The following is a 60377-nucleotide window of genomic DNA, read 5'->3' on the forward strand; positions in this document are numbered from 1 at the left end:
TGCCTTATCAGACGTTCAAAAGATATGGAATTATCGTGCCTCCCGTTATTCCAGGTAAAAAGAGAACCTGAAAACGGAATGTCAATTAACCCATTGTCCAGGCGCCAATGCATAAAGTCATGCCTACCCTGGACATGGGATGAACCTCCCAATTTTTCATCCAAAAACTCTACTTGGTTAAAATCCCCTATAAGTACAATGTTTAGGAATTCCACAATAATAGAAGAAATACGTTCCCAAACATGTAAATACTAAATTGATATTATGTGATTTAGGACGATAAGAGAGTGTTTTATCTGATACTAGATCGATCCACCAAACATATCGCGAAATAGCGGATTTGGACTATGCTTGGACGCCTTATTATGCGGATTGTGATTTATAAACACTATTATAAACCCGGTCCACGCTAACTTAGCATGAACCAGGGCAACGGAGTAATTTTATCTAGCAACATGGGTAACTGCCACAGGTATTTAGCGATTTTAGATAGTAAATATATGCGTATTACGGTAACTATGTGATTAACACAAAAACTTTCCTGTCAGACCGCTTGACGACCACACACCACTCAGACGGCCCATTTTCCCACGCACGCGTGGGTTCACGTGCAACATAAATACATTTTTTCCCCTCCTTTATTCACTTCTCTCTTTCCGTGAAACGTAGAAATCAAGTTTCTCTCTCCTCTCACTCTTCTCCTCCGCGAACCCTAACAACGATTACTCTCACTCTTCTACTCCACCGCTAGCCTAGCTTCATCCCCTCTGCCGGAGTCCTTTATCACCTACCGCATCATGGACTCTCAAAGTTCATCCTTCTATGGCGGCAAAAACGAGGTTTTTCCTCCTCCGCGATTTCTCAACTTTTTTCACGATTTGAACCTCCTCCGAGATTTCAAGCTCCTCGGCGATTTAAAGCTCCTCGGAAATTTCAAGCTACTCCGAGATTTCAACCTCCTCAGCGATTTGAAGCTCCTCGACAATTGCAAGCTCCTCTGAGATTTTAACCTCCTGCGCAATTTGAAGGATTCGATAACCCTAATCAATTTGTTACAGCTAGAAGATTTGACGAACCTAATCGATTTGGTACTTCATGTCGATTTGATACTCCTAATACATTTGGTAATTCACCTCATTTTGATAATCCACATTGTGGTGATAATTCTTTTCGATTTGTGACTCCTGTTCCGGAACCAACCATGGAGTTCCAACAAGAAACTTCTGCAACTAATTCAACAATAGAAACTACATCAGAGACAAGCTCTGCAACAACAGGAGAAGCAACCTCAGCTAAGTTTTCAGGTTTAAAAACTAATCAATTAATATAGTTAACTAAATACTTTCATGTATTAACTAATTGTGTGTATTTTTTAACTATTTGCTCTATAAATGCTCTATTTCACTGCAGAATCAATTTAAAAGTTTTAACTAGTTCGTTTAAATTTTTAACTAATAGAGAAAATGGTTAAAATTTGATTTCTAATTCTACTTTTCAATTTTAATTTTTAACTAATTATGGTCATTTCATAACTAATTGGTTGCGTTTCTTAACTATATAGTAGTTTTATTTAACTAATTGATTATCAAGCGTAACTAATCAGTAAACATTTTAGTTCAGTTGCTTAAATAATTGGTTCAATTTCATAACTAATTGCTTAACTAATTGAATTTTAAACTTCATTATCACTTTCTCCATTTTGCAGGTTCAAAAAGTATTTGGGACAATTTAACAGAGGATGAATTTAGAGGACTTTTGACAAGATATGCCGGCACGATAGATCAAATACAAGATCTTTATGACAAACATTCAATACTTGTTGGATTTTCAATAACAAAAAAATACAACAAGGGGAGATCCAAAAACTAGAGAGTTGAAGGAAAAATAATTATGTTGTTCAAAGGAAGGGAAAAAGAAGGGAAAATAAAAGGAACATGAAGAGAGAAGCAACAAATGTATCACCTGAAAGAAAAACAGAAGGACAATCAAAGAACCCAAGACAACAAAAAATTACTAGAACAGGGTGCAATGCACAAATTCGAGTGAAGTTAAATAGTGAAGGAAAGTTTGAAGTCTTTCATCATGTTATAGAACACAATCATGATTTAACAAGAATGGCACTGCAACACTTTAAAAGGTACAAATTTAATGATGAATCTTTGTAGGGGAATACAGTTAAATACATATTAACGCAGCGGAATAATCCCCAAAGCCAGGAACCATGTATAAAGTACAGATTAAGCAAACTTACACCCGTAGCGTGTTTTCCCTAGTTCAACGAATCACGAACACAAACAAGAAATCCAAATGTCGTTCCTCTACTTGGTTCACAGACACGTTCAGATCCGTCTTGAGATTCGTAGCTTAGACTTCACTCAAGATATTTAGCTTTTAGGGAAGAACAATTTGAACGGAGGCAAAGAGATAATTAGGGTTTCTCTTTGATTAGGTTAAAACAGATGTAGGTAGAATTAGTTGTGTGATGTGTTGGAAAAACATTAGGATAGGTGGAGTGTTATAACCCTAAGGTTATACCATGACCGGCCAAGGCACAAGGCCTCAACTGGCCAGCTACACGCACAATCCCACGAAGCAGCGCGCACAAGGCAACATAGCCGTGGGCCTTGGGCCTCGCTGCTTGCTTGCTGCCAGCGCTGCTGTCCGCGCGCGCCCAATCGCAGCCTTGCGGGCTTGCTCTCGCTGCTGGCTCGTTGGGCCTTGCGTGCTTGCGAGTTTGGCTCGATGGGCCGGCAGCCTCGTCTTACTCGTATCCACGACCAATGCCTTACGGCTATTGTTTATCGTATAGTAATTGACGAATCACCGTCGTACGATGTGATTATTCGTTTCTCCTAGCTTACAAATATTCGCGATACGATATATAATTCCGATCCAACGTTTATATTTATGTTTTTCCAAACTAATTCCCGAAAAGCTATTATAGGAATTTCCGATTCATTTAATCCGATGATCTGTTACACGCCATTGGTGTGGCCTTATAGGTTCAGTCAAGAGTAAGCTGTGAGCCTAATATAGATTAGAACTCATTGATAGAAAGCATTGCTCCAGCTAGATGTTCCGATCACTTGATCTTACTGAATTAATTGTTCGTAATTAATCTGAACCTTGGTATTAGACTAATGCACCTTGGGTGAAGGACATATTTCCTTCAGTCTCCCACTTGTCATTCAGACAAGTGTGCATTCACATTCCTTTGTCGCTTAGTGTTACTTGCTGAACATAAAGTAAGATCCAAGCCATCCTTATTAGGTCCAGAAGTGTTTCTCGGATTACTGAGTTCAACTGTTAAACTTTTACAGAAGGTTAAGCCTTAACCATTCTGAGCACGGCCATGCATTTTCACAGTGTCTAACTCTCTGAGAGGCCTTGTTACACAACAACACCATATCCTATTGTGAGGGGGTCGAAAAAGCACGAGGCTAATGCGTGACCTTGTCCCTCGTGGGTGTGACGTTTCTTTTTGTCAAATCAAGTGTAATTGGATTTCCTGTGAGTTTACACCCAATTGACTAGTAATATAGGAGTCGCCATTCAGTTTTTAACGACAATGAGAAAAACTGACAAAACCCGGTTATCGTGACATAAAGGGAGTGCAATTATGTTTGACCACGACGGCCGTAGGTTCCCTTGTGATCCCTGGTGTGGGGATCTCTCAACATACACCCGCAAGGTAGAGATTGAGGGTTCGGGGGACTGTAACTACCGAGAGGAGTACTCGCTCATCGATAACTCCAGAGGCAGGATATCCTTACTAGCTCAGCATAAATAATTGAAGGGACATGCGTTAACTATTAAACTAATCTGAGTTGATTTTAACAATATGCAACATATAATACTAGATCGATCGCGATTATCTGATTTAGATTGTTTTAAGGGACCTAGCATGATAATCCAATTTCCTAACATATTATCTTTATTAGGCGTGATAGAACAATCAGATTTAATTAGTTTAACAGTTCATAAAAGGCGAGGAAAGCAATTAAATCATGGAAAAGGGACACATTACGACGCACCCTTGAGAGGTGCGTCACGGTTCTCAGAAAACTAACCACTTTGACTTTGCTATTTCTCCTTTTATTTAACGAATCTCAAATGACGGGACAGGATACGTTCTGTTCGATTTATGGATCGATTGCGACAGAACGCGTGATCAGTTTTGCGGCGTGAGGCTTAGGCTTAGGGGTTTAGAGTCAATACTCAGAATAATAATTGTGTGTTGTTCTTTTCACGTCGAACTTAGGGCCCTATTTATAGAAAAGAGTTCATGGAAAGATAGAATTGTAGAACTCTAATCCACGAGGAATTAGGAAAGAATACGTCCCAGGTATTTTCAGCGCCCAAGGCTGGGCGCCGAAGATTTCGGCGCCCAGAGCCAGGCGTTGAAAATAGGGTATGGGCTGTTTCTTTGTCTGATTAGGATTCTTAGAATCCGGAGTGTATGAGACTTTAATCGAATCTTTTAGTGCGTATTAATTTTACGATGGAATGCATCTGGGCCCGTTACGAACTCTAGGCTCGTTAGGATTTTAATTAATACGTAACTCTTATATTTGAATCGTGTTAGGAATAGGATTCTCTCGCAATTTCTATCTCATTTAGGATTTATGTTGGAGTGCAACACCTAATTCTGACAGGTTTCTATCTTTTATGACTTGCCACTTTTAACAACTACCCATTACGGCAGCTACTATTTTTAGCAGGTTTCCATAAATAGCAGGTTTCTATAAATAGCAGGTTTCGGATGAAATGAAAGGGGGAATTGAGATTCGTTATTTTATAGGAGATGCGTTGTCAAGTGGAGATTTACGTTCTCATCATCGAACCTTCCCTTTCGGGAATGGGGACAAAAGTAGGTGTCTACAGTTAGCCCCCACTTTGACTGAGTCTTGGAGTAAGACGATGGTCAAAGTACTAGACGGCGTGCGTCACACAAGTCATGGTGACCTGCTTTTGCGAGGGTCTCACCAGCCCCCGAGTGATAACATTTGACTTAAGGGTGATCACTTGAAGTGTCGACATATCCCTCACGTGTCATTGGGATTTGTCAACGGATAGTATAGAAACTCCCTCACTTTTTCATTGGAAGTATCTAAAGAAGCGTAGGAACTCCCTCACTTTGTCATTGGGAGTGGCTACAGATGTTTTCGAAATCAAAGCTATAAAGTGTAATCGGGCCTGGCCAAGCCCAATCACGAGGTAAAATGTTTTTAAAGATTCTCATTTTCAGGGCTAGCTAAACGAGAAAACACCCTTGTTTTTATGGGACGTAAAACGAAGGAAAATCCAGCACATTGTTCTTTTTTGGAAAAACGGAAAACCAATCCTTTAATTTTTGGAAAAAGGGAAAACCGAAAAAAGTTATCGCTGCAGCGACTAAGGACCTGCGCGGTTAGTGACGCAGACCCCGCCAGCTGAAGATGGCGAGCCTGTCCGCTGAGGGTGGACGCCCCGTCCGATAGAAGTGGACGAATCTGTTTTGATGTTTTGAAAATAAGGACCTACGCGGTTTGTGACGTAGACCCTGCCGGCTGAAGATGGCGAACCTGTCCGCTAAGGGTGGACACCCCGTCCGATTGAAGTGGACGAATCTATTTTGAAATTTGTTTGTGCTTTTATGAAAATAAGAACCTACGTGGCTAGTGACGTAGACCCCGCCGGCTGAAGATGGCGAGCCTATTTTAAATTTGAAGACTTTATTTTTCGAAAATTGAGGACCTGCGCGGCTAATGACGCAGACCCCGCCTGTTGAGGGTGGGCGAGCCCGTTTTGAATTTCTTACTTTCTTTTCATTTTGCCTATGTAGAAGGGCTTTTGTGTTTGCAACCTGTTGGTGGGTCGCAATATTTCCTGATTAAGTGTGTCCTATAAGTGGGCCCACACTGTGTATATTTCTGTTAACGATATTATTTTTTTGTTTGAATACCGTTTTTTTGAGGTTATCCAAACACGTGACTGTGTATAGCGTAGTCCGGGAACATGATTTTAACCTTGCACACTCTTATATATTTTTTCGCAAGCCCCCAAGCAATTGGGCTCGTCGGTCATTTTTCGCCAAGAGGGGTACGTAGCTTATAACGTCTTTTAATCATGTCTGGGGTCACACTCGTATGTGCGAGTGACCTTTATGGTGGTATGCTATTTTGACGAAGTCGTGGAGTGCGACTTCAGTTTCCGGGCGACAAAGTTTATTTTCCAATAATACCCGGTTTAGCTTGTCCCGGATTAATCTTTTGACAAACAAACATTTTTCATTTTTGAGAAACCAATGACTTAACAATATTTTTTTTTTGGTGTTTCGAAGAATGACCTTGATATTTATTTTGCTCATATTTGTTTTGAAAAGTGTACACATATATTCCTTGAGACGAGTCTAAGTTTTGACCAAGTTTTAACATTCATTTTTGATATTTGGGTGCTAAAGGTGCTTTTGGGCTTGATCTTAATTGCAATAGGGCCTCGTGTCGAGCGACACGGTTTTAGGTCCTTTCCTGTTCCGCGTTTTGTGAATTCTGAGCCTTGGGCTGCATTTTCAGCGCCCAAGGGAGGGCGTTACTTATTTTGGCGCCCAGCCGTGGGCGCTGAAAGTCCTCTCCTGGCGATTTTTGGTTTTCGAATTTCTTTACGCGTTTCCGAATGGGATCAGGATGTCACTTGATGTGTTCAGCTATATATAGGGGCTAGATACGTCCCTATTTTCTATCACTCTCAATTTCCTTCTCTCTTGTAATTGCTGCGTTTTAATCACTCCTTGCTTTCGTTATGTCGATTCCTCCTTTCTCACTCCAACGGGCTGTTAGGCGTTGGCTACGAGCCCTTACTCCTACAGAAAAGGCTTTGTTGAAAGAATACCACTTAGAGGCACTTTTAGGCTTACAACAAATTAATATTGATTATAACTTCCTGCATGCATCCCTAGGCTTTTGGGATTCCGATCATCATGTTTTTGTCTTTCGGGGTAACGAAATATGTCCTTTGCCAGACGAATTTGCCGCGATCCTTGGTTATCCTACTAATGCTACTCCTGCCACTCCTGGCACTATTGAAGAGGGTAAAACAACCATAGGGGCTTTCCTAGGACTAGATGCTAACATGCTGGCTGAGATTGTTGTAGGTGATGAGGTTAATTTGGCAAAGCTTGTAAAACACCACTTTAAACCTAGTAAAAATATGACCGAACAAAAATTGAACATTCGAGCCCTTGTATTTTGCTTGTTGAATCATTATTTGCTGTCGAATAACAATGGTGAGTTCGGTGACATAAGGTTGATCCCCTTGATTAGCCAGATGGAAAGCTGTTATTCTATCATACCGTTGGTTGTTGCCGAGACTTTGCTGAGTGCGGATGAACTGAAGAAGGATGCCAAATCTGAATATTTTAGGGGGAGCCCCCTATTACTGCAGGTAATCGATCTTTTCCTTGCGCATCTTTTTTGCATTCTTTTTACTCGTCCTGCCTGGAGCTGAGTTTCAGCGCCCAGGGCTGGGCGTTAGAATTATCGGCGCCTGGTCCTAGGCGCTGAAACTGCGCCCCGGGCTTCGTTTATTCATTTATTATTTTTTGATCTGATCGTACCCGTTTTTTGCAGATTTGCCTCATGGAACGACTTAGGCTCTTAGAAATTCCTGCCGATCCTAAACACTATCGCCCTATAGCCTTGGGTAACCGGAAGTGTTTGCACCGAGGCCAGGACGAGCCCGAGTGGGCCTCCTTTTTTACTCATGGTATATGTTCTATTAAGTGGGTGGTACCGTGGTGGGGTTTGACTACTATGACGGGGGGTTTTGATGTATCGGTTTATGTTTCCTTGTTGGAGCTATCTCGGCCCATTTATATCTTCCCTTACCTAGTCATGCGTCAATACGGCTTAAGGCAGACTATCCCCTTTTCTGATACAGTACCACCTAAAGTAGCGGCCTTTTCACAAGCACGGGTTCAAGCATGGGCTAAGTATTATGATGGTCTCCCGCGTTGGGCCGTAACTACAAATGGCTTTGTGGGTCTTTCTGAAAACTACAAGTTATGGATGAGCTCGGATGATAAAGCTGTGAGGACCGAGGCTCGAAATGGAGAGCCGGCTGAGCTTTTGATACCACGTATTCGGGTTAGGTATGAGGGTCGTGATTCTGCCAATCCTCGCACCCATGGTATTAAGACTGTGAAAGCTCGTCCTGATCGAAAGCGAAAGGAGGTTCCTCCCCGTTCCAGTTCTAGGCCTAAGAAGATGCCTAACATGAAGGGGTCCGCCGTTGCTAAAAGAAATGCAAGCTCTCGCGGAGATCGTCGCCGGAACAATGTATGGGTTAGGAAAGCTCAGCCGTTAGTAGAACCAGTGACTAATCCGGTTGATGTTGATGATCCTTCCCCCACCATTGTCTGTGCCCTTGAGGCTGAGCAGGCTGTAACTGAGAATGTTTCGGAAGTCTTGGCATCTTTGGAAGTTAGTATCCAGGAGCCGGTTCTTATGGTGATTGATACAGGGGCAGTGCAGAAACCTGTGGGGGTGGATCCTGCGAACATTGCCCTCTACAAGACTTTATTTGATGATCCGGAAGAACTAGAGTAGTGTAGTTCTTGATAGGGTGTAGGTGCCCTTTATTTATTTCAGTTGTGTTTGTTTTTCATTCCTAGCACTTTTGTTTTCCTTCTTATCATTTTTTTAATAAATGCGTATTTTAGTTCTACTTTCATTTTTTGCTTCTCCTCTTTTTCATTTTATGTATGTCTAACACTTTTGCACAATGTATATATATTTTGCAATTTTAATTGGACCGAATCCATAAATAGGATTGCCTACGTATCTTTGTTAGAATCAGGTCGCGCGTAGTTCTAGCTAGAATAAATTCTAGGATGCCGGATCTTAATAGATATGCCCTGAGGTGGAAACATATTATTTAATCGGTCAAATGAGTGAAGTATCATCATTATTTTCGTCTGCTGTTTTCGCCGTAAGCCGCGTATAAAAATGAAATTCCATGTGTTTTTTGTACGGCTATTTTTTTTTTTGAGTGGTACGCATATCTGGATACGTGCTGTACCCCCCAAGTGTTCGTTATTTTTCCGTTATGTGCGGAAAAAATGACGAGCACTTCTGGAAAAAAAATAAAAATTTAGGCAGGCAGAGAGTTTCAACGCCTAGGCTGGGGCGTCAGAGATTTCGGCGCCCAGCCCTGGGCGCTGAAATTGATTTCTGGGCGGTCGTTTTTGACGCTTTGCTTCACATGTTCTTGCATTTATTTCTTGTCTCTTTGTTTTGTGCTTTGCTTTTTACTCGTATTAAAATCAATTTTGAGGCTATTTCGGAGGCCTTTTTGACTGTTAGCGTGAGACGCATTTTTGTCCGGATTAATTTTTCCTATTCGTGACTCGAAACGGTTTTGAGAATTGGGTTAGTGTGTGGAAGATATGAAGATCTTTGTGTAGGCTTTTGAGTGGGCTGAGGTGCGTGTTGATGCCGGGGGCGGTGTTTATTTTTATGAGTTTTTTTTTCTTGAGCAACATTTGCATGGTTTGAATTTGATTTCCTTTTGATTTCTTTGGGTTGCATGGGTTAGACCCTCATGTTTTGGTAATATGATAATGTGGTTCTTTTTTTGGGATTTGATGAATTTCGATGTCACGATTCAAGACCGAGTGGGCCTTATTTATTGGGCCTAGAGTGGGCCGCCTCTTTGCAAGTACGTTTGGTGTTCATTTAGTGTTAGAAATAAAGTTTTTAGGAGGAATATTACGCCTTTATTAATTCGGAAAGTAAGGAAAACACACTGAAATAAAATTAACCTATATCCTAAGGGGTCTTAGGACCATCTAAAGTCTTTATTTTTTCTACCAATCTAAAGAACTACTAGGCGCTTTTTACTATGGTGCTCTATATGGCTCAAGCCTTGGGTTTAGTCTCGTAAAACTTTGGTCCTTCACCGGTACTCATCTTGAATTCTATCCCTTTTGCATTGACCCACTGATATGTCTTCACCCATCCGTTCTCGATCTCTTCTAGTGTTGATGCAGGAGAGATTAACCGGGTTGGATCGAAACCTTCATCTTGTAAAGCTAGGGTAGTCATTACAGTCTCGTCCTCCATAGGCCTCGATTCGTTAAACAATGTCCATAGAGCCTGGTTGTCCAATATTTCAGCTGTTTTGGTCTTGGTGAGGTGGGGTGCCTCATCCAAGGTGTGGCAGTCATGGAAAATTTCAAATCCGGGTTTTAGCAAGCCATCCTGAACGAAGGGTTCAGGGAAATCACAGCATGGGTGTTCTTCTCCTTCCCGAATGAACATCCCGTTAAGGGTCCTTTGATATGGGGGAAGGAGGGTGGTTTGTTTGGCCTTGTTGAGGCGTAGCCTAGACAGACGGTCAGCAATATCTTCCTCCGTTGGTTCATAGCCTAAGCCAAAGGGAGTAGATTTGTTGGGTAAAGGATGGAATGTGTATTCCTTCTTCCTTATACCCAATGGGGTTCCTGGGAAATAACCTTGAGCTAACAACATTCTAGGGACGACTCGGGATGCGCGCGGGTCTAGGAATACTGGATCATAATCTTCGACGAACTGGATTGCTTCATCCATTTGAAACCCATAAAGGTCGTATGCAGTTTCGGCCGTGCCGACCATAGTACAATTGACGTCGAGAGGAGGGGCGCGGATTTCCAGTATTACCCCGTTATGGTTAAGTTTAACCATTTGGTGCAAGGTAGAAGCCACACCTCCCAAGTCATGGAGCCAAGGTCGCCCCAAGAGGAGGTTGAAAGTGGGCTTGATGTCGATTATTTGAAACTTTGTGGTGCGTGCCACAGGCCCGGTTTGTATGGTAAAGTTGATTTTTCCCAACACAGGCCTTCGAGAGTTATCATAGGCTCGTACCCCCTGCGTGGAGGTTTGGAAGTCATCGTTTCCTAGCCCCAAGAAATGGGCGGTTCGCAACGGGCAAACGTTAACCGCTGAACCGTTATCTACGAGCGCTAGGGGGATGTTTTGTCCCTTGCATCCGACCACTAGATAGAGGGCTATATTATGAGCACCCCCCTCCTTGGGCAAGTCTTTGTTAGTGAAAACTATGGCCTTTTCTCCAGCATCTCTCGTGACGTGGCTAACCAATGAGTCAGGTGTGATATCTGTAGGTACCGAGATGAGGTTAAGTGAGCGGATAAGCTTTTCGCGATGTTCCTTTGAAGTACACATGAGGTCCCAGATGGTAATCTCGGCCTTGGTTCTTTTTAGCTGCTTCAAGAGAGGATTTTCAATGACTTTCGCGACGGTGGTGTGCCGTCCATTCTCAGGAGTTTGTCTGACTGGGATATCGTCCATAGGGGGTGGGCGAATATCCGATTGATATATCCTTCCGGATCGGGTGAGATTGTCAACTTCAGGTTCCTGAGGGGTGGTGTCAATGAGAGCATACCCGGGCCAAGTTTCAGTAAAGAGGTCCTGGCCCGAGACTTGAGACAGGTAGATATATTCAGCATCATCGTCCCACACACCGCACACTTCTCCCTCGATTCGATCCATAGGGACCACAGCGAGTGGTGCACCTTGAGGTGTAATATACACCGTAGGGTCGAAGTTCTCATTTTCTGGTTGGTCGAGAGAGAGGTGACAAGAGCCCAGTGGGCTTTTGTTGTTGTTGGGTTTGCCAACGTTAGGGAGCGGTATCACTTCATCCTCTATCATGTCCTGGATCGTATGTTTTAGGCCCCAGCAGTTTTCAGTGTCATGCCCATTTCCTTGATGGAATTTGCAGTAAGTACCTTCGACCCAATATTTGTTCTTGACAGGAGGGTCACGGGTGGGACCTATAGGCCTTAACTTTCCTTGATTGGTTAGTCTTTCAAAGGCTTGTACCAAAGTTGACCCGAGTGGGGCAAACTTTCGGTCTCGGACCCATCTTCCAGGGTTTCTTCGGGCGGGAGTCTCCTCTACGGCATGGACTTCTTGGGCTTGGGATGTGTTGCCCCTGTTGTAGGCGTTGCTTTTGTATGCGGGTTTACTTTGTATTGTCTTTGCGAGGTCATCCTCGATCTTTATTCCCACATCATAAACTCTTTTGAAAGTGTCAAGTCCCAGGTACCTAAGGTGTTGTCTGTAAGCCGGGTCCAGGTTGTCAATGAATTTTTGGACCAATTCTTTTTCGGGAGGCCTATTGATTAGCTGAGCCGCCTGGTCCCTCCATCTAGCAAAGTAGGTTGTGAAACCTGAAGGAAATAATGCCCTTGGTCCAAGTATGCATTCTATGTTAAGTCTAATAAATGCGGTTCAGTATTAATTAACAAGTTAATAATTCAGTGAGATCAAGTGAGCTGAATGCCTAGCTAGAGGCCGCTTCAGTTCAAGTGGAATTAATGATATTAATCCACAGCTTACTCTTGACTGAACCCGTAGGGTCACACAAATAGTACGTAAACGGATCAAGTATTTAATGGCATTAAATACTCCATCTATGAATATTCGGAACCGACGGATCTTGGTTTCAGTGGGAGCTAAGATCGTCACAGGCAAGAAATGAATACTCCGGAAACGATGATATTGCCGGAAACGGAAATATGGATCGTATCGGAAATATAAATATTATCCAAGTCGTAGATGTTGCCGGAAACGGAAACATGGTACGTATCGGAAAATATTATCGGAAATGGAAATATTGCCAGAATCGGAAATATTGCCGGAAACGGAAATATTGTCATAATCGGAAATATTACCGGAATCGGAAAATAATTCCGGAAACGGAAATATTAAATATTTGTTCGAAACGGAAATTAATTCCAGAATCGGAAATATTAAATATTGTTCGTATCGGAAATGAATTCCGGAATCGGAAAATTTAATCGGAAGCGCATCGTACGAATAAGCATCGGACGAGGCCTGCCGGACGAGGCCCAGCACGAAGCCAGGCCATCGCCCAGCAAGCCAAGCGCGCCGCACAAACAGCCACGCCAGGCCCAGCAGGCTGCGCAGCGCGCACAGCGCGCACAGCACGCGCAGCGCGCAGCGCGCGCGAGCGCTGCGTGGGCTGCTGCTCGCGCGCACGCATGGGGGCCCATCGTGGCTGTCGTGCGTGTGTGTGCAAGTGTTTGTGTTCGTGCACGTTTCCTAAAACATGCAGAGTTCGGTTAATGATTAAATTCCTAATTCTATTTAATAAATTAATTAAATTAGAGTTCTTGTAGGATTCTAGGTTTAATTAATTTGTATCTGAATAGGATTTCGATTCCCTTTCCATACCCCTATAAATATGAGGCTAGGGCTCACAATTTATAACAAGGTTTTAAAGTATTCAAAAAGTGAGTTTTTTGAGAGAAAATTAAAACACACATCTTGCTCATAAAGTGCCGAAATTTTCTAGTACCTTAAGGGCGATTCTAGTTGGTCAATCTTAAGGCGGATCCGGACGTGCTGTGGACTATCTACGGAGGGACGACACTTGGAGTCCTAAAGACTTGTTCTTGTTCGGTTCGGGCGCAGCTAGGGAGGGCACGCAACAAAGAGTATGCATCTAAATTATGCTATATGATTATGTGTAAATAATATGTTGTCCTGGGTTAATGGTTGTTTCCGCATGATCTATGTAATGTCATATGTATCATAACCTAACAGTGGTATCAGAGCCCCTTATTATTTTCATAATCTAAATTTCATGAACATGGTTAAATATTACAAATTTGCAAGAATTAAAAGGGGTGATTAATTTTCGTAATTGTTAATTAATTGCAAATTGCGTTTATTTAATTATACGTACGCAGTTTTTCGGCAGTTTCTTCGTTACTCATCCGAATTGAGTGATTTTTGTGTCAATCCGCATGTAAAAGGCATTCTAAAATTTTGACAAAAATAGTATTTTTCTGCCGAACCCAGAATTCTCAAATTCGAAGCCTAACTATGACTTTTCGAAGGTTTTAGTTTTTCGAATGCAAAATTTCGTAAATTTAAGATGTTAAATTAAATATTTGCGATTCTTGTTGATAAATCTTGAATTTTTGATTGACCTACTGCATATGTTTAACAAGTTTGAATGCCTAGTCTTGTTAATTATGCAATCTAATTTGTAATTATGATTAATTTGTTGAAAATTAGAATAATTTAGAATTAATTTGATTTTCATAATTAATTGTAATTTAATTAGAAACCTATGATTAAAAACCACCATAAAAATTGTAAATTTATGATAAATTTTTAATTTTTATGACCTAGACTTGAATCCATAACAATCGGAAATCAATTGGATAATAAATTTTCGATTTTTTCGCCCTAAAATTATGAAATTAATATTATTTATTAATTTGTCATTAATTTTAAATATAAATTTTAAATTTTTATGCGATTCGTTCATAAAACTTGCACGCACGAAGCAATGGACGCTTCGTGTTACCCTTAAGGGGTGTTGTATAATGCGGGCATGCGACGACGAGCAAGGGAGCTCGTCGCCCGTGCGGCACGAATGCAATGAGCAAGGGCGTAGTGCACGAGCACAAGGCAGCAGCCCTGCCTTGTGTCGTGTGCCACGAGCAATGGACGAATGGGCATGGGCGAAGGGCGAGCCAAGGCAGTCGCGTGTGGGCAGCAAGCGAGCTGCGCCACAACGCGCGCTGCCTCGCACAAGAGCGCGCAGCCTCGCGCGCAGCGAGCGCAAGCTCGCGTGCCACGAGCGCTGCGCCCAGCATTGCTCGCGCGCACAACGAGCGAGGACTCGCGCGCACAGCCAGCATTGCTCGCGCGCACAGCGAGCGATGTCGCCCGCCCAGCGAGCGATGTCGCCCGCCCAGCGAGCGATGTCGCGCGCCCAGCGAGCGATGGCTCGCGGGCCCAGCGAGCGATGTCGCGCGCGCACTGCGAGCGATAGCTCACGTGCGATGAGCGCTGGCGCGCGCAGCGAGCACCAATGCGTGCGGAGGCTTGCGATGGGGATGCAGCAGCTATGCGACGAGCGCATGGGCTGCGCGCACATGGCCAGCAATGGCTGTGTGCGTGCGGCCCATGGGCGTGCAACGCGTAGGGTGTTTGCGTTACGATTAAAGATCGTTTTGAATGTTTAATTTGAATTTTTCAGTTTACGTAATTTTAATTAATTTTAAAATTAATAATTTAAATTATTTTCTTGGATTTTAATTTTGAATATTGTAATTATAATAAATGTTATTTATTCTAATTATTTTACTAAAATTAAAATCATGAATTAATTTAAATAACGACTGAAATTAAATTAAACTTTTTGGATTCAATTATAAATTTATATGAGCTTTAAATTTTAATTAAATTTGTATGTTTCCGGTTAGACTAGAAATACATTTTTATGTTTAAAACTAGTAAAGCATATGAATTTATTGGTTTAAGTGGGAGCGTATTTTAGTCATAAACTCTTGATTAGGTCTACAAATCCTTAAGGTTAAAACAACTTGATTAGAATTAATAAGGACTGAATAATTGGTAGATTATTGGTGCCCTTGATTAATTGCTGCAAATGTTTACGTGATGCATAATGTGTTTTACTAACCAGCTATGTGGGCCATTCATGATAATGAATGGGTGAATGGTATATATTGTATATGTACTGTTTTGCAGGTTATGAAGTGACTAGTATGGCCCAAATAGGATGAAAATATGGTCTGCGTACCATTAATTTGAATGTAATTGGTCTAAAGTACCAAAGTTATTTTTCAATTCAAATATGGTCTGCGTACCATCAAATAGTTGTAATTAGTTATAGCTTATCCTATTTGAAGAAAATGGTGCCTCCCACGGAGATTTTCAAGACGGACTTTGAAGTCAAAGCTTCAAGATGAAGTCGGGCCATACTAGATCACATTTATCTTATGCATGTTTTAAGTTATTTATTGTTTTAAATATGTCTTAAAATGCATGAGATCAAAAGCTTGATTATGTTGCATGATTAAGGATTTTAGTTCACTTAAAATCTAACCAACATAGTAAGAGCCTTAAGTTCCAAACTTAAAAATTGAGTTAAAAGGTGCCATGCCAAAATATACACTTGCTTGGATATCCTTTACATCAATCTAGTAATAGTTTTCGCTCAGCGAGGTGTTACTTATTGGTCCTAAAGGGGCAAGGTACACAAATAATTGTGAGTACATGTTAGTTTTGGTGAAACTCAACGATATAAGTAAGGAGTCCTTTTATGTCGTGGCAAAATCGATAGGTTTACCTAACAAGTTCTTAGACGTACCTATCAACCAACAGTAGTTTCTAGACTATTAGCAAAAGGCTTTTGCTTACCTAAGATGTTTTAGGATTAAGTCGACAAACTGTGCTTAGTTCTTCAATGATTTTAGGGTCTTGGAATCATTTTATTCACACCTGCCGGAACAATAAAATCGAATAAAATGCTAATAACTTGTTTGAATTGCGTAGTTGCTTTAATTTCAAGTTATTATTCATGATAAATGTTTAGACTTTGCATGCTTCAATGTATGTTTTAATTATTGTTTATAATTAAATATCTTGCACTGCAATAAATCCTTTTAGAAAGGTAACAGTAAATTTCCTCGATTGGTAGTGAATCCAAGAACGATTCACGGAAATGAGAGAAAATGAGCAATTTAAAATGTACGTTTCTTATATCGACTTTTATGGTTGTTTTCGAGAATCAAAATCGAATGGCAAACCGATTGGTGATTGTGAATTCAAAATACAATGTAGTTTTGAGATCATAAAGCATTGAGTTTAATACGCTCAGCTTTACCAATGGTTAACAACCTAATATCTTTGTCCATTTAATTCTCGAATGAGTCTAGTCCCTAGACATTCGAATAGATCGATGCTTAGAGAACTTTAGAAGCTTCTGGTAAGATCATCTAGTTGAAACAAAATATTCAACATAAATTAAAATGGTAAAGAACCTTGTTGGTGACATTGGACATGTCTAACAAAGTATAAAAGTCAACACTAAAGAATTCAATTCTTAAGACTATAAGAAAGGGTACAAGAAATAGGAAAACAAAGGAACACATGAAAGGAATTTACGATTCCGTTTCTACCTATAAGTTTATGTTTAAAGAGAAGTAACCTAGCAATCAAACTTCCTTGGTATCATATACCGCTTGAGGTTCTTACTTCGATAATAACTCAAACAATGGAAGCTAGGATACGCTAATGACCTACAAGTGGGAAATGAAGCATGGCAATGCTACATTAGTTGTAGGGTCATCTAGTTTGTTTTAAGTCCTTTCAAAGGCTGGAACTTAATGGCTATTTTGTTCCATAATCAGCATACCTAAATTTCTGCTTAAAACACAGAAAGACTCACATTCAGAAGAACAAAAACAATGCTTGATTGTTTGTTCATTTGAATGAAATGGTCATTTACAGAATGAGTCAATATGCTTGATTAAAACAAACAACTCTTTAAAGAACTTTACTAGGTTCAAATCAACCCCTTGATTTGAGTTCCACTAATCTTTGGCATTGTTGCTTAGACCATATCAACAAGTTAACATTCAAAAGCTCTATTTTAATGGACTTTTGAAAGTTGGTTGATTTCTAGATCAACTTAAGACAAGCTAGTCTTACTTGTTGAAAGTAACAAAAGATATGAACTATTGTTAGAACGCCTAGACGATAGAGTTCAAAGCTAAAGAAAGATTTTATGACTTTATTATTTCACATGGATTTGAGTGAATATAGGTTTATTTACTCAAATGTGATATAAGTTGAATCTGTTTGGCTAGTTCAAAGATTCAGAAGTATAAAATCCACTTGGCAAGAAATCATAAAGATCTAGGTTAGATCATGTTGATGATTACTTGAGACCAAATATGATCATCAATGATTGTGTGTTGTAATTTCACAATCTAGCTCCATAAGATATGGCATATCTAAGTTGGAATGATCGAAGTCGATTAGTACTTGATTCAATCAATGATGGATCATAAAGACTTTTCCTATAATTTCTAAAACAAAATGCTCAACTACCACCAAACTAAACCAAATTCGTCAAAGCTATTGAAAAGTAATTTCAGAATATCTTTTCATAATATATCTAAAGAGTTCTTAAACTCAGTGGGAGCTTAGTGTTTGTTATTCAACAAACTAAGGTCCAAGTATAGATATATGTTTCATTGTGATTTATTCAAATGAGACACAAGGGTATTGTTTCTACCACGAATTTTTGAGAACATAATGTTTGTTTGCTCGAAATAATGTCCTTTTGGAGATTCGTTTCCAAAATGACAAGTGGGAGAAAATAGACCTCGAAAGTTTTCGAGGCGAACAACAAACATAAACGGACATTCCGGAGGCTTTTCGAAGTGCTTCAGAAAATCCGAACTTATTCTTTAAGGACTTTAGAAGTGGCTTTAAAGAATAGATATCTCTTAGAAGACTTTACAAGTGCTTCAAGGAGAACAGAATATTCAAAGGACTTTCAAGTGGCTATTGATATTCTATTGTTTGATGTTCTATACCCAAGTAGGCATAGAATTCAAGTCACTGAAACTATGAGATTCTTCTATTAGATAGTGAAGAAACATAGAGATCAGGTCAATGAAACTATGAGATTCTTCTATTAAATAGTGAAGAAACCTACAACTTGCAGTCAAACTATTATCATGTAGATTAATGAGTTTGTGACTTGTAAGAAAGCTATGACAAAACCCAGATTCCCTAAAATGGTTAGAGGCCATATATAGACTCAAATGTTTTAAATGGTTAGAGGCCATAAAACATACTCAATGTTTTGATGACAAAATTGAAATTTTGTTGATTTGCAAGAATAGTTTCACACCTATTGGTTGCAAGTTTGTTTTAAGGATAAAAACCATCAAACATGGAATTGTGTTCACACACAAAGCTAGATTAGTTGCTAAAGGTTACAAGCAAATTCATGGCATGGATTGTGTTGAAACCTCATGCAAAATCGTAATGCTTAAGTCTATAATTCAAGCAATGATTGCATATTGGTACATATGTCAATTGGATGACAAAACGTATTCCTCAATCAAATGATGGAATACAATATGTACATGGTATGTCATAGAGTTTGTGGATCCAAATAAATGCTTGAAAAGGAAAGCTAGCTTATAAAATCTAAGTACAGATTTAAGCAAGCAATTGGGAATTGGAACTGTATTTTAGTGAAACTAATAAGTATTTTAGTTTCATAAAATATACATGATTCTTATAGATATATAAGAAGTTTAGTGGGAGTACTTAAAACTTAATTGGTCCTATGTGTATCACACACATATCTCTCTATTGTGAAATAACATTCAAATGCTAATGGCTTAGATTTGAAATTATTCATCAATAATGGACCATGGCGAAACTTAGTACATACTGGGTATTAAGATCTATTTACAAAGATCTTATGATATTATTTTGGATTAAGTAATGGCATTTACTAAATCAAACACGAAAGTCTCCATTGGAGATATTCGACCCATGTGAATAAATCTAAGTAAAGGATGTTTGAACTATGTATAAGCATTTACTAAGTTAACATCAAAGAATCTAATGAGATTCTTCACCTATATTATATGTCAAAGAATTTAGCTGGATTCAGTATCTACTGAAATTGAATGAGCTAAAGTTACATGAATAGAATTCAATTAGGAATTATTCTACAAAAGAATTTATCATGTATGATATAATATGAGGATCGCCAAAAACGTATCGTATGACTTTAGGCATGACGAACATATACCAATCTCTATTGATCTAAGTGAAGACCAATTAGATTGAGATCAAGAAAAACTTATGGTACCTGAAAAGGTACATAGGATTACTTCTTGATTCAAGGAAATAAAGATATGCTAAATATTGATGCTACACGCATAAACACTGGCAAAGGATCAAGCAAGACCCTTTGGAGTTAACCATTGACAAGGACGAGCTAAAGAGCATCGTGTTTTGAAATGGCAACATGGATTGAAGACCATGAGTTGTTGCGTGGGAAATTAAATATGTTCTAAGATATAGCTGGAAAAGTCTTCCACATATCTGTGAACTGCTTGGATAAGCAAATCCAAACAAAGCATCACTAGCAACCTAAACAGTTGAAGTAAAAGTACTTATTGCCTAAGAAGCAATAAAACAGAGTTGTTTATATTAATGAGTTCTTCATTGAACTTGGGTGGATCACATGTCTGCTAACTTGATGATTCTTCATTGCAAAATGCGTAGAACCACTATCGAAGTAAGAAAGACTAGATCACATAATAAACAAACTCAAAAGATCTTATCATCATATCTCGAAGAACATTCGATGAAAAGGATATTAAGATTGGCAAAGCATGATAACTAAACCTATGCAACAAGTGAGAAGCAACACTCACGTTGTAGCACTGGAAATCAAACATAGCTTTGAATTCCATGAAATGTTTTAAAGATGGGTTAGAGGCCCATGGTTGTAAAACATTGGGGTTGAACATTTATCATATATGAAATGTGTTTTCATATTCCATTTAATCTTGGTTTAGTATTAAATGATGAGTCCCTTCAATTTGACAATATATTCAAGATAGACTGTCAGGACCAGTCCTGTGACTAAGAAATGTCTATCAAGTGAACTTGAATGTCAAAAGTTGAAAATGGTCCCTAGTCGGAGTTTTCTATAAAATTGGACGCATAGAAAACGTTAGACGACTAGAATGCAAGATGACTAGTAGTTCTGTTTCTTGAACTATGTGGACATGGCAATGTCATAATCATTTGCATAGATACTTACTTTGGGAAGACTAGTATCGGACAAGACCTATGAAACTTTACTGTAAGAGATGAAAATCTGTCATAAGTAAATTTCATTAAAATTATTAGACACTAAATCCTCAATACCTGAGTGATTTGAGATTACTTGTTTGAGAACTGGTTGCTTTGACGTTGACCAACCGTCGCACCGTAAAAGGAGGCTATAAAGGCAACGCTCAGGTAATCACCTATCAAACGAAGTCTAATCTCAAGATCGCAAGATTGGGATTGTCCTCCCATAAATCGGGATAAGATGCTTAAAAGTTGTACAAGGCCACTCGGAGAGCTAGAAACTGTGAAATGCATGGCCGTGCTCGGATGAATCATAGGCTATGATTATCTGTTTATTTGATCAGTTGAACTCTGAAACCGAGGAACACCTCTGGACGTAATAAGGATGACAACTCTTACCTTATGTTCAAGAGCAAGCATCGAGCGACAAAGGAATTAGGAATGCACACTTGTCCCTAAGGACAAGTGGGAGACTGAAGGAAATAATGCCCTTGGTCCAAGTATGCATTCTATGTTAAGTCTAATAAATGCGGTTCAGTATTAATTAACAAGTTAATAATTCAGTGAGATCAAGTGAGCTGAATGCCTAGCTAGAGGCCGCTTCAGTTCAAGTGGAATTAATGATATTAATCCACAGCTTACTCTTGACTGAACCCGTAGGGTCACACAAATAGTACGTAAACGGATCAAGTATTTAATGGCATTAAATACTCCATCTATGAATATTCGGAACCGACGGATCTTGGTTTCAGTGGGAGCTAAGATCGTCACAGGCAAGAAATGAATACTCCGGAAACGATGATATTGCCGGAAACGGAAATATGGATCGTATCGGAAATATAAATATTATCCAAGTCGTAGATGTTGCCGGAAACGGAAACATGGTACGTATCGGAAAATATTATCGGAAATGGAAATATTGCCAGAATCGAAAATATTGCCGGAAACGGAAATATTGTCAGAATCGGAAATATTACCGGAATCGGAAAATAATTCCGGAAACGGAAATATTAAATATTTGTTCGAAACGGAAATTAATTCCGGAATCGGAAATATTAAATATTGTTCGTATCGGAAATGAATTCCGGAATCGGAAAATTTAACCGGAAGCGCATCGTACGAATAAGCATCGGACGAGGCCTGCCGGACGAGGCCCAGCACGAAGCCAGGCCATCGCCCATCAAGCCAAGCGCGCCGCACAAACAGCCACGCCAGGCCCAGCGCAAGGCCAGGCCCAGCAGGCTGCGCAGCGCGCACAGCGCGCACAGCACGCGCAGCGCGCAGCGCGCGCGAGCGCTGCGTGGGCTGCTGCTCGCGCGCACGCATGGGGGCCCATCGTGGCTGCCGTGCGTGTGTGTGCAAGTGTTTGTGTTCGTGCACGTTTCCTAAAACATGCAGAGTTCGGTTAATGATTAAATTCCTAATTCTATTTAATAAATTAATTAAATTAGAGTTCTTGTAGGATTCTAGGTTTAATTAATTTGTATCTGAATAGGATTTCGATTCCCTTTCCATACCCCTATAAATATGAGGCTAGGGCTCACAATTTATAACAAGTTTTCAAAGTATTCAAAAAGTGAGTTTTTTGAGAGAAAATTAAAACACACATCTTGCTCATAAAGTGCCGAAATTTTCTAGTACCTTAAGGGCGATTCTAGTTGGTCAATCTTAAGGCGGATCCGGACGTGCTGTGGACTATCTACGGAGGGACGACACTTGGAGTCCTAAAGACTTGTTCTTGTTCGGTTCGGGCGCAGCTAGGGAGGGCACGCAACAAAGAGTATGCATCTAAATTATGCTATATGATTATGTGTAAATAATATGTTGTCCTGGGTTAATGGTTGTTTCCGCATGATCTATGTAATGTCATATGTATCATAACCTAACAAAACCTTCATTTTTCTTTTGGAAGAGAACTTCCAGCTCGCGCATGGTGACTTGAAAATCCATGTTCGACGAGTATTGCTTGATGAAGACATTGACAAAGTCTTCCCAAGTGGAGAAGAGCTTAGGGTCCTGGTGGTAGTACCATTTGAGCGGCACAGGTTCCAAGGACAAAGGAAAGGCGGGTAAATACATGGTCTTATCGACGCCTTTCAAGTTCATAGCATTCACAAAGCTCAATAGATGATCACGGGGATTGTCCGTGGCTTTAAACTTTGGTAAGTCAGATGAACTAAACTTCTCTGGTAGTTTGCCAGGAAAAGGTTCGGGATCAAGGGAGAAGTACTTGCTCCCCATGGTTTGCTGTAGGACCATTTTTTCAATCCTCTTCTCGTTATCGAGGTCATTTTTGGCTTGTGCAGCCGCTAAGGCTTCGTTTTCAATTTTCAGTTGGCCCATGAGTTGGGTCATTTGGGCCATCTGGTCTCGCAATTCTTCGATGGACATGTTTGAGGGTGCGAATCGAGGTTGGGGAAGCGGAGATCCTTGAAATGAGGGATGACGGACGGAGCTTGGAGTCCCTAAACCTGGTGTTGGCGATGTATTTTCGAGACATACTAACCTTTGATTTCCCGATCGGCACCAAGTGGCAGGACCAGTCCTATGCATAAGATAAGCTAAAGTTTAGGCCCCAAAGTTTCAAGCATTACTTAGTCTAGACTTTGACTCTCTCTATTGGTTTCTTTGCTCTTTCTTTTGTTGGTACACTTTTGGTTCTTTCTTTTGGTCATTCTTTGGATTTTGGAAACACTTGCCCATTGTGACATTCATAGTTATTGGCATGTTCGGTTTTGGTGCCGAGCGTTGTTGTCGTAGAAGGCCTATCAACGACACAAAGAGTTATTTATATGTTTTTTTTTAGTCTCTTTAAGAATCGAGTGCTTTTCATACGCCCTTGCAGCAATTTTTTTTACGAATGGTTTTTTTTGCTACATATTTTTTGCGCGAGCACCGAGGCTGATGCGCCTGACCAAAAGGCCAGGCAGCAACTTCAGCGCCCAGCGTAGGGCGTGAGAAATTTTGGCGCCCAGCCAGGGGCGTTGAAAATGCATCCCTGGCTGGTTCTCGTTTTCTGTTTACGTCTATTTTTTGTTTACGCGACTTTGATTTAGCGTGCTTGCCTAATAACGTCCTTACGTGCCGTGCAGCGTTTGTGGGATTCGTTACAGGCCATCCCGAATGTCGCTTATTTTCGTGGCGATCGTTCGGGTTTGCGGAACACGTATTTCGGTATAACTCTTTGGCCAATTGGTTTATGAATGTTTGGGTAATTTTTAAGGTCGTTGGTTTTCTAACATTGTTTGTCACACACAATCACATATTTCGCTACACATAACTAACATTACATCATGAAGCAATAATAATATGTCATGTAGTTTATGATAGGCTTCTATGGGTAGTTTTTGCGCCTGGCTTGGTACCGCTTCTATCGCAGATCCAACACATGCCCCGGTCGAGGTAGTGCCTCCAACAGACGAATTTCGCCCAAGAGGCCAATCACGATGTAAGCCAAGGGGGCATGCACCAATGAGAGGGACCTAATGGGCGAGCGATTGGGTTTGGGACAGGTGTACTACTAGCGAAAGTGCCGAGTGGACAACGTTCGAAGCGTATGCACCCCCCGGTTGGCGATGGGTATCCTTAGTCCCAACTCCCGAGATGAAACATCAAGGGAGCCAAGATTCGTTATGCGGTTCTGTCCGTTCACATTAATATGCTGATTTTCAGGTCGTCCCAACTTGATGGGGAAATAAACGCGGGGTAGGATCGTTTCACCTTCGGCTATTTTGATTACCTACAAGCACGAGTATTTCCTTCACTGTCCCCAGTGGAGTCGCCACTGTGAGGGGGTCGAAAAAGCACGAGGCTAATCACACCTTGTCCCTCGTGGGTGTGACGTTTCTTTTTGTCAAATCAAGTGTAATTGGATTTCCTGTGAGTTTACACCCAATTGACTAGTAATATAGGAGTCGCCATTCAGTTTTTAACGACAATGAGAAAAACTGACGAAACCCGGTTATCGTGACATAAAGGGAGTGCAATTATGTTTGACCACGACGGCCGTAGGTTCCCTTGTGATCCCTGGTGTGGGGATCTCTCAACATACACCCGCAAGGTAGAGATTGAGGGTTCGGGGGACTGTAACTACCGAGAGGAGTACTCGCTCATCGATAACTCCAGAGGTAGGATATCCTTACTAGCTCAGCATAAATAATTGAAGGGACATGCGTTAACTATTAAACTAATCTGAGTTGATTTTAACAATATGCAACATATAATACTAGATCGATCGCGATTATCTGATTTAGATTGTTTTAAGGGACCTAGCATGATAATCCAATTTCCCAATATATTATCTTTATTAGGCGTGTTAGAACAATCAGATTTAATTAGTTTAACAGTTCATAAAAGGCGAGGAAAGCAATTAAATCATGGAAAAGGGACACATTACGACGCACCCTTGAGAGGCGCGTCACGGTTCTCAGAAAACTAACCACTTTGACTTTGCTATTTCTCCTTTTATTTAACGAATCTCAAATTACGGGACAGGATACGTTCTGTTCGATTTATGGATCGATTGCGACAGAACGCGTGATCAGTTTTGCGGCGTGAGGCTTAGGCTTAGGGGTTTAGAGTCAATACTCAGAATAATAATTGTGTGTTGTTCTTTTCACGTCGAACTTAGGGCCCTATTTATAGAAAAGAGTTCTTGGAAAGATAGAATTGTAGAACTCTAATCCACGAGGAATTAGGAAAGAATACGTCCCAGGTATTTTCAGCGCCCAGGGCTGGGCGCCGAAGATTTCGGCGCCCAGAGTCAGGCGTTGAAAATAGGGTATGGGCCGTTTCTTTGTCAGATTAATTAGGATTCTTAGAATCCGGAGTGTATGAAACTTTAATCGAGTCTTTTAGTGCGTATTAATTTTACGATGGAATGCATCTGGGCCCGTTACGAACTCTAGGCTCGTTAGGATTTTAATTAATACGTAACTCTTATTTTTGAATCGTATTAGGAATAGGATTCTCTCACAATTTCTATCTAATTTAGGATTTATGTTGGAGTGCAACACCTAATTCTGACAGGTTTCTATCTTTTATGACTTGCCACTTTTAACAACTACCCATTACGGCAGTTACTATTTTTAGCAGGTTTCCATAAATAGCAGGTTTCTATAAATAGCAGGTTTCGGGTGAAATGAAAAGGGGAATTGAGATTCGTTATTTTATAGGAGATGCGTTGTCAAGTGGAGATTTACGTTTTCACCATCGAACCTTCCCTTTCGGGAATGGGGAAAAAAGTAGGCATCTACACCTATCAAAGATAGGAGGACAATCCATTCTTGCAATCTATGAGCACTCACTTTGATTCATAGTACGCCCAATAACTGCTTTTATAGCCTCCTTTTACGGTGCGACGTTTTGCGAGCATTAGAGCGAACTAATCTTCAAACGAGCATTCATAATTACTCATGTTCTGAGGAATGGTTCTAATCACCATTAATAAGAACTGCTAATGACATGACTTTAATCTCTTAAAGTGTTCACATGGTCAATCCGATACAAGATCCAATAAGTATGCAAAATATTTTGACATCCAGTCAATCTAGTTCAAGAAACTGAACTACAAATCTACTTGCAATCTAATCTTCATTAGTCATTGGTCGTCCAACTTTCAATGACCTGGATTAGGGATCCTTTGTGACTTCAATATTCAAGTTCACTTATGGGTGTTTCTTTGTCAAAGAATCCATCTTCACATCCCATTTGAATATTTTGACTCACTTGGACTTTTCATTTAATACTAAACAAAAATTAAATCAATATGAAAAAGAATTTCATAAATATGAAATGGTTAAACCAATTGTTTAAAACACAGATCTAACAGATGTTCTAAAACAAAACTTAGAAAATCAAAGCCATTCTCCAACATTCTTGATTCCCATGGTTGCTACATGTGCGTTGTGCTTCACTTGTGGCAACAGTTTAGTCAATGGATCCGCGACGTTGTCGTCAGTTCCAACCTTGCAAATCTCGATTTTTTTTTCTTTCAACGATTTTTAGAAGTATGTGAAATCGCCGAAATACGTGCTTGGACTTCTGGTGGCTCCTAGGCTCCTTTACCTGGGCAATGGCTCCTCTATTGTTGCAATACAAAACCATTGGTCCTTTAATGGAGGGGACAACCCCAAGTTCTTCGATGAACTTCCAAATCCAAACAACTTCCTTTGCTGCTTCTGAGGCAGCAATGTACTTGTCTTCAGTTGTAGAATCCACAATAGTGCTTTGCTTATCACTGTTCCATCTTACTGCTCCGCCATTGAGGCCGAACACAAAACCAGACTGTGATCTGAAATCATCTCTGTCTGTTTGAAAGCTTGCGTCCGTATAGCCTCTAACAATCAACTCATTTGTACCACCATAGACCAGAAACTGATCCTTTGTCATTTTCAGGTACTTTAGGATATTCTTGGCAACAGTCCAATGCGCCTCACCTTGGTCTGACTGGTACCTGCTCGTTGCACTGAGTGCAAACGAAACATCCGGCCTTGTACAAATCATGGCATACATGATGGATCTAATAGCCAAAGCGTATGGAGTTTCACTCATCCTTCTACGCTCATCAGATGCCTTGGGACACTAGTCTTGCTTAGACATGTGCCATGTGACATGGGTAGATGGCCTCTCTTGGCTCCCATCATATTTAATCTAGCTAGCACTTTGTCAATGTAAGTGCTCTGGCTTAGTCCAATCATTCTCTTAGATATATCCCTATAGATCTTGATGCCCAATATGTATTGTGCCTCTCCTAAGTCTTTCATTGAGAAACACTTTCCAAGCCAAGTCTTTACAGACTCCAACATAGGAATGTCGTTTCCAATAAGCTGTATGTCATCTACATACAAGACTAGGAATCCAATAAGCAGTATGTCTTTACCAAAAGTGTTTTTACGAATATAACCTCAGCTCTTCACTTATATATTATAGATTAACTTTTATATTATGAAAAAAAAGTTGATGGATAGACATTTTAAAGGGTTAAATAATTACCTTTATAGTACATTGATAATAATTTTGAGGGAATAAATTTTATTAAAATGAAAAAAAAAATATTACTAAAAGATAGATAACTTTGGGGTAAATTTTAACCATTTTGAGTTAACGTTTTCTCCGGTGTTCTATTCTTAGAGCATGTGCATTGGTGAAAGCTCTCCAACTAGCTCTCCGCTCTTTCCCTACCACCATTTCTCTACAAAATACTCTCAAGAACCTCTTCTATAAAACACACAACATTGGTGACTTCCTCAAAACAGCTCTCCGGCCAATCTATTTTTTCCTCTTTGGTGGTCCCATATTATATTCTTTATTTATTCAACCTCATCAATTATTGTCTTTCACAAACAAAGTGACTCCACTTTTCAACAAGAATCGGTTTTTTGGGATATCTTAATCAAGAGCTACCTTGAATTAACTCTTTAATACTCCCTCCGTACCAAAATTATAGTCATGTTTTCCAAATCAGGCGTCCCATAATTATAGTATTGTTTCCTTATTTAGACATAAAATATTCTCATGTTACTCTCATTTGGGACCACAAAACAAAAAGAAAGTGTACTTTATTTCTTCTTATATATACTATCTATACCTAGTATTTAAAAAGGAAAACCACAATTTATTAGATGACATGTGTCAACACATTTGATTAGATGACACATGTCATCCATTCTTTCCTCCATCAATTTGGTTTTTATTTTATTTTTTCTTTGTTGTTTGATATATTATACAACTCCAATCGATTCTTTCACTCCATCTTCCTCATACAACATCAATTCACCAATCCATTCATTCAACATTTTCCACTCCATCTTTCCGATTAACACTCAATATTAATAAACTATTTAATTTATGTATTAATTAAACTTTTAAAATTTACCTATATTTAATCATATATTCTATCTAAAATCACACGCTCAATAAAATTTGAACTTAAAAAGATAAACTAAATACAGAGTAACCACTACACAATCAAAGCTAGTTGTACTTTATGTAATTTATTCTTTTTTACATGTACTATATTCTACTTTTTCATCATCAATGTACTATATTTCAATTTTCAACACATTATATTCCACTTTTCTTAAAATCCGTGTTTTTAGTCAAACGGGATTATAATTTTAAGACGGAGGGAGTATTAGCCAAGAGTTAATAAGAGTGTGTGGTGGTGCGGAATATATAACGAAGTAAAGTAAAACTACTCCAAAAGCATCAATGTGTTATGTAACTACGAGGTTGTGTTTTCGCATATCTGATATGTGTGGCAACATATATATCAACTAAAAGACAAATAACTAAAAGACAAAAAAGGAAGTACCATTCATGTTAAAAAAAAGTACTTCTGTAAAAAGAAGTACCATTCTGTAAAAAAAAGAACCATTTTTGCTTAAAAAAGTACCATTTACTTTCTTTTTTGTCCTTTTTCCTATTTTGTCTTTTGTTCTGATATGTATTTTCCCATACATATCTGATATGCGTAAATACTTCCTCATGTAACTACTCCGTATAAATAAGTGTGTGGCGGTGCGGAATACTCTCTCCGTCCCTTAATCACTAAAGGAGAAATCGTCATGTGCTTCCCTTCAAGTGCGGCTCATTTAGTAAATTGGCAGCACTTGATAGCACAAAAAAAAAAAAAAAAAAAATAAATTCATTTTCACAAGTGCGGGCTCATTTTAGAAATTGGCAGCACTTGAGTTCAAGTGCGGGCCCATTTACGAATGAGCCGCACAAAATATTTCCCAAAATTATTTTCATCTCCCGCTTTTCTCTCCTTCCCCTTATCTCTCTTCCCCTCTCTGGTTTCTCTCTTCCCCTCTCTGGTTTCTCTCTTCCCCTCTCTGGTTTCTCTGGGCGCAAATTTGAAACTCACAAAACTCACTGCACACACCGCATTTTTGTTCCCCTACCCATCGCCGATGTTGTTCTCCCACCTGTCGTCGCTGCTATTCTCTCACCCGTCGTTGCTGCTGTTCTCTCACTCGTCGCCGCTGTTGTTCCCTTACCCGTCGCCGCTGCTGGTTCCCCACCGGGTCGCCACTACTTGTTCCCCCACCGCGTCGCCGCTACTTGTTCCCCCACCGTCGCGTCCCTTCTGTTCCCCCACCGCTGCGTCGCTCCTCCTTAACTCTTATAGGTTTGTAATTTAAATTTAATTACTTGTTTCCTATAAGCTTGTTATTGTAATGACGAATTGATAAGGAATTGACGAATTAATTGTAGCAGGAAATCTGTATGCTTGTTACGAATTAATTATAGCTTGTCATAATTGATAGCGATATTGTGCATCTCTTTTTTCATTTTAAATGCAATTTTTCTGCTTGGAGCATAGTTCTTAATCTATTAACGTTTAGAAGATGCCATGATGTGTTTACTTCTGAAGTTGAGAGGGCCATTAAATGTGGCAGAAGAAATAAGCCTAAACATCATATTTATTTGATGTTTTTTGTGGAGTGTGTTTCTTATATTTAGTCGGATTGAGCCTACTCAGATTTAAGCCTAACCATCATATTTTTTTGATGTTTTTTTGTAGAGTGTGTTTCTAATTTTTTCGTGGAGTGTTGTTCATATTCAAATAATTTAATTTAGGTTTTAAAAATTGAAATGAATCAGAACATTTTTGGTAGAAATTTGGATTTAAGTCTTGATTGTTAGCTAGAAATTACTTTGATTTTATTATTATCTTATGAGACGAAGTACAAAATATTATTATTACTTATAAACTATATGTTGTTAGGCGAGATTTTCTATATCTTGAAAAGTTCATGTTCTACTACTGTTTCTTTTTGGATAATATTGTTATACTTTGTAGCTTCAATAAAATTAACAAACATAAACTAAGTATATTAAACCAATTACTCAAAATATGAACTATAATGAACTAACGAGCCTTAAATGTGCATAACTTAACCAAAATGGGTGATAATAAGTCTTTGAAACATACATCTAAGTGTATTTAACTTATAAAGGGTTTGAAATATTTAATTAAGTTCATTAGTTTAAAGTTAGGAGCGAAATAAGACATTTAGTCAAAATATGAACTATAATGAACTAACGTGCCTTAAATGTGCATAACTTGACCAAAATGGGTGATAATGAATCTTGAAACGTAAAGCTAAGTGTATTAAACTTGTAAAGGGTAAGTCGTTTTAGTCAAAATATGAACTATAATGAACTAACGAGCCTTAAATGTGCATAAGTTGACCAAAATGGGTGATAATGATTCTTTGAAACATAAATATAAGTGTATTAAACTTGTAAAGGGTTTGAAATATTTATTTAAGTTCATTAATTGAAAGTTAAGGAGCGAAATAAGACATTTAGTCAAAATATGAACTATAATGAACTAACGAGCCTTAAATGTGCATAACTTGACCAAAATGTGTGATAATTATTCTTTGAAACATAAGCTAAGTGTATTAAACTTGTAAAGGGTTTAAAGTATTTATTTAAGATCATTAGTTGAAAGTTAGGAGCGAAATAAGCCATTTTAGTCAAAATATGAACTATAATGAACTAACGAGCCTTAAATGTGCATAACTTGACTAAAATGGGTGATGACGAGTCTTTGAAACGTAAATCTAAGTGTATCGAACATGTAAAGAGTACAAAATATTTATTTAAGTTCATTAGTTGAAAGTTGGGAGTGAAATAAGCCATTTTAGTCAAAATATGAACTATAATGAACTAAGGAGCCTTAAATGTTCATAAGTTGACCAAAATGGCCGAGAATGAGTCTATGAAACATAAAAATAAGTGTATTAAATATGTAAAGGGTTTAAAATATTTATTTAAGTTCATTAGTTGAAAGTTATGAGAGAAATAAGTCATTTTAGTCAAAATATGAACTATAACAAACTAACGAGCCTTAAATGTGCATAACTTGACCAAAGTGGGTGATAATTAGTCTTTGAAACATAAAGCGAAGTGTATTAAACTAAGGGTTGAAAGTATTTATTTAAGTTAATTAGTTGGAAGTTAGGAGTGAAATAAGCCATTTTAGTCAAAATATGAACTATAATGAACTAACGAGCCTTAAATGTGCATAACTTGACCAAAATGAGTGAGAATGAGTCTTTGAAACATAAAACTAACTATGTAAACATTTGAAGGGTTTAAATTATTTATTTAAGTTCATTAATTGAAAGTTGGGAGCGAAATAAACCATTTTAGTCAAAATATGAACTATAATAAACAAACGAGCCTTAAATGTGCATAACTTGACCAAAGTAGGTGATAATTTGTCTTTGAAACATAAAGTAATTGTATTAAACATGGAAATACTCTAAAATACTTATTTAGGTTCATTAGTTGAAAGTTGGGAGTGAAATAAGCCATTTTAGTCGAAATGTGACCTATAAAGATCAAACAATCCTTATATGTGCATAACTTGACCAAAATGGGGGTGATAATGAGTATTTGAAACATAAAAATAAGTGTATTAAACATGAGAAGACTTTAAAATACTTATTTAAGTCGATTAGTTGAAAGTTGGGACCGAAATAAGCCATTTTAGTCAAAATTTGACCGATAATGAACTGAGGAGGCTTAAATGTTCATAACTTCACCACAATGGGTGAGAATGGGTTTTTGGAACATAAAAATAAGTGTATCAAACATGGAAAGACTTTAAAATACTCATTTAAGTTCATTAGTTGAAAGTTGGGACCGAAATAAACCATTTTAGTCAAAATGTGACCGATAATGAACTAACGAGACTTAAATTTGCATAACTAGACCAAAATGGGTGATAACGAGTCTTTGAAACATAAATCTATGTGTAGTAAACATGTAAAGGGTTTAAAATACTCATTTAGGTTCATTAGTTGAAAGTTAGGAGCGAAATAAGTTATTTTAGTCGAAATATGACCTATAAGGATCAAACCATCCTTATATGTGCATAACTTGAACAAAATGGGTGATAATGAGTCTTTAAAACATTAAACTATGTGTTTTAAGGTGTATGAGGGCGTAAAGGACTCCATGTGGAGCGGTACAATGGTAAGCATATTGTATGTTCGTTATTAACAATCCCTCCCCTTGTTTCAGTGCTGCCAGCAGATTAGTTGCGAGCAGATCAGAAGCATCATATAAGTTGCGAGCAGATCAGAACAGATAGCGATACAATGGTAAGCATATTGTATCTTCGTGATTAACAATACCTCCCCTTGTTTCAGTGCTGCCAGCAGATTAGTTGCAAGCAGATCAAAAGCATCATATCAGTTGCGAGCAGATCAGTTTCACAAAATCTGTTCTGATCTGCTGTTTCTGATCGGCTGGCAACTGATCTGATCTGCTTCTGATCTGATGATGCAGATCTGTTGCGAGCAGATCAGAAGCAGCAACCGATCAGAACAGCAGTTGTGAAACTGATCTGCTGCTGCTTCTGATCTGATTCTTCAATCTCTTTAATCTGCAATCACTCTCGATTCTTCTCAGATTTCTATCTCTTTTAAGGTTTGTGGACCAACTTTCCCTTTTACTTTAAATTCCTTTGCTTTGTTCTTTCATTTCAGTGTTATTTTTCCATTTCATGAACTGGGTATGTCAAACAATTCTCTATTTGATTTTTTTTATTTGCTTGAATTTCTTTGTTTCTGCCCTTTGGTTGGATTTTAATTGTTTCCATTTCTTTGTCTTTTCAATTTTTATTGATGATTCGTCCCATTTACAGCTGGTTTTGTTTGCTTGAATCTGAATAAAATCATTTGTTTCTTGGGTAATTCTGAGGGGGTTTTCCTTTGTTGATGGATATTTTGGACTTGTGATTTTTTTTTTTGTGTGTGGGTGTTTTGAGGGTTCCTGATTTTGGGTGTTAAATGACCAAATGGGTATTTCTTGTTCTTTTTATATGTTTTTCCTTTGATCATCTTTGTTGAAATTTTTTGTGTAGCTAACCTTAGTGGAGTAGTGAACACTAATTGTACATCATAGCACTTCGCTCTTTTCCGTGTAAATAGATCTGACATAAAGATATTTTCTGGCATTAGCTTGAATAAAGAGTCGAAAAGAAGTTTGTTATAAGCAAAAGATTAAAGAAATTATACCTAATAAATACCCCTCTCACAGAAGTTGGAGAATGTAAAGTCCTTAGCTCCGAGCCTTGTCCGAGAGACTGCTGCAATTTCCTCTTATATCATAAAGGAAGATTTTGAAGTTCTGTTGGCCAAAGGCCCAAAACTGAAGTATGATCTTAATCTCGGTTTTCTACAGAAACTCCTCTCCACTTACATTCTTTCGGGACTTCACTACCTCCTTTGACCTATTTTGGTTAATACCAGATTATTTATTGGTCTTTCTGTATCTAGGAATATTTCTACCTGATAGAAAAGTTAATTGTTTTATCAATGGTTTTTCAGCATTCTTAGTGGTGCTATGATACAAGAAAGCTGATATCCTTGTGATTAATTAATCTCAAGAAAGTTGTTTATCTCACCCTCTTATATTTCTATTTGAGATTAGTTATGTAAATCTCCCAACAGTAAAGCAATGTACTGCTACGCTTCACATGTTCTATGTTTCTTGTGTTGTATTTTGATCTCTTTGGGTACTGTGCTTCTTGTGTTGTATTCTGATATCTTTGGGTATTGTGTTTCTGTACTGCCACGGTGCATTCTGATCTGATCATATTCTTTTTTTTTCTGATATGTACTGATGCTTACTGATCTGCATTGATATTTTACTGGTCTGCACGGCTGCTGCATAACTGCTCAGCTTGCTGATCTGCACGGGTGCTGCATCATTAAGGTGCTTAAGTATTAAGGTGTTTGTTCTCATACCAACTTTGATACTCATATTTTCAAAACTAGGAGTTCAACTATGAAAATTATGTATAGCTAAATACTTTCATTATTTTGATTAACCAAGCTATGCTTTTAGGAATACTAAGTATTGTGGAGACTGATGTTGCATTACTAAAGGCTGTATTTCCTCTTTCTATTGACAGTACAGGAAATTGGCAATCGGCAAACAAATATGATCCTCACAAAAATCATGTAGGTGGAAAAGATTTTTCGCAGTCCAGAAAGCTTATGTACTCCTACAGCGTGCAGGTACTTCTTGAATATATTGCTTTTAATCTAGTACACGTATGATGATCAAAATGCCTTTTCAATTTATTGATTTTTAGTCAAAATATGAACTATAATGAACAAGCGAGCCTTAAATGTGCATACCTTGACCAAAGTAGGTGATAATGAGTCTTTGAAACATAAAACTAATTGTATTAAACATGGAAAGACTTTAAAATACTTATTTAAGTTCATTAGTTGAAAGTTGGGACCGAATTACCGAAATAAACCATTTTAGTCAAAATGTAAACTATAATGAACTAACAAGACTTAAATGTGCATAACTTGACCAAAATGCGGTCAGAATAATTATTTGAAACATAAAACTAAGTGTATTAAACATGGGAAGACTTTTAAATACTTGTTTAAGTCCATTAGTTGAAAGTTGGGACCAAAATAAGCCATTTTAGTCAAAATTTGACCGATAATGAACTAAGGAGGCTTAAATGTGCATAACTTCACGAAAATGGGTGAGAATGAGTTTTTGAAACATAAAAATAAGTTTATCAAACATGTAAAGACTTTAAAATACCCATTTAAGTTCATTAGTTGAAAGTTGAGCCCGAAATAAGCCATTTTAGTCAAAATGTGACCGATAATGAACTAACGAGGCTTAAATGTGCATAACATGACCAAAATGGGGTGAGAATGAGTATTCGAAACATAAAACTAAGTGAATTAAACATGGGAAGGGTTTAATATACTTATTTAAGTTCATTAGTTGAAAGTTGGTACCGAAATAAGCCATTTTAGTCAAAATGTGACCGATAATGAACTAACGAGGCTTAAATGTGCATAACTTCACCAAAATGGGTGGGAATGAGTCTTTGAAACATAAAACTAAGTGTATCAAACACGGAAAGAATTTAAAATACTCATTTAAGTTCATTAGTTGAAAGTTGGGACCGAAATAAGCCATTTTAGTCAAAATGTGACCGATAATGAACTAACGAAGCTTAAATGTGCATACTTCACCAAAATGGGTGGGAATGAGTCTTTGAAACATAAAAGTAAGTGTATCAAACATGGAAAGACTTGAAAATACTCATTTAAGTTAATTAGTTGAAAGTTGGGACCGAAATTAGCCATTTTAATTAAAATGTGACCGATAATGAACTAACGAGGCTTAAATGTGCATAAATTCACCAAAATGGGTGGGAATGAGTCTTTGAAACATAAAACTAAGTTTATCAAACATGTAAAGACTTTAAAATACTAAATTAAGTTTATTAATTGAAAGTTGGGACCGAAACAAGCCATTTTAGTCAAAATGTGACCGGTAATAAATTAACGAGGGTTAAATGTGCATAACTTCACCAAAATGGGTGAGAATAAGTCTTTAAAACAGAAAAATAAGTCTATTAAACATGTAAAGACTTTAAAATACTCAATTAAGTTCATTAGTTGAAAGTTGGGCCGAAACAAGCCATTTTAGTCAAAATGTGACCGGTAATAAACTAACGAGGCTTATATGTGTGTAACTTAACAAAAATGGGTTAGAATGAGTCTTTTAAACATAAAAATAAGTGTATTAAACATGGAAAGACTTTGAAATACTCATTTAAGTTCATTAGTTGAAAGTTGGGATCGAAATAAGCCATTTTAGTCAAAAGGTGAACTATAATGAACTAACGAGGCTTAAATGTGCATAACTTGACCAAAATAGGTGAGAATGAGTCTTTAAAACATAAAACTAAGTGTATCAAACATGTAAAGATTTTAAAATAGTTATTTAGGTTCATTAGTTGAAAGTTGAAACCGAAATAGCAATTTTAGTCAAAATGTGAACTATAATGAACTAACGAGGCTTAAATGTGCATAACTTAATCAAATTAGGTGAGAATGAGTCTTTGAAACATAAAACTAAGTGTATCAAGCATGTAAAGACTTTAAAATAGTTATTTAAGTTTATTAGTTGAAAGTTGAGACCGAAATAAGACATTTTAGTCAAAATGTGAACTAAAATGAACTAACGAGGCTTAAATGTGCATAACTTCCCAAAAATGGGTGAGAATGAGTATTTGAAACATAAAACTAAGTGTATCAAACATGAAAAGACTTTAAAATGCTAATTTAAGTTAAATTGTTGAAATTTGGGACTGAAATAACCCATTTTAGTTAAAATGTGACCAATAATTAACTAACGAGGCTTAAATGTGCATAATTTCACCAAAATGGGTGAGAATGAGTCTTTGAAACATAAAACTAAGTGTATCAAACATGGAAAAACTTTAAAATACTTATTTGAGTTCATTAGTTGAAAGTTAGGACCGAAATAAGTCATTTTAGTCAAAACGTGACCGATAATGAACTAACGATGCTTAAATGTGCATAATTTCACCAAAATGGTGAGAATGAGTCTTTGAAACATAAAAACTAAGTGTATTAAACATGGAAAGACTTTAAAATACTCATTTAAGTTCATTAGTTGAAAGTTGCGACCGAAATTAGCCATTTTAATTAAAATGTGACCGATAATGAACTAACGAGGCTTAAATGTGCATAACTTCACCAAAATGGGTGTGATGAGTCTTTGAAACATAAAACTAAGTTTATTAAACATGGAAGGACTTTAAAATATTTATTTAAGTTCATTAGATGAAAGTTGGGACCAAAATTAACCAATTTTATTATTATACGGTTCATTATTTCTTTGTTATGAACAAATTAAGTCTTAATTTATTGTACGATTCAATATTTATAATATAACTAAAGTGTATATATATGTTTTGATGGTCGATCTTTTTAAGGTATTAAATAATCCAAGGGAGCGGCTTTTCACCTTTGAGGAGATAGATGAAGTTCGAGAAATGTTGGCAAACTTTATTACTAGTGATTGTCTTTGATATTATCTTGTACTGAATCTTAAATTATGGATGCTAGCTAGTTTTTCATATGATTGTAATGTAATCGACTTTTATATTTACAATCTATACTATTTAATTATCTATATAATTGGATACTTTTTATATGACGTATGGGTGTTAATCAGTGGCGTGGTCCAATTGTAATATGTAGCAAGGAAATCGGTTAAACAACAAATCTATCAAGTGCGGCTCATTTATAGGCCAAGTGCGGCTCATTTATATATCAAGTGCGGCTCATTTTTATGCTTGTGCTGCCCATTTCTATGTCAAGTGCGGGTTCGTTTTTAAATTTGGCAGCACCAAATATGTCAAGTGCGGGCTTATTTTCAATATTGGCAGCACCAAATATGTCAAGTGCGGGCTCATTTTCAAAATTGGAAGCACCAAATATATCAAGTGCGGGCTCATATTCTAAAATTGGCAGCACAAAATATGTCAAGTGCGGGCTCATTTTCCAAATTGGCAGCACTTGAAACATCAAGTGCTGCCAATATTTTGGCAGCACTTGAGAAACATCAAGTGCGGGCAGGCCATGTGCTACACATGTAAAAGCCCGCACTTAACCCCTTAAAATGAGCCTGCACTTGTGTTAGGTTATGATACATATGACAAAACATAAATCATGCGGAAAAACCGTAATGCCAGGAAACATATTATTTACACATAATCATTTAGCATAATTTAGGTGCATACACTTTGTAGCGTGCCCTCCCTAGTTGCGCCCGAACCGAACAAGAACAAGTCTTTAGGACTCCAAGTGTCGTCCCTCCGTAGATAGTCCACAACACGTCCGGATCCGCCTTAAGCTTGACCAACTAGAATCGCCCTTCAGGTTCTAAGAATTTCGGCTAAATAGGTTGCAAGTGTTTGGCTGATTTTTGCTTCAAAATCTTACCTTTGAATACTTCAATTTGTGTATGTAAATATGTGACCCTAGGCACCTATTTATAGAGTTATGGAAAAGGAATTATAATCATATTAGAACACAAATTTATTTAATTATAATCCTACTAGGACTCTAATTAAATAAACTTTATCTATTAGGATTAGATTTAATCATATGACGAATTCCGGTAGCCTTACGACTTCGAGTAACACACACGAGAGGCGCACAAGCACCGCACGTAGGCCTTACGGCCCACGCACAGCGCAAGGCCCACTCGTCGCAGCCCTTTGCTCCGTATGCGCGCCCAAAGCTTCGGCTGGGCCTGGCTTTTGCGCTGGGCCTGGTCGAGGCTTGGCGTGTGTTTGTTGCGCTTTGGCTTGCTGGGCGATGGCCCGGCTTCGTGCTGGGCCTTCGTCTGGCAGGCCTCGTCCGATGCTAATTCGTACGATACGCTTCCGATTAAATTCTCGATTCCGGAATTTATTTCCGATACGAACAATATTTAATATTTCCGATTCCGAAATAAATTTCCGTTTCGAACAAATATTTAATATTTCCGTTTCCGGAATTATTTTCCGATTTCGATAATATTTCCGATTCTGACAATTTTTCCGTTTCCGGCAATATTTCCGATTCCGGCAATATTTCCATTTCCAATAATATTTTCCGATACGTACCATGTTTCCGTTTTCGGCAACATCTATGACTTGGATAATATTTATATTTCCGATACGATCCATATTTTCGTTTCCGGCAATATCATCATTTCCGGAGTATTCACTTGCTTGCCTTTGACGATCTCAGCTCCCACTGAAACCAAGATTCGTCGATTCCGAATATCCATAGATGGAGTATTTAATGCCATTAAATACTTGATCCGTTTACGTACTATTTGTGTGACCCTACGGGTTCAGTCAAGAGTAAGCTGTGGATTAATATCATTAATTCCACTTGAACTGAAGCGGCCTCTAGCTAGGGATTCAGCTCACTTGATCTCACTGAATTTATTAACTTGTCAATTAATACTGAACCGCATTTATTAGACTTATCATTAAATGCATACTTGGACCAAGAGCATTATTTCCTTCAGTCTTCCACTTGTCCCTAAGGACAAGTGTGCATTTCCTAATTCCTTTGTCGCTCGATGCTTGCTCTTGAACATAAGGTAAGAGATGTCATCCTTATTACGTCCAGAGGTGTTTCTCGGTTTCAGAGTTCAACTGATCAAATAAACAGATAATCATATCCTATGATTCATCTGAGCACGACCATGCATTTTACAGTTTCTAGCTCCCCGAGTGGCCTTGTACAACTTTTAAGCATCTCATCCCGATTTATGGGAGGACAATCCCAATCTTGCGATCTTGAGATTAGTCTTCGTTTGATAGGTGATTACCTGAGCGTTGCCTTGATAGCCTCCTTTTACGATGCGACGGTTGGTCAACGTCAAAGTAAGCAGTTCTCAAACAAGTAATCTCAAATCACTCAGGTATTGAGGATTTAGTGTCTAATAATTTTAATGAATTTTACTTATGACAGATTTTCATCTCTTACAGTAAAGTTTCATAGGTCTGTCCGATACTAGTCTTCCCAAAGTAAGTATCTATGCAAATGATTATGACATTGCCATGTCCACATAGTTCAAGAAACAGAACTACTAGTCATCTGGCATTCTAGTCATCTGACGTTTTCTATGCGTCCATCTTTATAGAAAACTCTGACCAGAGACCATTTTCAACTTTTGACATTCAAGTTCACTTGATAGACATTTCTCAGTCACAGGACTGGTCCTGACAGTCTATCTTGAATATATATCGTCAAATTGAAGGGACTCATCATTTAATACTAAACCAAGATTAAATGGAATATGAAAACACATTTCATATATGATAAATGTTCAACCCCAACGTTTTACAACCATGGGCCTCAAACCCACCTTTAAAACAATTAATGGAATTCAAAGCTATGCTTGATTTCTAGTGCTACAGTGTGAGTGTTGGCTTCTCACTTGTTGCATAGGTTTAGTTATTATGCTTTGCCAATCTTAATATCCTTTCATCGAATGTTCTTCGAGATAGGATGATAAGATCTTTTGAGTATGTTTATCTTGTGATCTAGTCTTTCTTGCTACAATGGTGGTTCTACACATTTCGCAATGAAGAACCATCAAGTCAGTAAACATGTGATCTACCCAAGTTCAGTGAAGAACTCTTTAACATAAACAACCCTGTTTTATTGCTTCTTAGGCAATAAGTACTTTTACTTCAACTGTATAGGTTGCTAGTGATGCTTTGTTTGGATTCACTTATCCGAGCAGTTCACAGATTTGTGGAAGACTTTCCAGCTATATCTTAGAATATAGAAATTAATATTTAATTTCCCACGCAACAACTCATGGTCTCCAATCCATGTTGCCATTTCAAAACACGATGCTCTTTAGCTCGTCCTTGTCAATGGTTAACTCCAAGGGATCTTGCTTGATCCTTTGTCAGTGTTTATGCATGTAGCATCTATATTTAGCATATCTTTATTTCCTTGAATCAAGAACTATTCCTATTTACCTTTTCAAGTACCATAAGTTTTTCGTGATCTCAATCTAGTTGATCTTCACTTAGATCAATAGAGATTGGTATATGTTCGTTATGCCTAAAGCCATACGATACATTTTTGGCGATCCTCATATTATATGATAAATTCTTTTGCAGAATTATTGTCAATTGAATTCTATTCATGTAACTTTAGCTCATTCTAGTTTCAGTAGATACTAAATCCAGCTAAATTCTTTGACATATAATATAGGTTTAAGAATCTCACTTGGATCCTTTGATGTTTAACTTAATAAATGCTTATACATAGTTCAAACATTCTTTACTTAGATTTATTCACATGGGTCGAATATCTCCAATGGAGTCTTTCGTGTTTGATTTAGTAAATGCCATTACTTAATCTAAAACAATATTATAAGATCTTTGTAAATAGATCTTAATACCCAGTATGTACTAAGTTTCACCTTGGTCCGTCATTGATGAATAGTTTCAAATCTAAGTCATTAGCATTTGAATGTTATTTCACAATAGAGAGATATGTGTGTGATACACATAGGACCAATTAAGGTTTACGTACTCAGCTCCCACTAAACTTCTTATATATCTATAAGAATTATGTACATTTTATGAAACTAAAATGCTTATTAGCTTCACTAAAATACAGTTCCAATTCCCAATTGCTTGCTTAAATCTGTACTTAGATTTCATAAGCTAGCATTCATTTCAAGCATTGTTTGTATCCACAAATCCTATGACATGCCATGTACATAGTTTCTTCCAACATTTGATTGAGGAAGATGTTTTGTCGTCCAATTGCCATAAGTACCAATATGCAATCATTGCTTGAACATAGACTTGAGCATTACGATTATGCATGAGGTTTCAACACAATCCATGCCATGAATTTGCTTGTAACCTTTAGCAACTAATCTATCTTTGTGTTGTGAACAGAATTCCATGTTTGATGGTTTTTATCCTTTAAAACAAACTTGCAACCAATAGGTGTTTAATCTATTCTTGCAAATCAACAAAATTTCAATTTTGTCATCAAAACATCGGTTATGTTTTATGGCCTTTAACCATCTAAAACATTTGAGTCTATATATGGCCTCTAACCATTTTAGGGAATCTATATTTCGTCATAGCTTTCTTACAAGTCACAAACTCATTAATCTACATGATAATAGTTTGACTGCAAGTTGTAGGTTTCTTCACTATCTAATAGAAGAACTGCATAGCTTCAGTGACCTGAACTCCATGTTTCTTCACTATCTAATAGAAGAATCTTATAGTTTCAGTGACTTGAACTCTATGCCTACTTGGGTATAGAACATCAAACAATAGAATATCAATAGACTCTTGAAAGTCTCTTGAATATTATGTTCTCCTTGAAGCACCTGTAAAGTCTTCTAAGAGATGTCTATTCTTTAAAGCCACTTCTAAAGTCCTTAAGAATAAGTGTTCGGATTTTCTGAAGAACTTCGAAAAGCCTCCGGAATGTCCGTTTATGTTTGTTGTTCGCCTCGAAGACTTTCGAGGTCTATTTTCTCCCACTTGTCATTTTGGAAACAAATCTCCAAAAGGACATCATTTCGAGCAAACAAACATTATGTTCTCAATAATTCGTGGTAGAAATAATACCCTTCTGTCTCATTTGAATAAATCACAATGAAACATATATCTGTGCTTGGGCCTTAGTTTGTTGGATAACAAACACTAAGCTCCCACTGAGTTTTGCAACTCTTTATGATTCATCATTGATCGAATCAAGTACTAATCGACTTCGATCATTCCAATTTAGATATGCCATATCTTATGGAGCTAGATTGTGAATTTTACTACACACAATCATTGATGATCATTCTTGACTTAAGTAATCATCAACATGATCTAACCTAGATCTTTATGATTTCTTTCCAAGTGGGATTTATACTTCTGAATCTTTGAACTAGCCAAAAAGATTCAAACTTATATCATATTGAGTAAATAAACCTATATTCACTCAAATCTGTGTGAAATAATAAAGTCATAAAACCTTTCTTTAGCTTTGAACTCTATCGTCTAGGTGTTCTAACAATAGTTCATATCTTTTGTTACTTTCAACAAGTAAGACTATCTTGTCTTGAATTGATCTAGAAATCAATCAACTTTCAAAAGTCCATCAAAATAGAGCTTATGAATGTTAACTGGTAGATATGGTGTAAACAACAATGCCAAAGATTAGTGGAACTCAAATCAAGGGTTTGATTTGAACCTAGTAAAGTTTTTATTGTTAAAGAGTTGTTTGTTTTAATCAAGCATATTGACTCAACCCGTAAATGACCATTTCATTCAAATAAACAAACAACATAGTTTTTGTTCTTCTGAATGTGAGTCTTTCTGTGTTTGAAAACAGAAATTTAGGTATGCTGATTGTGGAATAAAATAGCCATTAAGTTCATGCCTTTGAAAGGACTTAAAACAAACTAGAAGACCCTACAACTAATGTAGAATTTCCATGCTTCATTTCCCACTTGTAGGTCAATAGTGTATCCTAGCTTCCATTGTTTGAATTATTAACGAAGTAAAAACCTCAAGTGGTATATGATACCAAGGAAGTTTGATTGCTAGGTGATAGATTAAAAAGTGATACCGCAAGTGCACGGTGTCTGTTGTTAGCTGATACTTAGCAAATACGGGTCGATCCCACAGGGAGACAAGTTCTATTAGTTTTTGCCCAATTATACGAACTATTTCAATAACGAAAATTGATTTTGAGTATTAACTAGTAAAGCTAAAACAATATCAAAAATGCGTAATTTATCAATGAATTAAAGGTCTAGGGCGTCTGTTCGGTTCACCATGCTTATACTAATCCAATAACACAATTCAATTCGACAACGAATAAACTAGGCCGAGTAATTAAAGTACATGTTAATCCTACGGTCGGGTCTTAACACTTTCAATTCAACATATGCAGTACGATCACTAACATAATCAGAATTTCCAATTGTACAAAGCCTCTAAAAACACGATCTTTCAATTCTAATTCCTATTAGCTAGATAATTAATCCATGAAATTGTCCGATAACATGAATCAACGATTAAGAACAAATCCATTGGAATTACTCGATCATAATCTAAAAATTAACGAACTTTAATGCATAACGATTATGGTATAAACATGGATTCCCTTACTTAGCCCTAGAAAAAGACTACTCGCTCATAATTAATTTAACAATCATGAAACAAATAATAAGAATAGAGTTCATAATCAACGAACGAATTTATCTAAGGAACGAAAATAATAAATTTGAATTAAAGCAAGAGAAATTATGAATTTACCTTGGATTGATGAATGAATGAAATCAGAAAAGCGTTCGACAATGAAAAGAGAAAAGTAAAAAATAAACGTTCAAAGAATTCTAAGGAAAAGAAAAAAAACATAAGAGAGACCTAGAAATATAATTCCCTTCAATATTTATAGGCTTCCTATTTCTGAAATAATAATAAATAAATAAATGAGAAAATAAAAATAGAAGTCGTCAATGAATGGTCGATGGCGTGATGACGTGGCGATGAAAAACCCGACGGCGAGAGAGACGTACGCAATGTGGTATTCGTCAACTTGGGCGCACTGTGGTCGCAGCCTTGCGCTATGAGCAGGCCAGCAACCGCTTAGTGAAGCGTGAGTGAGATGTGGGCGCAGCGATGTTGTTATGGGCGCAGCACTTGGGCTGTGGGCGCATCGAAGAAGAAAATGTGCGCTGTGAGGGCAGCACATCGCTGTGAGCAGGTCAGGCGCTTGGCAATGCTAGCGAGGGAGTAATGTGGGCGCAGCGCGCTCAGGTACCTCGCAACTAGGGGGATGTAGGCGCATCGTTGTGAGATGAGGGCGCAACGTTGTGGGCTGTGGGCGCATCTCACATTCGTGTGACCTATCGTTGGAAAGCTCTTTAAGTCTACTTTCTAGCCCAATCAAAATCGTCTCATTTCGATATGTAGAACTTGAGATATCATCAAAAGAGTGAACGCTTGTCCGATTTGATGCTTAGAAAAATAACGTTTAGCTTCGTTGTTGACTCAAAATTATTTCTAGAGACATGTAGTGATCCTCAAGTCAACATCCCATCCGTTCATCATCCAAATCAACTCTGAACACTCGGAAAGCATCCAAATGATCATAAAATCACCTGAAATATTAAATAAAACACAAACGGGGCGTAATAGAGTACAATAACGACGACTTATGCAATTATGACTCTAAATGCAACTAAAATGAGACAAATGCCTAGAAATGCAACCTAAATGAGCCAAGAATACCCTATATAAATATGATTCATCAAATTCCCCCAAGCTAAACTGTTGCTTTTCCCCAAGCAACACTAGACCGAAGACAGAGAAATGAGACGCACATGACTTTCATTGAACCTGAACAAACCTACTCAACTCTTGGGCAAACAATCAAACAACGTTATTAAGACATAAATTTAGCTCGGATACAAATAGAACCACAAAACATCATGATCCACAATTGAAACAACCAAGCTTAGCCACAAACTGTTCTCAATCAAGCTAGTCGTCGTCGCATACCTTGTAGAATATAAATATATGATGCAACGTGGGGTAAGATGACAATAGCAAGAAACAATTTTCGCTCAATCACAAAACAAACATGCCGATCAAGAGGTCTTTATAATAATCTTGTAATGGGGCTAGGTGAAAAGGAAGGGTAGGATATAATTTGGGAAAAAGTGAGAGTAAGGTCCAACTTGGGGAGCAAAGGTGCACTATATGCCTCGACGATAATGCCGAAAATCTAACTCCATCGAACCATGAAACTCGAACAATCAACCAAGTTATAACCAAGGGGAAAAACATAATATAATGTCAATGATCTTTCTTCATTCCCCTTCCCCTACTTCCAAACTATATACAAAAACGAAAAACATATTTTTTTTTTCTTTTGATTTTTTTTTTGTTTTGATTTTTCTCTTTTTTTCTTTTTTTTTTCTATTTGTTTTTTCTTTTTTCTATTTTTTTTTAAATGAAATAAAATAATGAAATCAAAAGTACCTAAATAAATCTAATAATAACTGTTACAAGCTTGGGTGTCATCAATAGTATGCACCATTTCCGAACCACAAATCCAAAGATAGCCTCGAACCACGATCTATTGGCTTAGTGTGCCAATCAATCAACATCAATGAAACCATTACGAACACCGAAGCTCCCCCAAGCTAGACTCGGGACAAGTAAACAATGGGGCTAATAGGGCTCAATTTGTGGAGTTAAAGGAATAAACGGACAAGGCTACAACATGGGTATGAAAGGCAGGAACTGATGTTTCTAAATTCGTCTGAAGGCTTCCTAACAGAATGGCCTCTGTCATACGCGGCATGCGTGAGATATAACTAAGCTACTAATGAATCTCAAGCCAAAATCATACGATAACAAGTCACATCAATCACACAAACACATAGTAAGGTGACCTACAAGGTAATTGGCTAGCTATTCTTGACACGAGACCAACATCTTACCCCATACCATTCAATTGGTTCACACAATGCCAAGCAGTTATCAATTTATAGCACAACCGACTGAATTTCAGAATCATAGCTAAGTTCAAGAGAAGCTCTAGAGAGTCAAATAAAGTTCGAACATGGTTTGAAAGTCAAATTCACTTTGCAGGGTATAAGGAAATATGAATGCAATGCAAGTAAAGAAAAACAACTAAACTAATCAATAATACTAGGAAAGCAGTACATTTTTTTCGTTGCACGTAAACTCCCACCCCTAATGGATGGTACAAAGCGTACAACACCTACAAAAGCGATAAAATTACACTAATTAAGAAAGCAATAAAGGATAGAATATCCCTCCCCCAAGCTAGAATGATGCAGTGTCCCCACTGCACAAAACACGACAGTAAAACCAAAGTGAGGGGAAGAGAAAACTTACAACTTCACCGATCAGTGGCACCAAACCCGGTGCCATCGAGTACCGAACCTCTTGTTCCAAATTTTGGACTAGCATCAACTACATCTCCAGGATCATCATCACCTGCAAACCCTTTCAAGCCAAGTGCAATATTTGAAAGATTTCTAGAACTGGAATGAGGCAACTTAGCAATAGAGGTATTCAAAGAACAAGACACTTCTTGCATTGGACTTTTCATCACATGAGACAGGTTAAAGGCCACCTTGTCATCCCCTACAGTCAAGGTTAGCTTCCCTTTCTTAACATCAATAACTGCCCCCGCAGTATGAAGGAATGGTCTTCCTAAGATTATTGGAATCTGGGTGTCCTCTACTATGTCAAGCACAACAAAATCTACAAGAATATAGAATTTACCTACTCTCACGGGGACGTCTTCTAAAACACCTAAGGGGTATTTAATAGAATGGTCGGCCATTTGAAGAGTAATGGTGGTACATTTTAATCCTCCCATGTTCAACTTTTTATAAATAAAGAGGGGAATGACAGACACACTAGCACCTAAATGACATATAGCCTTATCAATGAATAAAGCACCTATATGACAAGGGATGGAGAAACTACCGGGGTCCTTTAGTTTAGGAGGAGACTTGTTTTGTAACATAGCACTACACTCCTCAGTTAGAGCTACTCTCTCTACACCACTAAGATCCCTTTTCTTAGTGATTAATTCCTTTAAATATTTTGCATACATAGGAATCTGAGATATTAAATCAGTGAAAGGAATCGTTACCTCAAGATTCTTGACCATAGCCTAGAACTTACCGAATTGCTGATCAACCTTTGTTTTCTGCATTCGGTGAGGAAATGGTAGTGTAGGTGCAAAAGGGGGAGAATCAGTAACCTTCTCCTTGCCGCTCTCCTTCTCCTCTATTTCATCCTCAACACCCGGGGTTTCGACCTCTACATCCACAATCTTTCTTTCAACATACGCCTCTTCACTAGACTGATGATCACCCTTTGACTTATTTTGTCGATGAGGAAATGGCAATCGAGGAACAAAAGGGTGAGAATCATCAATAACCTTCTCCTTGACTTCTTCCTTCTTTCTTCTAGCCTCCTCTCTCCCCTTTTCGAGATCCGCAAAATCAGTAGGTACCAAAGGGGCATCATATGTAGTACCACTCCGAAGAACAATAACACAAGCACTCTCTCTAGTGTGATCTTGAGATGAAGTAGATTGCCCTGGAAGTTTGCCCGGTTGCCTTTTTGACAAAGTATCAACGAGTTGAGCAACTTGGTTTTCCAACAATCTATTTTGATTCTTCAACTCCTTTATGCTCTCATCGTGATTCTTTTGAGCGATCTCAGAGGTCTTCTGCATATTCGCTATGAGCTTATACAGATCACCCATGTTAGGCTCTAGAGTAGCATTGGTCTGAGGAGGAGGTTGTTGATAGCCTTGGTGCGGGGGTCTATTAAACCCCGGGGGAGCATTATGTTGGGCTCCTTGTGGAAATGGAGGCCTGTCAACATGTGGCTGAGGTGGATGGAATTGTGGTTGTGACCATTGTTGCTGGGGTTGAGGGTTTTGAACATTGTTGCTCCGATATGAGAAATTTGGATGATTCCTCCAACCTGGATTGTATGAGTTGCAATATGGGTCATCGGGTTGCCTCTGTTGAAAAGCATTCACTTGCTCCATTTGCGTAGTATCCTGCGAACTATAAGAGCACTCATGACCAAAGTGACCTTGGATGCCACATACTTCGCAGTAAGAAGTTGTCACTGGAGCTACATTAGACATAGCATTGATACTCAATGGGGGAGTACCAGACTAAGGAGCCTTCAAATCTTCAGGTTCAAGGCTGCCACTTGTGAGGACAATAGAGCATAAGCATCGACATCCAATTTTCCCTTCTTAGATGTGGTTCTGGTGGTGCTGTAATGGTTGGCAGCTAAATTGGCATGAAAATCATAACCTGCATCCACTTCTTTGTCAAGAAAAAACACCCCCAGCAGCAGAATCAACCGTGTTCTTTGTTTCATCTTGGAAACCATGGTAGAAAATCTGAACCAAGAACCATTTTTCAATGTTGTGATGCGGACACGACCGCTGCAAAGCCTTGAATCTATCCCAGGCTTCTCGAAGTGATTCACCAGGTTCTTGAGTGAATGTAGTCAGCTTATGCCTTATTTCAGCAGTCTTGGTGGGTGGAAAGAATTCTTCTAGAAAGGCCTGCAAAATAGCACTCCACTCTGTCTCCTCGACATCATTCAACCATGTCTTAGCCTTATCACGAAGGCTAAAACCAAACAACATGACTTTCAATTGGTCTTGAGTGACCCCTTGATGCTTGATAGTACCACACAGTTGGTTGAACCTCTGCAAATGGTTGGTGGGTTCCTCAGATGGATGGCCACCATATTGACTTTGTGGACCATGGAGATTAGAGCGGGCTTGATCTCAAAGTTGACTGCATCAATAGTTGGCATTGTGAGCCCAGTCGGAACACTATTCGAGGAAGGAACCCCATATGATTTCAGGGATTTAGACATCGTGTGACTCGGTGGAGTCTGTGAGTCTTAGGACCCTGACTGCTTCTTCTTTTTCTGTTGCTTTTTTAGTTGACGAAGGGTCTTTCCAAGATCGGGATCGGGAGGAACCAAGGTACCCGTTCTGGTAGACCTGGGCATAAACAACAACGAAAGAAAACGCAGTGAGATTTGCCTCAATTGGAACTGAGAGTTCCAATGAGACAATGGAAACAGTTCAAATAATCAAACTAAAACTAATAGAATCTAGCCGTCCACCCGGCAACGGCGCCAAAAACTTGATAGATTAAAAAGTGATACCGCAAGTGCACGGCGTCTGTTGTTAGCAGATACTTAGCAAATACGGGTCGATCCCACAGGGAGACAAGTTCTATTAGTTTTTGCTCAATTATACGAACTATTTCAATAACGAAAATTGATTTTGAGTATTAACTAGTAAAGCTAAAACAATAATAAAAATGCGTAATTTATCAATGAATTAAAGGTCTAGGGCGTCTGTTCGGTTCACCATGCTTATACCAATCCAATAACACAATTCAATTCGACAACGAATAAACTAGGCCGAGTAATTAAAGTACATGCTTATCCTACGGTCGGGTCTTAACACTTTCAATTCAACATATGCAGTACGATCGCTAACATAATCAGAATTGCCAATTGTACAAAGTCTCTAAAAACACGATCTTTCGATTCTAATTCCTATTAGCTAGATAATTAATCCAGGAAATTGGCCGATAACATGAATCAACGATTAAGAACATATCAATTGGAATTACTCGATCATAATCTAAAAATTAACGAACTTTAATGCATAACGATTATGGTATAAACATGGCTTCCCTTACTTAGCCCTAGAAAAAGACTACTCGCTCATAATTAATTTAACAATCATGAAACAAATAATAAGAATAGAATTTATAATCAACGAACGAATTAATCTAAGGAACGAAAATAATAAATTTGAATTAAAGCAAGAGAAATTATGAATTTACCTTGGATTGATGAATGAATGAAATCAGAAAAGCGTTCGACAATGAAAAGAGAAAAGTAAAAAATAAGCGTTCAAAGAATTCTAAGGAAAAGAAAAAAAACATAAGAGAGACCTAGGAATATAATTCCCTTCAATATTTATAGGCTTCCTATTTCTGAAATAATAATAAATAAATAAATGAGAAAATAAAATAGAGGTGGTCAATGATTGGTCGATGGCGTGATGACGTGGCGATGAAAAACCCGACGGCGAGAGAGACATACGCAATGTGGTATTCGTCGACTTGGGCGCACTGTGGCCGCAGCCTTGCGCTGTGAGCAGGCCAGCAACCGCTTAGTGAAGCGTGAGTGAGATGTGGGCGCAGCGATGTTGATGTGGGCGCAGCACTTGGGCTGTGGGCGCATCGAAGAAGAAAATGTGCGTTGTGGGCGCAGCACATCGCTGTGAGCAGGTCAGGCGCTTGGCAATGCTAGCGAGGGAGTGATGTGGGCGCAGCGCGCTCAGGTACCTCGCAGCTAGGGGGATGTGGGCGCATCGTTGTGAGATGAGGGCGCATCATTGTGTGCTGTGGGCGCATCTCACATTCGTGTCACCTTTGTTTATGTCATAACTTTCGTTCTACAATGCCCCTAGGGACTTGTGACCTGTCGTTGGAAAGCTCTTTAAGTCTACTTTTTAGCCCAATCAAAATCGTCTCATTACGATATGTAGAACTTGAGATATCATCAAAAGAGTGAACGCTTGTCCGATTTGATGCTTAGAAAAATAACGTTTAGCTTCGTTGTTGACTCAAAATTATTTCTAGAGACATGTAGTGATCCTCAAGTCAACATCCCATCCGTTCATCATCCAAATCAACTCTGAACACTCCGAAAGCATCCAAATGATCATAAAATCACCTGAAATATTAAAGAAAACACAAACGGGGCATAATAGAGTACAATAACGACGACTTATGCAATTATGACTCTAAATGCAACTAAAATGAGACAAATGCCTAGAAATGCAACCTAAATGAGCCAAGAATACCCTATATAAATATGATTCATCAAATTCCCCCAAGCTAAACTGTTGCTTGTCCCCAAGCTAAACTGTTGCTTGTCCCCAAGCAACACTAGACCGAAGACAGAGAAATGAGACGTACATGACTCTCATTGAACCTGGACAAACCTACTCAACTCTTGGGCAAAGAATCAAACAACGTTATTAAGACATAAATTTAGCTCGGATACAAATAGAACCACAAAGCATCATGATCCACAATTGAAACAACCAAGCTTAGCCACAAACTGTTCTCAATCAAGCTAGTCGTCGTCGCATACCTTGTAGAATATATATATATGATGCAACGTGGGGTAAGATGACAATAGCAAGAAACAATTTTCGCTCAATCACAAAACAAACATGCCGATCAAGAGGTCTTTATAATAAGCTTGTAATGGGGCTAGGTGAAAAGGAAGGGTAGGATATAATTTGGGAAAAAGTGAGAGTAAGGTCCAACTTGGGGAGCAAAGGTGAACTATATGCCTCGGCGATAATGCCGAAAATCTAACTCCATCGAACCATGAAACTCGAACAATCAACCAAGTTATAACCAAGGGGAAAAACATAATATAATGTCAATGATCTTTCTTCATTCCCCTTCCCCTGCTTCCAAACTATATACAAAAACGAAAAACATATATTTTTTTTTTTTTTGATTTTTTTTTTTTTGATTTTTCTCTTTTTTTCTTTTTTTTTCTATTTGTTTTTTCTTTTGATTTTTTTTTTGAAATGAAATAAAATAATGAAATCAAAAGTACCTAAATAAATCTAATACTAACTGTTACAAGCTTGGGTGTCATCAATAGTATGCACCATTTCCGAACCACAAATCCAAAGATAGCCTCGAACCACGATCTATTGGCTTAGTGTGCCAATCAATCAACATCAATGAAACCATTACGAACACCGAAGCTCCCCCAAGCTAGACTCGGGACAAGTAAACAATGGGGCTAATAGGGCTCAATTTGTGGAGTTAAAGGAATAAACGGACAAGGCTACAACATGGGTATGAAAGGCAGGAACTGATGTTTCTAAATTCGTCTGAAGGCTTCCTAACAGAATGGCCTCTGTCATACGCGGCATGCGTGAGATATAACTAAGCTACTAATGAATCTCAAGCCAAAATCATACGATAACAAGTCACATCAATCACACAAACACATAGTAAGGTGACCTACAAGGTAATTGGCTAGCTATTCTTGACACGAGACCAACATCTTACCCCATACCATTCAATTGGTTCACACAATGCCAAGCAGTTATCAATTTATAGCACAACCGACTGAATTTCAGAATCATAGCTAAGTTCAAGAGAAGCTCTAGAGAGTCAAATAAAGTTCGAACATGGTTTGAAAGTCAAATTCACTTTGCAGGGTATAAGGAAATATGAATGCAATGCAAGTAAAGAAAAACAACTAAACTAATCAATAATACTAGGAAAGCAGTACATTTTTTTCGTTGCACGTAAACTCCCACCCCTAATGGATGGTACAAAGCGTACAACACCTACAAAAGCGATAAAATTACACTAATTAAGAAAGCAATAAAGGATAGAATATCCCTCCCCCAAGCTAGAATGATGCAGTGTCCCCACTGCACAAATCACGACAGTAAAACCAAAGTAAGGGGAAGAGAAAACTTACAACTTCACCGATCAGGGGCACTAAACCCGGTGCCATCGAGTACCGAACCTCTTGTTCCAAATTTTGGACTAGCATCAACTACATCTCCAGGATCATCATCACCTGCAAACCCTTTCAAGCCAAGTGCAATATTTGAAAGATTTCTAGAACTGGAATGAGGCAACTTAGTAATAGAGGTATTCAAAGAACAAGACACTTCTTGCATTGGACTTTTCATCACATGAGACAGGTTAAAGGCCACCTTGTCATCCCCTACAGTCAAGGTTAGCTTCCCTTTCTTAACATCAATAACTGCCCCCGCAGTATGAAGGAATGGTCTTCCTAAGATTATTGGATTCTGGGTGTCCTCTACTATGTCAAGCACAACAAAGTCTACAGGAATATAGAATTTACCTACTCTCACGGGGACGTCTTCTAAAACACCTAAGTGGTATTTAATAGAATGGTCGGCCATTTGAAGAGTAATGGTGGTACATTTTAATTCTCCCATGTTCAACTTTTTATAAATAGAGAGGGGAATGACAGACACACTAGCACCTAAATCACATAGAGCCTTATTAATTTTAATTGAATGAGAGAATAAGTGATATCTTAATTTTTGATAGTGAGAAGAGAGATGTAACGTATTAGTGAGTTCATGGCATAAAAGAAGCTAGTATGAAAATTAAATTGATCGGTCGAAAAAAAAAGTGTGACGATTAAATTGGAATAAAAGGAGTAGTAAAAAGAAGGTTGATATATTTAAATGAATTAGATGAAGGATAGTCAAGGAAGGCAGGTGCAATCTAAAATCCATCACTGTCTAATCACCCGCGTGTAATACATTTTTTGACCATATCACCCACCAAACTTTCCTCCATCCCCGCTCGACCATGAGACGAATCCGGGAATCTCCTAAATAACCCGCCCCACTAAGAATCTAACATTCCTATATTCGGTAGATAATTTACTTTATTTTCAGCTAACTTTTTAGTGCATTGACATAAGTTTATTACGGGTATTAAAATTGATTATGTTGATAAGATTATCTTAAAAAAGTAACATACATAATTAGGATTTAGTGAGTGTTTTCAAATCCAATAAATTTAAACTCGCTCTGATCCATCACCAAGGTGGGTACATGATATCTTTAAACTCGCTCCTCAATTTCTTATTATTCTAAATTTTCAATCAAACTTATTTACATTGCTTAATTTAAGTATATTCCTTAAATAATAATTACTTTCTTAACAATATGATTTTGTTTGAAATGAAAATTTTATTAAATGCAATTTATAATAAATTATTTCCTCAATTAGCTTCATTCACAGTCAATAACAATTAATAGTCAATTCATGTTAGGTTCATACATGTTAGGTTAGCTTCATTTACTCGAGTCTATACATGTTAGGTTCTTGCATTTTTGGTTTTTTGTCGGATTGCATGTCTTTTGAAATTTATTGTTGGTTCTAAATTGCGGAATTTGAGGGATAAATTAAGTATTTTGTTCCCTTAATTATTTACAATGTAATTTTGACTCTTAAAACATTAGTTTTATCATGTTTTAGAAGGAAAAAAAATGTAATACATATTAGTTTTATGAAATTTTTTTGTATTAACTACCTTTAAAATACACCACTTTTGTATTTACTACCTTATGAAATTTTTATTTTAAATTACTACCTTAAACTTCCATTTTATTTATTTATTTACTACCACTTTACAGTTTTCTCATTTTAAAAATAAGATATCTCTTTCATTTATTAATCGTTTAAAGTGATTCAAAGTTCATTATTTTCCTTTTTCTATATGGATTTCATTGAGAACGTCATTTCAAAAAAATTCGTTTGATAATTCATAAACATTTTAAAATTTTACAAATAACATTTAATTTGTTTAAACTTTTACGAAATGTTAAAAAGTAAGATCCCTATGGAATCCTTACACAAAAATGAGAAGAATGAGTTTTGAATCACTTGAAATGATTAAGAAACGAAAGAGATATCTCAATTTTAAAATGAGAAAACTGTAATATGGTAGTGAATACAAAAAAATTGAACTTTAAGGTAGTAATTTAAAATAAAATTTTCATAAGGTAGTAAATACAAAAGTGGTGTATTTTTAAGGTAGTAAATATCAAAAAAATCTAGTTTTATCAACTTTTTTCAACAAATTAATAAGTACATATTGAGATGAAATAAAATGAAGTTTGTAGAAAATGAAATAAATGCATAAAAAATAGTAGAATTTGAAAGGATAAAAAATATGAAAATTATTTGTACGCCCTTATTTTCATGCAAGTTAATTTGCCATAATTTATTATATAATAGCGTAGATATCGAAACATTCGTGCAATAATTGCTTAAGCCTCTGATTACATGCATAAATAGATGTCCATACATTTTGCATAATATTTTTAGCCAAGTCAAAATAATATAATGACATTGATATTTTTTAATAAATTAACATATAATCATCTTTTTAGGTTTAGGAGAAAATATTTAGCATAATATATGAATCTTTAAGAATGGGATTCTTGGTAGTTTGCAAATTTATTATGTATATAGTATTTTATGATATTTATTATCAACATAATCTTTAAGTTTCATAATGGCAATCAATAATATCTTTTCTGATTCTTCCTTGATAAGACAAAATAAATTTAGACTAATAATTATTATTTTTAAAATTAAAAGAGAGGTTAAATAATGAGTGTCATTTGTCATCACCACATTGATTTCCTCTCTTTTAGTATAATATATAGATAGATGTAGATATATAGATTTAGATATCCTAGTTTTTGAGTAACATATAACATCATCGATCAAGCTAGTGTTATGAGAATCAACAAAAGGTATAACAGAATTGAAATAAACAAAATGAATGAAGAAATCGTTCATTACTACAAAGTGGTGAATTCATAAAAGTAGTTGATTTGACTATATAGTTATAAACCATCTACCGTAGAATATCATAAATTAATCGATGATGTTATATATAGTTGACTTATACTTTAGTAAATTTATGGTTTTACTTACTATAGACAATGTCTTATGCGAAATAGTAAATTTTGGTATTAAATATTTTAAAACATAAATATGTAACCTTTACGGTATATAATTATATTTAATATGATTATGATAATATTTGAGATCACAATGATTTTATTTATATGGTTCACAAAAAATATATTTTGTAATTAACGGATATAGTAAATAAAAATATTTTTTAAAGTTATTTATATATAAGAGGGGCGAATCATAAAGTGACATTTATCATCATAACATTGATTTACTCTCTTTTAGTATAGTATATAGATATATAGATATCAAATATATATATTGAAGATCCAATAATGTATATATATAATAGATATAATAGAAAAATGTCATATACTTCGTAAAATTTAAAGATATCCATGTATATATAAATAAAATCAATAGTATATTTAGTTAATCGTATATGCATAGTTTCCTTACGTATAGAAATCTAAAATTACGTAGTCCATAATAGATTTTTATTGATAGAGATAGTTATTTATTTATATTAAAATAAAGACGAATCAATGAGTGACATTTGTCATCACCATATTGATTTCCTCTCTTTTAGCATAGTATATAGATAGGAGAGTAGGCATGTAAAACTTTGCAGCTACATATATTTTGTATGAGCTGTATATTTTATACTTTATGGGCTGTATATTTTATTAAACAATCTAATATTAATTTTCTCAAATAAGGTAATCATTATACCCGACTATTTATGCGTTTTATATTTGGTAAAAAGAAATACACCTCGTTAGACATATTTCTCAGCCCTTTTTTTGGAAGTTTAACATTAGTTGCATGATATCATTGTGTTGTAAAATATTTGTTGCCTTTTTTCTTTTCTTTTTTTAACATATTTATCAGCCCTTTTTCTGGAAGTTTGGCATTAGTTGCGTGATATCACTCCCCTAAAATATTGTTGCTTTAAATTATTATTTTTTTATATTAAAAGAGAGGCCAATCAATGAGTGACATTTGTCACCACCACATTGATTTCCTCTCTTTTAGTATATTATATAGATTGAATTCTCTAGTGTTGACTTTTATACTTTGTTAGACATGTCCAATGTCACTCCAACAAGGTTCTTACCATTTTATGTTGAATATTAAGTTTCAACTAGATGATCTTACCAGAAGCTTCTAAAGTTCTCTAAGAATCGATCTATTCGAATGTCTAGGGACTAGACTCATTCGAGAATTAAATGGACAAAGATATTAGGTTGTTAACCATTGGTAAAGCTGAGCGTTTAAACTCAATGCTTTATGATCTCAAAACTACATTGTATTTTTGAATCCACAAGCACCAAACGGTTCGCCATTCAATTTTGACATTCGAAAACAACCATAAAAGTCGCTAAAAGAAACGTACATTTTAAATTACTCATTTTCTCTCATTTCCATGAATCGTTCTTGGATTCATTACCAATCAAGGAAATTTACTGTTACCTTTCTAAAAGGATTTACTGCAGTGCAAGATATTTAATTATAAACAATAATTAAAACATACATTGAAGCATGCAAAGTCTAAACATTTATCATGAATAATAACTTGAAAATTAAAGCAATCATGCAATTCAAACAAGTTATTAGCATTTTATTCGAATTTATTGTTCCGGCAGGTGTGAATAAAATGATTCCAAGACCCTAAAACCATTGAAGAATTAAGCACATTATGTATTTAGACTCAATTGTAAAAAAAATTAGGTAAGCAAAAGCCTTTTGCTAATAGTCTAGAAACTACTCTTGGTTAATAGGTACGTCTAAGAGCGTATTAGGTAAACCTATCAATTTTGCCACGACATAAAAGGACTCCTTACTTATATCGTTGAGTTTCACCAAAACTAACATGTACTCACAATTATTTGTGTACCTTACTCCTTTAGGATCAATAAGTAACACCTCGCTGAGCGTAAAACTATTACTAGATTGATGTAAAGGTTATCCAAGTAAGTGTTATTTTGGCATGGCACCTTTTAACTCAATTTTTAAGTTTGGAACTTAAGGCTCTTACTATGTTGGTTAGATTTTAAGTGAACTAAAATCCTTAATCATGCAACATAATCAAGCCACAATCTCATGCATATTTAAGACATATTTAAAAGCAATAAATAACTTAAAGCATGCATAAGATAAATGTGATCTAGTATGGCCCGACTTCATCTTGAAGCTTCAACTTCAAAGTCCGTCTTGAAAATGGATTGGAAACTCCATCTTAAATTTCTCCGTGGGAGGCGCCATTTTTTTCAAATAGGATCGGCTATAATTAAACTAATTACAACTATTTGATGGTACGCAGACCATATTTGAATTGAAAAAACAAACTTTGGTGCATTAGACCAATTATATTCAAATTAATGGTACGCAGACCATATTTTCTATCCTATTTGGGCCATACTAGTCACTTCATAACCTGCAAAACAGTACATATACAATATATACCATTCACCCATTCATTATCATGAATGACCCACATAGCTGGTTAGTAAAACATGTTGTATGCATCACATAAATATTTGCAGCAATTAATCAAGGGCACCAATAATCTACCAATTATTCAGTCCTTATTAATTCTAATCAAGTTGTTTAACCTTAAAGGATTTGTAGACCTAATCAAGAGTTTATGACTAAAATTGCTCCCACTTAAACCAATAAATTCATATGCTTTACTTTAAACATAAAAATGTATTTCTAGTCTAACCGGAAACATACAAATTTAATTAAAATTTAAAGCTCATATAAATTTATAATTGAATCCATTTTATATAATTTATTTTCAGTTGATTTAAATGATTAAATTAATTCAAGGTTTAATTTTAGTAAAATAATTAGTATAAATTCAAATTTATAATAATTATAATATTCAAAATTAAATCCGAGAAAACAATTTAAATTATTAATTTTAAAATTAATTAAAATTATTTCCGACCTGAAAATTCCAAATTAAAATTAAGAAGAACCAATCGGGTCAAGACAAGGCCATGGGCTTGCGCCCATACCTCGTCAAGTCCAACAAGCAACAAATCCCTTGTCACTCGATTGATCGTACCGTAAAGCCCAAGCAACAACACACCAATGCGTGAGGCCCAGCGAGCCACGCTTGCGCGCAGCCCACTCTCCCATCGCCTTGGCGCGCTGCTGGGCATGGCTTGCTGGATAGCTCGTCGCTGCCTTGGCTCATGCCTTGGCGTGCTGCTGGGCGAGGCAACGCATGTGTGGCGCAACATCCATCGCTGCCCACGCGTGCTTGCCTTGCTCGCTGCACTTGCTCGCCCGTTGCCCCATCGCCCCACACGCGTAGCACACACCCCTTAGGCACATTGCCTTGTGCATGCCACGCTCGTTGCTCGCTGCATTCGTACCGCACGGGCGACGAGCTCCCTTGCTCGTCGTCTCGTGCCCGCAATATACAAAACCCCTTAAGGGTAACACGTAGCTTCCATTGCTTTGTGCGTGCAACATTTATGGGCGTTTTCATAAAAATTTAAAATTTTTAATTTAAAATTAATGACAAATTAATAAAACATATTAATTTCATAATTTTAGGGCGAAATATCGAAAATTTATTAATCAATTAATTTCCGATTAACATGGATTCAAATCTAGGTCATAAAAAGTTAAAATTTAACATAAATTAACAATTTTTATGGTGGATTTTAATCATGGATACCTAATTAAATTATTAATTAATTATGAAAAACAAATCAATTCTAAATTATTCGAATTTCAACAAATTAATCATAATTACAAATTAGGTTGTATAATTAACAAGTCTAGGCATTCATAATTGTTAAACATATACTGTAGGTCAATAAAAAACTCAAGATTTATCAACAAGAATCGCAAATATTCAATTTAACATCTTAAATTTACAAACTTTTGCGTTCGAAAAACTTAAACCTCCGAAAGTTCATAGTTAGGCTTCGAATTAGGGAATTCTGGGTTTCGGCGAAAAATATTTCTTTTGCCAAAATTTTAGAATGCCTTTTACATGCGGAATTTGAAGGAAATAATGCCCTTGGTCCAAGTATGCATTCAATGTTAAGTCTAATAAATGTGGTTCAGTATTAATTAACAAGTTAATAATTCAGTGAGATCAAGTGAGCTGAATGCCTAGCT

At 37.1% G+C, this 60377-nt stretch overlaps 1 long non-coding RNA gene and 1 other non-coding gene across 2 annotated transcripts; both read left to right on the plus strand.

Annotated features, from left to right (window-relative positions):
* The first annotated feature begins 32851 nt into the window (after positions 1-32851).
* LOC110777485 (uncharacterized) lies at positions 32852-37760 on the plus strand. Its single transcript, XR_002530447.2, has 3 exons — positions 32852-34479; positions 34663-34768; positions 37537-37760. It is a non-coding gene; the product is annotated as an uncharacterized lncRNA (long non-coding RNA).
* Positions 37761-49094: 11334 nt separating this feature from the next.
* On the plus strand, positions 49095-49200 carry LOC130462266 (small nucleolar RNA R71). Its single transcript, XR_008922364.1, has one exon. It is a non-coding gene; the product is annotated as a small nucleolar RNA R71 (small nucleolar RNA).
* The last annotated feature ends 11177 nt before the right edge of the window (positions 49201-60377 follow it).

Source organism: Spinacia oleracea, chromosome 5, assembly GCF_020520425.1.
Source record: "Spinacia oleracea cultivar Varoflay chromosome 5, BTI_SOV_V1, whole genome shotgun sequence".
In the NCBI taxonomy this organism is placed as follows: domain Eukaryota; kingdom Viridiplantae; phylum Streptophyta; class Magnoliopsida; order Caryophyllales; family Amaranthaceae; genus Spinacia; species Spinacia oleracea.